The sequence below is a fragment of the Sarcophilus harrisii genome, chromosome 1 (assembly GCF_902635505.1).
Source record: "Sarcophilus harrisii chromosome 1, mSarHar1.11, whole genome shotgun sequence".
NCBI lineage: Eukaryota > Metazoa > Chordata > Mammalia > Dasyuromorphia > Dasyuridae > Sarcophilus > Sarcophilus harrisii.
The window spans coordinates 313,171,431-313,223,783 of NC_045426.1; the positions used below are offsets into that span (position 1 = coordinate 313,171,431).

General features: G+C 41.5%; 2 protein-coding genes across 2 annotated transcripts; one reads left to right on the plus strand and one right to left on the minus strand.

Annotated features, from left to right (window-relative positions):
- Positions 1-2,200: 2,200 nt before the first annotated feature.
- Positions 2,201-19,666, plus strand: PLK1 (polo like kinase 1). Its single transcript, XM_031945322.1, has 10 exons — positions 2,201-2,853; positions 3,288-3,456; positions 4,559-4,703; positions 5,543-5,636; positions 11,357-11,576; positions 17,224-17,379; positions 17,804-17,881; positions 18,275-18,429; positions 18,663-18,845; positions 19,097-19,666. Exons 1-10 carry the CDS (start codon positions 2,416-2,418, stop codon positions 19,301-19,303), a joined length of 1,845 nt encoding a protein of 614 aa, XP_031801182.1. The 5' UTR covers positions 2,201-2,415; the 3' UTR covers positions 19,304-19,666.
- A 322-nt stretch (positions 19,667-19,988) lies between these two features.
- ERN2 (endoplasmic reticulum to nucleus signaling 2) lies at positions 19,989-49,246 on the minus strand. The gene is made up of 22 exons (XM_012543002.3): positions 47,892-49,246; positions 45,904-46,012; positions 45,592-45,625; positions 45,018-45,090; positions 44,695-44,767; positions 44,282-44,404; positions 43,025-43,126; positions 42,491-42,761; positions 41,926-42,004; positions 41,683-41,833; positions 39,799-39,923; positions 39,478-39,645; positions 38,560-38,767; positions 29,167-29,257; positions 28,816-29,005; positions 25,304-25,403; positions 24,943-25,142; positions 23,831-23,978; positions 23,524-23,651; positions 21,260-21,383; positions 20,952-21,019; positions 19,989-20,841 (listed from the first exon to the last, which is right to left on the minus strand). The coding sequence occupies exons 1-22, from the start codon at positions 47,949-47,951 to the stop codon at positions 20,620-20,622; spliced, it is 2,847 nt and encodes a 948-aa protein (XP_012398456.2). The 5' UTR covers positions 47,952-49,246; the 3' UTR covers positions 19,989-20,619.
- Between the last annotated feature and the right edge of the window lie 3,107 nt (positions 49,247-52,353).

Sequence of the window (52,353 nt, forward strand, 5' to 3'; positions counted from 1 at the left end):
TAGGCTATATACATGTGTAATCATATAAAACTTATTTCCTGAGCAGGACCAGGAGATCATTATATACTTCAACAACAATACTATATGATGACCAGTTCTGATGGACCTGGCCATCCTCAGCAACGAGATCAACCAAATCATTTCCAATGGAGCAGTAATGAACTGAACCAGCTACGCCCAGAGAAAGAACTCTGGGAGATGACTAAAAACCAATGCATTGAACTCCCAATCCCTATATTTATGCCCACCTGCATTTTTGATTTCCTTCACAAGCTAATTGTACAATATTTCAGAGTCTGATTCTTTTTGTACAGCAAAATAACGTTTTGATCATGTATACTTATTGTGTATCTAATTTATATTTTAATATATTTAACATCTATTGGTCATCCTGCCATCTGGGGGAGGGGGTGGAGGGTAAGAGGTGAAAAATTGGAACAAGAGGTTTGGCAATTGTTAATGCTGTAAAGTTACTCATACATATAACCTGTAAATAAAAGGCTATTAAATAACAAAACAAAAAAAACCTTATTTCCGCATTAGTCATTTTGTGGAAGAAAACTTGAGCCAAAAAAGAAAAAGAAAAGAAGGAAAGAAAATGAAAAATAGCTTGCTTCAGTCTTTATCAGATACCATCAGTTCTTTTTCTTGAGGTGGATAGCATTTTTCATCATGATTGTATGATGGGATTGTATGATGAACTTTTCGATTCTAATATGGATTATTTTCATCATTTTTTTAAAGTCTAAAAATCAAATTTTCAAATGACTTTCTTTCTAGCAAATACAAGCTGATTTCAATACCTCACTGATTAAATTATGCATAAAAACTTAAAAATTTAAGGAGGGAAAGACTAGTAACAAAGGAGATGCAGTGGGGGAAGATCAGAAAAGGTTTCTAGTAAGAAGCATTATTCGAACTTAACTAAACAAAAGTCAGAGCTGAAGAGACGGTGACATCGAGGTATGTGGGATGAATTTATATGAAATCTCTCTGAAATCCGAAGTCCAGAGAACAGGAACAGCATATAGACCAATTTGACCTGACCCTACGTATTCCACAGTATCCGTAAGTATTCCTGAGTATTGCACACCCAATCCTAGAGTTATCAAGGACTCCATGAAGGTTCATAAATGCAGGGGCAACATTGCAAGAAGGGCGTAGACAATCGGCGGAGGGTTCAAAAAGGAGAAGAGGTTAGGGAAAGAACCGAAGTCTCTGGCATACAAGGAGGAATTCAAGGAACTGGAGAATATTTAAAATGGCAAAGAAAAGACTGGGGCGAGGTCGGGCAGAGAAGCAAGCAGAGGACAGCAGAAAATCCCGCTTATAAGTGTTTTGTCAAAAAGGGATTAGCTTGTTTTGCTTGTCTCCAGAGGGCAGAACTAGAGCCAGTGAAAGTTATGGAGAGGAAGATTTACTTCCCATTTTAGGGAAAGTTTTCCAGCAGATAGAACTTGGCAAAAGTATATGTATATTCGTGTATCGTGGTTCGGTCGGGTCGGACTCTGTGACCCCATTTTAGGTTTTTTTTTTTTGCCAATTTTTGAACTGGTTTGTCATTTTCTTCTCCAGCTCATTTGAAGAAACTGAGACAAACAAAATTAAATGACTCGTTCAGGGCCATAGATAGCATCTCTTACACACACACATGCACATAACTACACATATGTACATGCATACGTACACACGCATATGTACATACGCAAACAAACAGTGCACACACAAATATATGCAAATATGCATACGTACATATATGCATACGTGCATACACAAATATACGTATGCAAATGTACGCACTTATACCCATCTTCAAGCAAAGGCTGGGTGAACATGTGGTGACGCTAAATTGTTTGATTACGGATTAGAGTAACGACACGCGGCTCCCAGAGAGTTCCCGACCAACATTCTATTTCCTGCTCAGTATTTCTTTCCAGGGCAATGACTGCCGCCGATCGCTTCCCGTCTTGCTTTTCCATCCTTTCCCCTGTGGGTAATAATCTCTACTTAGACCTTAAGACCCAACTTGTCAGCTCCCAACCGCTGTCAATAAAGTTTGTTGAAAGCTCGGCTGGCTTCGGCGGTGGGGCCGGGACTGGGGGTGGGGTGGGGGTGGCGGAGGCTAAGGCTCTCCCAGAGTGCCCCGCGGTGGGCGGGTTTGGATTTTAAATCGCTGCAGCCAATCGGCGGCGCGGACCGCTCGGTAACGTTCCCGGCGCTGGGTTTGAATTCTGGGCTATCTGCGCTGACCCTGCAGCCGCGCCGCTGGAGGCTGGTCGGAGCGGAGTGGATCCGAGCGGAGCCGCGGCGAGCCGGAACCGGACCGGAGCCGAGCCAGAGCCTCGGGCCTGCGCCCGGGCACGTCCAGGCAGCGGGGAAGCGGCAGCCGGCGGAGCAGGGAGCGGCGGCGGCACCATGAACGCGGCGCCCGGGAAGCTGCCCTTGCGGCCGCCCGGCGTGGGCCCCTCGGAGCCCCGGGGCAAGCCGGCGCCTGGCGTCGGTGTCGGCGGGGCCGGGGCCGGCGGCGGGGCCGCGACCGTCCCTCCCGCGGCCACCCCGGAGATCCCCGAGGTGCTGGTGGACCCGCGCACCCGGAGGCGCTACCTGCGGGGCCGTTTCCTGGGCAAGGGCGGCTTCGCCAAGTGCTTCGAGCTCTCGGACCTGGAGAGCAAGGAGGTGTTTGCCGGCAAGATCGTGCCCAAGTCGCTGCTGCTGAAGCCGCACCAGAAGGAGAAGATGTCCATGGAGATCAACATCCACAAGAGCCTCGTCCACCAGCACGTCGTCGGCTTCCACGGCTTCTTCGAGGACAGCGACTTCGTGTTCGTGGTGCTGGAGCTGTGCCGGAGGCGGGTGAGCACTCCCGGGGCTGGGCCGTCGGGGAGACGGACGTTGGTGTCCGGGCTGCCCCCGGCGCAGCGGGGAGAGGGCCCGCTGGAAGCGAGGGGGTGGGGGTGGGGCGCGCTTTCTTCCTGCCTCCCCCCCAGCGGGCCCCGTAGGGCCAGCGGGGGCATGATCGGGTGTGGGGGGTTGGGGCTGGCCCAACGCTCCGTCCGGGCTTCAGTCTGCATCTTGCAAGTGCCTCCAAGCACCCGGCCCTCTGGGGAGTGAGCAAAGGGCCACTTGGGAGTCCTTCCTTAAGCAGGGTTACGGAGGAGCAGCTCTCCGCTCCCCCATCTTCTCCCCCGAGGCTTGAGAAGAGGCCTACACCCAGGCCTCCCCCTCCTGCCCTGAGAGCTCCGACACCCTTTAACTCGCCGCTTGTCTCTTCTCGCTGCCTCCCACAGTCCCTGCTGGAGCTTCATAAAAGAAGGAAAGCAGTGACCGAGCCCGAGGCCAGGTACTACCTTCGCCAAATTGTTCTGGGCTGTCAGTATCTCCACGAAAATAAAGTTATTCATAGAGATCTCAAGTTGGGTAACCTTTTCCTCAATGATGAAATGGAGGTGAAGATAGGTAAGACTGGGAACCCCCTCATAATCCTTAGCCAGGCTGGGATTTTGTCCAGGAAGACGAGAATTTCAGAAGTGGATACAACTGCATGATGAATATGCTTTGTGGCTGCCCAGGACCCTTTTGCAAAAGAACTTGGGAATAAGTGACCACCTCTTTCTGTGGGATTAGCCTTTTCCAAGGGCTAGTACAGTTTTATAGGCTTCTGTTTTAACTGTTAAGTAACTCCTCTTGCCTGAAGTAAGTAGCTGTGCTTAAATGTACAACCTCATTGGGGAAGATTTAATTCTGAAATACTTGCAGGATTTGCCCAGAATCATAACTTCCCTTGCACAGCTCCATGATTTTTTTTTTTTAAATAATAGCTTTTTTAGTTTCAAAATACATGCAAAGATAGTTTTTAACATTCATGCTTGCAAAACCTTGTGTTCTAAATTTTTCTCCCTCTTTCCCTCCCCACTCCTTTCTCCTAGACAGCGAACAATCCAATGTAGGTTTAACATGTAACATTGTTCCACATTTATCATACAGCTCCATATTTATAAGAAAAGGAGGATGGAAGTGGGAGGTGGGAGATGGGAGGTTGAGGGCAGCCACAAGTTGGTAGCTAAAAGGATAGTATAGAAATAATCAATAAACATGCTTTTCTTTGTTTCTTTTGCACAGTAGAACTGGGGAACCAGAGGGAAAAGACATGGTCCTGGATTTACTGTGGAAACCAAAAGGAAATCTAGATCATATTTCAAAAAAAATTGGAGACAGGCATCTATTATACAAGGGAGGATATAATTCCTCTCCTCTTCATCCCCTTCCTCCCCTCCCCCCCAACACACACACACACACACACACACACACACACACACACACACAGTGGGATGAGGCAGGGGAGATAATTCTCTCTCATAACTTTGCCCCAATCTGGGGAGATGAAATGGAAAAATTATATTTTAACCTATAGGCCACAATGGGGACAACTTTGTTGAAAGGGTCTCCTAGGCTACTAAGTGCCAGAAGTAGGCTTCAGTAACAACTTAAATGGACCTATGGATCAACTCAATCTAGATTCCTGGAAAGAAGAATGATTTTCTTATTACTCTTATTACAGGGGATTTTGGATTAGCAACCAGAGTAGAATATGATGGTGAACGGAAGAGGACCCTCTGTGGAACACCCAATTACATAGCCCCTGAGGTGCTAAGTAAGAAGGGTCATAGCTTTGAAGTGGATGTCTGGTCCATTGGGTGTATCATGTGAGTAGTGAACTTAGTTCTTTATCAGGAACCCAAGAGCCCAGAATGACAGAGACAATCCTCCCTTTATAAATAGACAAGTTCTGATCTTTGGGTTTTTTTTTTTTTTTTTTTAGCTCTCCATTATCCTAAGGACTATGTTGAAAGGAAGAGAAGAATAGAAAGAAAGATAGGCCAAGGAAGATAGAATTTTAGTAACAGTGAGACATACATATAAGAACTCTGAATTCTGGGGACATTGAGAAGGTGGGCAGGACCCATGGAAGAGGGTTAATTGGGTTTTTTTAGGTGATTTGTGGTTATCTGGGAAAAAAATCCTTGTAAAACTTAGATTCCATTTGTAGTATTGTGTTTACTTCTGGCCAAAATCCTTTAGAAATGACATTATTAATAAGCTGGATGAGGAGAAGAATTAGGAATAATAGGTAGAAGTTGCAAAGAGACAAACTTATGCTTGATATTAGAAAAAAGAAAAAAACATCCCTGAGTTAGTTGCTCAACAGTGGAATGGGAAGTTTTGGCAGGAAGTTAGTTCCTCTTCATTAGTGCTCATAGGACCCTGGTTTAGAATTGAAAGGAGAGGTTAAAAATTTGCCCAAATAAGTATTTGAGGTGTTGTTTGCAGGTGGTCCTGACTTCAGCACCAGTGACCTTTCCAATAGACCATGTTGTCTCTTGGTCTTTTAGTAGTTTGGATGACCACTCAGAGGTGAAGCTAGATGTATTTCCTTTCAACTCTTAATTCTATTTGGGTTTTATTATTGGTTATTTGGGATTAATTTACATTTAAAGAGGTCTGGCTCTCCCTTAGATACAATCTCCCTTCTTTGTCTTTGCAGGTACACTTTATTGGTAGGCAAACCACCCTTTGAAACATCTTGTTTAAAGGAGACCTACATCAGGATTAAGAAAAATGAATACAGCATTCCCAAGGTAGGCCAAGCTTCCAGAGTAGGTACACCACTGATTGCAGGTTCGTCTGAGCATGATATGAGGCAAAAGTTTCTATGTCTATTATCATAGAAATATGAAGGCTACATTTTTCATGTATGAATGATCCCTTCACTCATATAGCTACCATCTTCAGACCTCCTTGCCTGTATTATTGCACTTGCTGCTTTTTTTTTTTATAGTTTTTATTTTTCTATACATGTAGTTTTCAGCGTTCACATTTGCAAAATCTTGTATTCCAGATTTTTCTCCCATTCTCCCCTTTCCTCAAATCATTAACCAATATGATATAGATTAAACATGTACAGTTCTTCTAAACATATTTCCATATTTGTCATGCTGTGCAAGAAAAATCAGATCAAAACGGGAAAAAACCACAAAGAAAAAGAAAACCAAGCAAACACACAAAAAGCTGAAAATATTATGCTTTAATCCTCATTCAGTCTCCAGAGTTCTCCAGATGGATTCAGATGTCAATCTCCATCCCAAGTCTATTTTAATTTGCATTGTTGAAAAGAGCCACTTCCATCAGAGTGGATCATCATATAATTTTGTTGCTGTGTACAATGTTCTCATGGTTCTGCTCACTTCACTTTAGTAACAGTTCATGTAAGTCTTTCTAGGCTTTTCTGAAAAAAGCCTGCTCATAATTTCTTTTCCACTTTCTAGTTTTTGAGGTCTTTGGAGTTAAGTGACTTGCCCAGAATCAAACAGTTAGGAAGTATTACGGGTTTGAAGCTGAATTTGAACTCCAGCCCTCTGGACTTTGGGGCCAATGCTCTTTCCACTGTGCCATTTATCTGCCTCTACTTTTCCCTCTTTTATGATCTCTTTGGGATACAGACTCGGTGGTGACACTGCTGGATCAAACAGTTTGAAAGCCCTCTGGGCATAGTTCTAAATGGCTCTCCAGAATGGTTAGATCATTTCACACCTCCACCAACAATGTATTAGTGTCTCACTTTTCCTACTTCTCCTCCAATACTTATCACTTATCTTTTCCTGTCATTTTAATCAATCTGAAAGGTGTGAAGTGGTACCTCAGAGTTGTCTTACTATGCATTTCTCTAATTAGCAATTATTTAGAGCATTTTTTCATATGACTGGAAATAGCTTTCTTCATCTGAAAATTTCGTTTACATTTTTTGACTATCAATTGAGGAATGGCTTGTATAATTATAAATTAAAAATTATAAATAATTATGATTATTTATATATAATTATGAATTTGAGTCAATTCTCTAAATTTTAGAAATATCAGAAACACTGATTGTAAAAGTTTTCCCCCTAGCTTTCTGCTTCCCTTCTTATCTTTGCTTCAGTGGTTTTGTTTGTATTGCACTTGCTTCTTAATATGTGTCTATGAATCCAGTCTCTCCTGTTGAGTCCATTGTCTACACAGACACTAAATTGTTATTACTGAAGCATAGACCTGTGCAATAAGCTTTAATAGCTCCAAATTCCTTCTAGGATAAAAAAAGTTAAATAAAGTGTTTTATAACTCCCTAAGAGGAGCCAGCTAGGTGGCGCAGTGGATAGAGCACCAGCCCTGAAGTCAGGAGGACCTGAGTTCAAATCTGTTCTCAGACACTTAACACTTCCTGGCTGTGTGACCCTGGGCAAGTCACTTAACCCCAATTGCCTCAAACAAAACAAAAACAAAAACTAAACATCTAGAAGAGTAAACGATTTGGAAGACTTGGAAGACTTGGGATGTTCTGTACTCGGCTGCTTTTCAGTCTTCCCAGAGAACACACTGAAGTGTGGGAGGGAATTTTATTCACTGAACTCTGGCTCAGGACCAGGGCCGTCCATTTACGGTGCTTGTTGTTCAGTTGTTTCAGTCATGTCTGACTATCACCCTATTTGGGTTTTCTTGATAAAGGTACTAGTGTGGTTGGCCATTTTTTTCTCCAGCTCATTTTGCAGGTGGGGAAAAAGAAGCACATTAAGTGACTTGCCCAGAGTCACACAGCTAGTGTCTGAGGCCGCTTTCCACTCGGGAAGATGTCTTCCGGACACTCTGCACTGTGGCGCTTCATCTCCAGAAACACCTCATGACGATTTTATTCATGAATCTGTGACAGCAAGCCATTCTATTGCTTTTAGTGTTTCAGTTTGATCCCATTTGGTTTTTTGTAAAGTCTATGTGTTGCAATTTGCTCAGGGTGATTTGCAGGTAGGAACTAGGGGCTTCGATAAACACTTCACCACTGTTCTGGATGGACCCGCTTAATCATCAGGAATGTCTTCAACAATGGGGCCAGGCCATTTTTTCCTTTTCTTATTCTGTTGAGAAATTTAATTTTTTGTCTTGGTTATACATTCATTCTATTTCTTTAAAATACTATTTCTTTAATGGATTCTGGTGGAGAAAAATCAGCAAAGGGGGAGAAAACTCACAAGATGGAGAACATAAAAAACAGAAGAAAAAAAGGGGGAAAAAGTGACATAGCATATGTTGATTTCTATTCGTCTCCAAAATTTTTTCTGGATTCATTGGTTATTTTCTAAATACGATGTTTATTGATTGCTTGTGATAAAATCACAAGGAAACCAAGTGGAAAAAAACCAATCGTCATAATTGATCATTAGCGGAAAATTGACTGTATTTGAAATGTATTTCAGTTCCTGTTTCTTTCATCAGTTCATTGCAAATTCTTTCCAGGCCTTTTCCCTCCTTCCTCCCTCCTTCCTCCCTAACCTGAAACCATCCTTCCTTTCCTTCCTTCCTTCCTTCCTTCCTTCCTTCCTTCCTTCCTTCCTTCCTTTCCTTCCTTCCTTCCTTCCTTCCTTTCCTTCCTTCCTTCCTTCCTTCCTTCCTTCCCTTCCTCCCTTCCTTCCTTCCTTCCTTCCTTGCAATGGGGGTTAAGTGACTTGCCCAGGGTCACACAGCTAGGAAGTGTTGAGTGTCTGAGGCCAAATTTTAATCCAGGTCCTCCTGACTTCAGGGCTGGTGCTCTATCCACTGCGCCATCTAGCTGTCCCTTCAGGCCATTTTTCTATAATCATCTTCATCATTTTTTATAGAACAATAATGTTCCATAATACTCTATTATAACACTCAGTCATTCCCCAACTGAAAGGCATCTACTCATTTTTCAATTCTTTGCCACCACAAAAAGAGCTGTTACATACATTTTTGCACATGTGAGTCCTTTTCCTTCCTTTATGATTTCCTTGGGGCCAGGTATTTTTATGTGCATAAGAAATAAAATTAAATTCTGTGTCTCTTGGCAGAGGAGGATTTTGTCCACAAAACAATGACTTCTCAATCTATCATTATCCTTACCTCAATAAGGGATATTTGATTTCATTCTGTAGGGTTGGGTTTCTTCAGCTTAGTTCAAAGAGCTTTGAATATATTCTGTTATACTTTTTGTTGGTGAGGAAGTTGCTAGGCCAGGTATGACATCAGGCAAACCCCTATTCTGCTAAGAGATTTTCAACCCTAGAAAAAATAGCAGGAGAAGAAGGGAAGAGAATCTGTAGAGACATTGTAGAAAGACCTAGACTTAACCTGAGGAGAAGAGAAATCCTTTTTGATCACAGCTATCTCCCCATTTCTCAGGGGCTGTCATTAGTCTTAGCTAAAGTGTTTACAGTGAGTTTCTTTTTCTTTCCTAGTCCAATTTCCTTCGTGTTTTTATTAATTTATTTTATTAAAGCTTTTTATTTTTCAAAACATGCATGGATAATTTTTCAACATTAACTCTTTTTTTTTTTTTTTTTATTTTTATAATTTTTTTTTTATTGTATATATATATGTGGGTTTACAGCATTAACAATTGCCAAACCTCTTTCAACATTAACTCTTGCTAAACCTTTTGTTCTAACTCCCCCCCCCACCCCCCCGCAAATGTTTTGATTTCCAAATCCCTAGATTTCCTTCGCCTAAATGGCAAATAGTCCAATATATGTTAAATCCAAAATATACATACATATTCATACAATTATCTTGATGCACAAGAAAAATCAAATCAGAAAAAAATGAGAAAGAAAATAAAATGCAGCAAACAAAAATTAAAAGAGTGAAAATGCTATGTTGTGAACCACACTCAGTTCCCGCAGTTCTCTCCCAGAGAGATGGCTCTCTTTATCACAAGATCATTGCGACAGGTTTGAATCATCTCATTGTTGAAGAGAGCCACATCCATCAGAATTGATCATCGCATAATCTTGTTGCAGTGTACAATGTTCTCTGGTTCTGCTCACTTCACTTAGCACTAGTTCATGTCTCTCCAGGTCTCTCTGAATCATCCTGCTGGTCATTTCTTACAGAACAATAATATTCCGTAACATTCATGTACCATAATTTACTCAGCCATTCTCCAATTAATGGGCATCCAGTTTCCAATTTATTGCCACTACAAAAAGGGCTGCCACAAACATTTATGCACATGTAGGTCCCTTTCCTTCCTTTAAGATCTCTTTGGGATATATAAACCCAGTGGAAACACTGCTGGATTAAAGGGTATGCACAGTTTGATAAGTTTTTGAGCATAGTTCCAAACTGCTCTCCAGAATGGTTGGATCCGTTCACAACTCCACCAGCAATGTATCAGTGTCCCAGTTTTCCCACATCCCCTCCAACATTCATCATTATCTTTTCCTGTCATCCTAGCCAATCTGAGAGGTGTGTAGTGGTATTTCAGAATTGTTAAAGCAACTTTCTACCTAAATCTGGTGATAGTATATGCAAGATCATGATTCTTTCTGAGATGGGGGAATGTTATCCTGGCAAAACCTCAAATGAGAGCATGCAGATTTCTATGTACTGGTGACCTAGACAAAGTATTTAGAATCATCAAGACCTGAGTTCAAATCCATCTGTAGATATTTACTGGCTGAGCAACATTTAGCAAGTGATTAACTTTTCTGAATTACAATTTCTTCATCTGTAAAATGAGAATTATAATGACACTTATCCCGCAGGACTGTTTGAAAACCAAAACATAGGAACTAGACTTGTGTTTTTATATAGGGCAACTCTATATGAGAGAATTCTCTTTATCAATGCAGGTCAACAGCTTCCCTGCAACTTACATCCTTGAAAGAGTGGCTTAGAACAAGGCTTCTTAAACTTTTTCCACTCAAGACCCTTTTGCCCAAGAAATTTTTATAAGACCCTGGGTATGTAAATATATAAAATAAGTAAACAAATCAGACGTTTACTGATAATCATATTTTTGCGACTCTTCAAATTTAGTTAGAAAGTTGCTGTACACACTTAAACTAAGAATGTGAGGTAGTAAGACAGCCCTGAGAAATAGAAAGCTGTGATCACAAAGGATTTCTCCTTTCCTCAGGTTAGGCCTGGACCTTTCCACAGTGTCTCTATGGAGTCCTTTCCCTTTTTCTGCTATTTTTTCTAGGGTTGAAAATCCCTCAGCAGGGTATGGTTTTGCCTGATGAAACACTTGGCCTAGCATCCTCCTTACCAACAAAGAGTGTAGCAAAACACAGTTTAAAAAGCTGGAGCTTAGCATTCTTGAGGTTAAGTGACTTACACATAGTTATTATAGGTTAGGGACTGAGCTCTTCCTGCCTTCTAGGCCAGCTTTCTACTATTTAACTATTACTGTGAGCTTCAAGTGAAATGATATGTGTAAAATACTCTGGAAACCATACAGTTTTATATAAATGTTAGCTGTAATTTTTCTCACCTTCCATTCATAGTTGTCTTTTCCCTTGGGTTTTAGCACATCAACCCTGTGGCTGCCTCCCTCATCCAGAAGATGCTTCGCTCTGATCCTGCCTCCCGCCCCACCATTAATGAGCTTCTCAATGACGAGTTCTTTTCTTCTGGCTACATCCCCTCCCGGCTTCCCACTACCTGTCTTACAGTTCCACCAAGGTTTTCCATTGCACCCAACAGTGTGGATTCTGGAGGCCGGAAGCCTCTCGTGGCTCTCAATAAAGGTACAACTAAGTGGAAAGATTAGACTTTGGGCCCTGGTGCCTTCTGGTCATCTTAGGGTGTTTGATACCTCTCACAGAAGGTATCAGATGAATGAAGCCTTGAAAATGAACAGAATTTCTCAGCCCACAGACTTTTTTGTTTTTATGAACCCAACCCTACCCTAACCCTCAGGGTGAGTGGGGTCTCCTTGGGGTGTTTGAATAGAGCAGAGGTGGGGAATCTGCAGATAGCATGGCCAAGTAATCTCTCTATCCTTTCCAAAAAGAGGAGACTGACCTGAGGTTAATCCTGAGGTGCAAGGCTGACATTTATGTGGGAGGTGGTATCTAGCCCAGGTGGCAGGGTTGCTCTGTACTACAGCATCTAAATTGGCCCTTAATTCCAGGTCTTCCAGGGGGTGTGTGCCCTCAGAATCACCTAGCCTAGAAGAGTCACTTTCCACTTACTCTAAGCTTGGATAAATCAAACCATCACTCACCATTCAGGGGTAGCTGCAGTTAACCTGGAGAATTATAAAAACAAGAGTAAGTCACTGTTTTGAAATGTAGTTAGTATAAAAATGATAAAACTCCCTTTTCAAGTTTAAGTCTTTTAGCAGTGTCTTCAAGAAAAAGTTATACATAACTACTTGTTAAGGAGTCATTAGAAAAAAATTCCTATAATTTAAGAGTTCCAATTTTTTTTTTTTTTTTTTTTTTTGGTACCATGGACCCCTTTGACAGATTGTTGAAACCTATGGGCTCCATCTCAGAATAATGTTTTTAAATGTATAAAATATAATACATGGCATTACAAAATTAAGCAGCTATGTTAAAATATAGTCATCAATGTTTTCTTGAAAAAAATGTCACAGGAAAAAAAGAAAAGAAAAATGGCACAGAATCCAGGTTAAGAATTTCTGTTAGAAAAATATAGTTTAGACTCATTTGATCACTAAGGTTCTTCCAAATACAGGTTGATAATTTGTGTTAGTCAGATACCCAGAATATCCCATTTCTAAGAATTGTGACAAGATTAAAGCAAAAATGTATTTCAAGTATTTGATAAAATCTTCATATGACATCCTTCACAACTCAAGGATAGGAAAATACATACTCACTACATTTTAACACAGTGATTTCTTTAACAATCTTTTTGACCAACTTCTGGAATGGCTTTGAACACAACAGCAGTAGGGGAGAGAGGGAGAATTTCTAACAGTTGGTATTGTGATAGCAACGATTAGCAGAGAAACTTTTTTAAAAGCTTGTTTAACTCTTCCACTTTGTAAGTATAACTGTTGAGGTGTTAGAAGTGTTTTTGTTCTATTAAAGAAAAAGTAATTTAGTTGACTAGCCTGGACATCTAAATTTTTACTTTCAGTTGTTAGCAAGAGGCAGTTGTTGTTGTTGTTTTGTAAGCTTTTTTATTAAATAATTTAAGCCTGTTAAAAATGTGAATCATAAGTAATGGCATTTAGATTTCTTCTTAGTAAGAAGAATCTTTTGTCCCCCCAAAAATACAAAAAATTCTTCTTTGGACCTCAGTTTCTTACTATAAAAAGCATTGGATAGATTAAAATTAATAACAAATTTGTGGTTTTTTGAGATTTATAAAGCTCTTGCCTCATACCCACTTTGTGAATTAGGACAAATATTATTCCCATTTTCTAGTTGAGGAAACCAATGGTTTATCTTTTTTCATAAAAGTAGTTCCTAGTTGTATGTGTTAGTTCAGTGGTTTTCTTTGTTTTATGTCCAATTCTTTAATTTGCTATTTTTTCTACTTTACTAATGTGTTTTAGAAATATAAATTTCCCCCCAAGAATTGCTTTGACTGAATTCCCACAAATTTTGGAGTGTTGTCTCATTGTGTCATTCTCTTAATGGATTTATTATTTCTGTGCTTTATTGTTTGACCCATTCATTCTTTTGGATTCAATTCCATTTTTAATCCATACTTCTGTGGTCCTTTATTAAATGTAATTTTCATTGCATTATGGGCCGAAAAAGATACATTTAATATTTCTGCTTTTCTGCATTTGGTTACGAGGTTTTTATACCCTGATACATGCTTAATTTTTGTGAAGATGCCATGTACAGCTGAGAAAGGGATGTACTGCCATTTAGTTTCTTCAAAGGTCTAACATAACTTTTCTAAAAGACTAGTCTAATCTTCTTGACTTTTTATGGTTAGATTTATTTAGTTCTGAGAAGGGAAAGTTGAGATATCCCACTAGAATAGTTTTACTATCTGTTAACACCAGTGATTCTTTTTTTTTTCCTGCTGAGGCAAAGGGATTAAGTGACTTGCCCAGGGTCACACAAGCTAGGAAGTATTAAGTGTCTGAGACCGGTTTTGAACTCAGGTTCTCCTGACTTCAGGGCTGGTGCTCTATCCACTGTGCCACCTAGCTGCCCCTATTGTGATTCAGCTGCTATGCCATTTGGTGCTTTATATGTTTGATATTGATATAACTTCATTGTCTGTGGGGTTTTTTTTTTTTTTTTTTAGAAAGATGAAGTTTCCTGCTTATCCCTTTTAATTAGTCTGTTTTTCCTTTTGCTTTGTCTGAAATCATGATTGCTTGCCTTTTTTAGTTCAGCTGATGCATAATATATATTCTGCTCCAGTCCCCGATTTTAATTCTATCTCTCTGTTTACTTCTTTTTAAAATGTTTTATTTTTCCCCCAGTTACATGTAAGGACACTTTAACATCTATATTTACAAAACATTTTTGAATTCCAAATTTTTTCTCCTTCCCTCATCACAACCTCTCTCTGCGACAGTAAGTAGTTGATGTAGGTTGTATATACATGTTTAATCATGCTAAACATATTACCATATTAGTTATGGTGTGAAAGAAGACACAAACCCAAAGGGGTGCTGAGCACTGCCTTTTGTCTGCCTCCTTTTGTTACTCCTTACTCCCTTTTCTTGCCACCTTCCCTTCCTCTTCTGTATATATTTCCCCTCTTTGAACCAATTTAGATGTGAGTGAGGTTCAACTCTACTAAGAGTTTTTAACATCTTTTATGTGAGATAATTTCCCCCAATCTGTTCCTATACCCTCTATGTAGAATCCTTCTAACTGTCCTAATAATGGTAAAGTTCTTAGAAGACATGTCTCATCTTGCCATATAGAAAGATAAATAGTTTAACCTTATTGATTTCTTTATGATTTCTCTTCCATGTCTACCTTTTTTTGGTTCTTTTGGGTCTTGCATTTCAAAATCATATTTTCTATTCAGCTCTGGCTTTATTAGGTGTGCTTGAACACTTTCTATTTCATTAAATATTCATTATTTTCCCTTGATGGATTATAATCAGTTGCTCTGTTAAGTTATTTTTGGTTATAATTCTGGCTCTTTTGCATTCAACAATATTATATTCTAAATTCTGTGTTCTTTTAACGTATATGATCTTATCTAGGCTCCATGATGATTGATTTCTTTCTGGCTGTTTGAAGTATTTTCTCTTTGACCTGGGTATTTGGTTATAATATTCCCAGGAGTTTTCCTTTTGGGATCTTTTTCAGGTAGTAATTGTTGGATTCTTTTAATTTCTGCTTTATCTTCTTGTTTGAGGATATCAATTGGGGCAGTTTTCCTTGACGATTTCTTGAAACTATGATGTCTAGGCACTTTTTTTGATCATAGCTTTCAAGTGATACAATAATTTTTAAATTATATTTCCTTGATCTATTTTCCATGTCAGTTATTTTTCCAATGAGTTCTTTTTTGATTTTGATATTTTTCTTGGTGTCTCATGGAGCATTAGTTTCTACTTGCTCAATTCTGATTTTAAGGAATTATTTTCTTCAGTGAACTTTTCTACCTCTTTTTCTGTTTGGTCAATTCTACTTTTTAAGGAGTTTTTTCATCAATGAATTCTTCTCTTTTTATATGGCCAATTTTAAGTGTTATTTTCTCCTCCCCCCAACTTTTTATTTTTTCCAATTAAATGTGAAGATAGTTTTCAACATTGACTTAAAAAAATTGAATTTTAAATTATTTTCCTCCCTTCTCTCTCCTCTCTTCACAATGTCATGCTTTCTTATATATATTATACATGTGCAATTGTATTAAATATATTTCAACATCATTTTGTGAAGATAGAATTGGAACAAAAGCCACAAGAAAGAAAATGAAACAAACAAAAAAATGAAAATACTATGCTTATATGCTTTGATCTGCATTCAGACTCCATAAGTTTTTCTCTAGATAGTATTTCCATCAGGAATCCTTTAGAATCTAGCGCAGGGGATAGAGCACCAACCCTGAAGTCAGGAGGACCTGAGTTCAAATCTGGCCTCAGACACTTGACCTTAGGCAAGTCACTTAATCCCAGCTGCCTCTGTTAAAAAAAAATTGTCTTAGATCATTGTATTGCTGAGAGAAGAACTAAGTCTATCAAAGTTGATTATTATAATGTTGTTGTTACTGTGTACAGTGTTTTCCTGGTTCTGCTCACTTCACTCAGCAGGACTTTTTTGAAATCCACCTGCTCTTCATTTCTTTAAGAACAATAGTATTTCATTGCATTCATATACCACAACTTGTTTAACTATTTCCCAATTGATGGGCATCTTCTCAATTTCCAGTTTTTTGCTACTACAAAAAGAGCTGGTATAACTATGTTATGTAGGTTCTTTTCCTTTTTCTTTGATCTGTGAGGTATACAGTTCTAATAGTGGATCAAAGGGTACACACAGTTGGATTGCCCTTTTGGCATAGTTCCAAATTGCTCTCTAGAATAGTTAGATCAGTTCACAACTCTATATGGTGTTATTTTCTTCAGTATTTTTTGGTGCTTTTTTTTTTTTCTTTTGCCAAACTTAATTATCTTTTCAAAATTTTCTTCCATGTATCCATTTTTTAAAACTAATTTTTTCCTCTATCACTTTGATTCTGAACATAATTTTTTATTCTGCCATCATTCCCCCATTTCCAGAATTCTTGTTGGGTTTAATGTCCAGTTTCTTTTTACGTTTTTGAATGTAGTAGCTGTTTTGATTTCCTTGTCACGTCTTCCCTGTCACCATAGTAGCTTTTTGTGCTCAGCTTCTTTTTTGTTGTCATTTTTCTATCATGTTTCTTGATCTGGAACTTATGGTCAGGCTCTGTTCTGAGTGTGGGGCGGGCAGAGGGGCACTGCCTCAAGTTTAGGGTTTTTAAATGGCTGTTTTCAGAACTAGTTCTGGAAGTCTGGAAGTTGCTTCCAAGGTGCTGTGGTGAGAACTCCTGAGCCTAACTCTCCCAAGTCACAGATCTGTCTTTTCAACCAACAGTGTTGTCTTAGGCTGTAAGAAGGTCTTACTTTGACCCTCTGCCACTCCAGAATCTGATTTGAGGCATTATTTCTAAGTTGTTTGGAGGGGAGTATTGGGAGAACTCAACTGTGCCTTCCGTGTTGGTTCCCTTGGTCCTCCTTTTTGTGAAAGAAGTAGGTCACCTGGAAGCCTCCTCCTGGCGTGGGGAGGGGGGTGAGGCTGGGAGGAACTTGGCCTTCATGGCCTCTTGTAGCCAGGACAAGAGGGCAAAGACTGGGTGAAGCTGCAGCGGGTCTGTGTATTGGGCCTTGTCTGAATCCTTTGGGTACTGAGAACCTGCCTGTCTGTCCCTAGCCTTATAAACTTATTTCTCCCCATGCTCTTCTTTCTTCAGGAATGGATAGCCCTGCCCCTGAGCAGCCCCCTGAAAAAGAAGAACCAATAGTTCAGGAGCCAAATGGGCCTGCTGACTGCTACCTCTCTGACATGCTGCAGCAACTGCTCAGTGTCAATGCGGCAAAGCCTTCCGATCGGAGATTGGTGAGGCAAGGTGGGTCTTATCTCAAGGCAGGATGTGGGAACTGTACCTTGGGAGAAAGGGGAGAGGGCTTTTCATTGTGTTTCCTAAGTGGGAGGGAAAGGGAAAATGATCTCCATTTGAAGGACTCTGAAGTAGTAAAGATTTTGGATCTCATTTTCCTTGGATGCTTTAGGTCTGAAATTTAGGAGGCAGATTTTTGCCTTTGTTATACAGAGAATTTGGAGCCTTTGAGTTATCTAGTAAATGTAAAAGGATGCTATAGGAGATAGTGAGCTAATTATATTTGAAATCGTTCCAGTAGAGGCTGGATAGCAGCCTCTGTTTTAAAAGGTATCCATGTGTTATTGAGGAAGGAAATTAGAAGGTCTGTATAAATTCTCACTCACCTCTGTGAATTCTGTGACTTAATTTTAATATTCTGTTTCCCTTTCAGAGGAGGCAGAGGACCCTGCCTGCATTCCCATTTTCTGGGTCAGCAAATGGGTGGATTATTCAGACAAGTATGGCCTTGGTAGGTTTCAGCCATCTTTCTTTTGGCTCACCCACGGGCTGATAAAAATTTCCTCTTCTATAAAACATAGAGGGTTAGACTTAAGAAGTCTTGAAGACCCCCTCCCTCAGAGTAGGCATTCCTATCTTGGCCTCTTCTCTCAGGGGCCTTACATGCCTATGAACTCTGGCCCCAAAGCTTTTTCACTGGGTTGGGGTAAGTTGATTCTTTATCTCAAATGGAAAGTGGATGAGAAGCTAGCTTTGATTGATATATCCTGGGGGGAGGGGGAGAAGGGAAATCTTTCTCATCAGACTCATGCAGAATTGGTTAGGTGGGCATTGTGTAAAAGCTCTCATAATATGATATGGCAGAGAAAATATATCTGTGTCTAACTGTCCCTTTCCCACCTAGGATACCAGCTCTGTGATAACAGTGTGGGTGTGTTGTTTAATGATTCCACTCGACTCATTCTGTATAATGATGGGGATAGTTTGCAATACATCGAGCAAAATGGCTCAGAATCCTACCTCACTGTGCGTTCCTATCCTAACTCGCTGACCAAAAAGGTGAGATCAAAAATAGGTGGGTAGCTTCTCCCTAAGCTGGTTTGGCTAGATTAAGAACTGTGGAACTGGTGACCATTTTGGGGGCGGTGGGTGGCGTTTTGTCTGGAGTCTCTCATTGTTCTTCCTGGCTTTGAGGGAATTTCCCCCAGTATCCCAGAAAGAACCTGGCTCTCCAGAGATTTTTTTAATGTTCCTTTCTCACTTTCCTTTTTTTAATGTTTTTTCCTCACTAGATTACTCTCCTCAAGTATTTCCGCAATTACATGAGTGAGCACTTGCTGAAGGCCGGTGCTAACATCACCCCAAGAGAAGGTGATGAGCTGGCTCGCCTTCCCTACCTGCGTACCTGGTTTCGTACTCGCAGCGCCATTATCCTACACCTCAGCAATGGCACTGTACAAATCAACTTTTTCCAGGTGAGCCCTCAAGTGTCAAGAGACCTGCAAGGGGGCGGGTGTGCCACTATGGAGGCCTAGACTGGGTGGAGGTAGAATGGGTTTAAAAGTAAAAGATCTAAATTTTAATTTTGACTGATTTTTTTCTACTGCTGTAAAGTAAGGTTTTTGGGTTAGATAGCTTTTTCAGTTCAAGTTCTTCTAGTTCAAGAGTCTTTTGACTCGACTCTGAGGTCACCTTGGGGTCTTGCCCTGTCTTCTCACCTTTCTAGGACCATACGAAGCTGATACTCTGCCCGTTGATGGCAGCTGTGACTTACATTGATGAGAAGCGGGACTTCCGAACATACAAGCTCAGCCTTCTGGAAGAGCATGGCTGCTGTAAGGAGTTGGCCAGCCGTCTGCGCTATGCACGTACCATGGTGGACAAATTGCTTAGTTCTCGATCAGCCTCAGCCCGCCTTAAGTCCTCCACGTAGGCTGCCTGAGACTTTGTTTGCTTTTTACCCTGACCCCTTTTCTCCCCACAGAGCCTTGGACCCTGGGCTCTGTGGATGACTCCCTTTGCCCCCTAGCCTTATTTCTTAATGTGTCCGTGCCTGACCTGGATGGATCTGTCTCCATCCCATCCCACCAAAAAAAAAAGGAGAAACAAGAAAAACCTTGGAATAATAACCTTGACTCCCTCTCTTCCCTGTCTTTGTCCCATAGGGAAGGGAAAGTTCATGTGTAAGTTATTTGTACATGGTGGTGTGTCTCCTCCTTGAACTGTACAGAAATTTTTTTAAAGGAACTCTGGCCCCTTTGGCTTTGTAAACATTAAACATTAATTTGCAAGTACTCAGATTTTGTATGTAATGTGCTCCTGGATTATTAGGCTATAGCCCTGAGGATGGGGGTGGGGTGGGAGTGAGAAGGAGGGCCCAGGGAGCCCTGACTGTGGACAGCTTCAGGTGACTGAGCCCAGTGGGTCCATCCCTGAGGCCTGTCCATGTCCTGCTGCTTTCCCTGTAGTCACTCTACACCAGGGGTCCTCAAACTACGGCCTGCAGGCCAGATGTGGCAGCTGAGGACAATTATCCCCCTCACTCAGGGCTATGAAGTTTCTTTATTTAAAGACTCACAAAACAAAGTTTTTGTTTTTTACTATAGTCTGGCCCTCCAACAGTCTGAGGGACAGTGAACTGGCCCCCTATTTAAAAAGTTTGAGGACCCCTGCATCTACACCACGGGTTAGGCTGTGGGGCAGGGTTTTATTTGTAGCTGGACACCAGTCATTGATAATTCCACTGGACCACAAGTGGAGCACAGGGGATCCAATTAAGGATGTCCATGACAGCTCCTATTACTTCCTCCCTGCTGGGAGAGAAGAGATTCTTGAGAGACCATACGTTACATTCGGTAGAAATTCAGGAAGATCCAAATTCCTTAAGTCTCATCTTTGACATGAATTGTAGCTTTCTGAGCCTTGGAATGAGTTAATAGTCTCTATCTCACAATTTTATAAAACTTGGATGAAAAGTCACTGAGAGTTTTAAGGGGCTTTCTGGCAGTCTGCCGGGAGCTGAGAGGAAGCCAACAGGGAGGTACTCCTCAGTTAGGCAGAGATAAACGAGGAATTCCCCCCCGAGCCAGTCTGAGGGAAGTTAAGTTCTTTGCATTTTGGATCTGGGAAGAACCCCCCAGAACTAGTGTTTTTAGCATGTTGGAGTTAGGCCACATGCTGGTGTGCTGCTCTGGCTCCATCCCTCCTTGGCAGATGTCCTTCACGGGGCTGTTCTCATCAGGGCTTTGCTCAGCTGTTTCCTCTGCAGTCTGGGGCCTTGTCTTTTTTATCCCCCATGCCCTCTGTGCTATAGTAGGGCTGGAAAAGACTCTCGGACGCACAGCTGCCCATGGCTTTGTGTGTGTGCAGGAGCAGTTGGGGAAAGCGAGATGTGAAGTACTGCACAAACTCTTCAGGCACCTGGCCAAGGGCCTGCCTCACTTCTGTGGGCAGCTCCTGGTAGTGGTGCCTCTGTGGAGGAAGGAAAGGAAAACTCAGCCTCAGCCAGTGGCCCTGTAACCAGGAACTGCAGCCTCCTCCCTCCCCAGGCCCCCTCTTAGGGATCCAGTGAAAATCCATACCTTGTTTCTCATGGCCCGCAGAAGATCACGAACAGATGTCCCTTTGTATGTTCGGAACTTTCTCAGGTCTGAGGGAGATGGAAAGGAGACATGGGACTTGATAAGGGGTTCAGGTCTAAAGAAAAATGGAGGGCAGAGAGAAGGAGAAACAGCAAGACAGGGATTTAGGCCTGTATTAGCCTTTGCTGGGGAATGCGAAAATGTGGATACGGCCTGGCCTAAGAGAACCAGCCTGAGTCTTCAATTCTCTGGATAAGAGAGGCCCGGCCAAGCAACTTCTCTGCCCGGTTCTTCCTTATCCTGCCCACCTGATTGCAGCGGTCCAGAGATGTGACTGTGCCAGTTTTGTCTGACCACGACCTTCCCTCCAGTTTCTAGAGCAGTCACCAAAGGCCCCTCGGCAGCCTCCTTCTCCACTCGGTCACTGACATCCTAGAAACAACCAGAAAAGTCATTGAGCCCCCAGGTCTGGACATAGTCTAGTCCTGGCCTTTAAGGTACTTGCAGACTGGTGTTGAGACAAGACCATGTATGGGACTAAACTGGGATGAGTACATAAGCATGTAAGCATTTTCTGCATGGGATTTGGTGCTGTAGAAGTCAAGGGATGAGGTTTATAGAACTCGGGAGGTGAGACTGAGTTGAGACTCTGGATGGGTATAGGAGGTAGAAGCCAGCATCCCATTCATTATGTGAAAAGTCACTTTGACCCAGCATTTGTACTATTAGACACAACCCAAGATCTTAGATTCAATAAACTATTCATAGCAGTATTAGGCTTCACAGCAAGAAACTGAGAGGGAGAAATGGGCACCTCTCCATCAGTTGGGCTGTGTGAATTATGGTCTACCCATATCTATGTACAGACTAATAAGCTAAGGAATTTGGAGAAGATTTGCAATAACCGGTGCAGAATAAAGAAGGAACCAAGAGAACAACATGTGTGATAACTACAATAATATGAATGATAATGATAAAAAGCAATTGTAATGAACCATTTCCTGGAGAACTTCTAAGGAACACTGCCTTTCTCTCAGTGCAGAAATGGGTACTACAGTGGAAAGATATATATTACTTAGATGGGTCAGCTGTGTTCTCCTTGCTTAAATGCTTTACTTTGTTACAAGGACAATGAGCATTTCAGGATAAAAGAAAATAATAGATCAAAACAAAGGATGACCAAAAAAAAACCTCACCAGAGCAGCACAGGATTAAAGGTTCAGAAATGAAATTGAACATTGTATTCTGAAGGTCACAGTTTAGAAGTTGACCTTAAAAGAGTTATGTAGTGGAGCAGTGGGATTTTATTCTGGCTATAAAGTAGGGCCAGTTGTAGAAGGCTTTGTCATTTCATGGCTGAATTCAGGGTTTATATATTTATATATTACATATATTTATTATATTTATATTCTTCTTCCTTTCTACTGGGGATAAATAAATTGCCTAAGATCATATATAACTAGTATATGTCTGAAGTTGAATTTGGGTCCTCCTGACTCCAGGCTAGTACACTACCTAGCTGTCCTTACCTTCTTAATTCCAATGGAAAATTTAGGTCATAGAAATTAAATTTTCTTTGCTCTAACCTTGTGTCACCCTACCTTTTTTTTTAGATTTTAGGTTTTCCCTTTCCCACTTATGATTGGCGGGACACATACTTCTCTATCCCTTCTAGATCTAAATATATTGATATGTATATGTTTATTTTTTTTCCTAGCCAGTGAGAAAACAAGGTGACATTACCTTGGATCAAAAGTTTGGCACAGACCCTATTTCAGCCTGGATTTTCAGGTTATTCACTCAAGGGTAGGATCAAAACTAGGCATGATGGGATAGTGGCTAGAGAGTCCTAGACTTGGAATCAACAAGAGCTGGATTCCAATCTCACTTCAAATATTTACTAGCTTTGTGACTTCCTTCCCTTCACTTTATGAGGATGAAATAACATCAGGTATCTAAAATGCATTGCAAATCTTAAAAGTCCTACTAGAAATGTGAGCTGTCATTGTGTCTGCTCCTCCATTTTAATAACTCTCAACTTCTAAAGTCCTGGGCCCATGAGCCAGAGGCCATGTGACCTGTAAAAGCTGGGTTTCCAATATTTGACTTTATGTAATTAATCCCCCACCACTCTGGGTGATGGGGAATGAGCCCTCACTTGCATCTTTCTTAACCATTAAAGGCAAAAGATAATCCATGGCAGCCTTGAAAGGCAGAAAGAATCATCACAAAAGAATATCATCTGTGGGACAAATAGGGAAGCTATCCTAACTTTGCCTAAGTTGGCTTTCATTGGCTATGTGTCAGCCTCAGGGCTCAAGGGATCTATCCCTAGAATTTCTGGTAAGCCTTCTGGGCAACTTTTTTCCCAAATCCTGACCTCTACTCAACCATACTTATGAATATGAAAGTGAGAGGATGTCACCCATGGCTGGTGATAGGATCTGTGACAGATCAGAGGCTTTTGGAGAACCATATCTAAGAAAATGCCCTATCTCCAGGACCAAAACCATTTTAAGACCTCCTTCCCTAAAGATTTTTCTCTTCTCTTGGGTGTGAATGCCTCTTTTACCTGGAAGAATTGAAGCTCCTTGGTTCTGCTCCAAAAAAAGGGATGGGCCAGCACTGATTGGGCTGAAGGCCGAAGCTGTGGCTGAGGGCTCAACATGGCTTCCACCAGTTCTTTGGCGATTACCTTTTCTGTGAAAGGAATGGCTGTCAGAGCCAGGCCTGTTGGTCTTCCATCACTCTCTTTGCCTAGCTGCCATCCTCCCTCAGGCTCTCTATCCATTCCCAGATAAACAAGATGGTCAGAGGAGGGAGGAAAGGGGGTCCCAGGGCTCTGGATACAGTCCCCTCCCTTCCTAATGTTTCTTTACCATGTGTCTCCTCCTCAAAGTGGTCCATATGAACAGCCCCAGCAAGGATGTTGGCCTGTCGGTGTAGACTGTCCCCAAATGGATGCCCCCCACCTGAGAGAACGTAGTAAAATACCAACCCTGCTGAGAAGATGTCCACGGCACAGGTCTGCGGACACAAAGGAAGAATGAGAGAAAATGGACCGTAACTCCAGAAAGCCTTTCCAAGCTAATTCCACAATTGATCCAGGTTTTCCTCTGAGCCCACATAAATAATTTTCCATTGTTTTCTCACTTCAAGGCTCTCCAAGACCTGAACATGCCCAAAATAGACCTCTCCTTTCTATTCATAATTCTGGATCTGCATAATTGCAGAATAGACTGGACATATTTTTCTGTATTCTTGTAGAATACAAGAGGGATGTAGGAAGGATTGAAAGGACATTTGGGAAAAGGAGTGGGAGGGATGCAGGAACCAGAGAGGAAAGATGATATTAGTGGGATACTACTTAGCACTACTTTAGTTAAGTGTGACTAAAAAGATCTAAATGCAAATTTCCATTCATGGACAGGTTTCCTGCCCTAGGAATCATTAGATTATAGATTCAGAGCAAGAAAAGATATCAGAGGTCATGGAGTCCTATCCCCCTCATTCTACAATGAGAAAACTGAGGCTCTGAGATTTATCAGGGATTAGAAAGGGCAATCTTTGAAGATTACAGCATGTATCCTAGCTATTCTCCACACCTAGAATTTTCTCCTTTCCTCATCTCTAACTCCTCCCTTCCCAGCCAAAATACCACCTTCAACAAAAAGTTTTTCCCTACCAGCACTATCCTCCTTTAATGCAAATAATGCTTCTTGTTTATCTCTAGTTTATCCTGTATAGCTCTTATTTGTACATAGTTGTTTGCATGTAGTTTCCCCATCAGACTGTGAGCTCCCTGAGAACAGAAACTATCTTAGAGAACTTAGCACAGCGCCTGGCACATAGGGGTACTTGATAAATGCTAGTTGATGGACTGACTGGCCTGGAATCCTATGATGCTGAAACTAAACCCCAACCAGTACAGCACTTGGTGATTTGGGAATCTCTGCCCTCTCTTACTGATGACAGAAACAAGTCCACTCACAGGACTTTGGGGGGGTGCATCTTGTAGGAGCTCTGGGGCCATCCAGCCCTCGGTGCCCGGAATGCCAGAGCAGAGGCTGAAGGTGTGTCGTCCAGCTGGCAGCTTCTTGCAGAGGCCAAAGTCAGAGAGGACAGCTCGGCTCCGGCCCTGGCTGTTGGGAGCTGTGATGAGGATGTTACAGGGCTTCAAGTCTCGGTGAACTGAGAAACACAGGAAGGCAGGCTGGGAGGGAGGGGATCTGCTGAGGGCAGGTAGTGTTCCTTGGGGCCAAGAAAGGGAAGTTCTGTTGGGGTTTAGGGAGGGCAGAGAACATCAGTCAGGTGGGAAGAGAGCATTAACCCCACCCCCCCACTCTCCATACCTATGTTCAGAGAGTGTAGGTGGGCCAAGCCAGATGTCAGCTGGTACAACAGGGCCACCGGCTCAAGGCCCAAGTGATCCAGAGCAGGATTTTCAACATACTGAGGAGAGAGGTAGCAAGATGTTAAAACTACAATGACTCTCCATATTTTTATTCCTTTTTAAAAGTAATATTATCATTTATTTCCCTTCACACCTTCCTCCCTCTCTGGATCAAAGGAAAACACTGAAACAAAATCATCAGACACAGTGACCAAGTCTTAAGTGTATGCCACGTTCTGCATAGCTAGTCTCCCCCTGTCTTAAGTGTATGCCACGTTCTGCATAGCTAGTCTCCCACCTGCCAAGCTTCTCTACTCAGAAGGACCTCCCTTCCTTTCTCCCTATTAAAACAAAATATGAATTCTGCTAATCATGGTCTCATTTAAATCAAAGAGTGGTTGAAAGACCCTTTCATTGCTAAGCTGGCTGATTATGGGTATAAAACTACTTTCTTTCCTCATTATCTTTTTAACCTACAACCTAGCAGCCTTCATCCAAACCATCATCCAAGGGAAACTCTCTCAATCACTAAATCTGACATCCTTATCTTCCTTGACCTCTACAATGACACTGCTTGATTTCTCTGTCAGATGCTGCTTCTCCTCCTTTGGATTCAGAAACATGGCAGTTTCTGGGCTCTTCTCTCTCTGGCCAACTTTTCTCTCTCCATTTCTGGTTCTACTTTGCACCATCTAAATATGCCTGGCACTAAAGGCTCAGTTCTTAGACTCTTTTTACTTTCCATTTTGGTGACCTAATCTACTCCCAAGGTTTAAATTACTTTTGCTCTTTGGAAAATACCGTCATCATTACCTCTATTCTAAATTTCAGTCCCAACTTGCTAAATACCTATTGGACATCTTCATTCACCTCATTACTTCAAAAGTGACAAAAGTGTTCTTGACTTTATAAACAGATTGAGATTCCCAACTCTGTCAATAAAGAGTTATGTAACCTCATGAAAAGTTTGCCTTTTAAAAATTTATTAACAATAAATAGCTGCTATGCCCAACAAAAGAACTCAGGGAAATGAGTGTGAACCACTACATAGAATTCCCAATCCCTCTATTTTTGTCCTCCTGCATTTTTGATTTCCTTCACAGGTTAATGGTACACTATTTCAAAGTCCAATTCTTCTTGTACAGCAAAATATCTGTATGGACATGTATACATATATTGTATTTAACATATACTTGAACATATTTAACATGCATTGGACTACCTGCCATCCGGGGGAGGGGGTGGGAGAAAGGAGGGGAAAAGTTGGAACAAAAGGTTTTGCAACTGTCAATGCTGAAAAATTACCCATGCATATATATATCTTGTAAATAGAAAGCTATAATAAAAAAAAAACCCAATAAATAGCTGCTATTGTTTAGTCATTTTCAGTTATGTCTAACTATGACTTCTTTGGGATTTTTTCTTCTGGCATAAAATATTCAGAGTTGGAAGAAATCTAAAAATCTGTCCCTTTTTTTTTTTTTTTCCAGACATATTTCAGTTGTGTTCAACTCTCTGGGAACCCATTTGTTTTGTTTTGTTTTGTTTTTTGTTGTTATTTTGTGGCAAAGATATTGGAGTGATTTGCCAATTCATTCTCCAGTTCATTTTACAGATGAGAAAAATGAGGCAAATGGTATTATGGCTGCCTAAGGTCATACAGTAAGTGGCAGAGGTGGGATTCAGATACCAGACCTCTAACTCCACTTCTGGCATTCTTTACACTATATCATGCTGTTCTATCTAATTCATTTCTGTGTCTTTTTTGGGGAGGAGGGAGAGGGCAATGGCTTTAAAATTTTTTTATTTTTAATGCACAATCTCTATTTTTTGGGATGCTTTTTTGGATACTTTCCAACAAACAATCCCCCTGGAACTTTCTAGCTGTATTAAAAAGTAAAGCAACACCATCAGACAGAATATGACTTCCATGTACTTCCTCTTCTCCTCAGCCTCGGAATCCCTCTCTTCAAGATGTAGCTTAAGCAACAGTTTCCTGATTTCCTCCAACTGCTACTTCCTTCCCTTTCAAATTATCTTATATTTAGCTATTTTTACATTCTATTCCCTTTATACTTATTATATATATGCCTACACACACACTTGTCTTCCTGAATAGAATGTTAAAGTTCCTTAAAAGAAGGGACTGATTTTTTGTATAGTTAAGTGCCTTTTGTATAGTTAAGTGCCAACTGTGTTCCAGGCACAGTACCTGGAGCACAGTAGGCACTTAAAACCTGACATGATATATTCATTCATTCATTCATTCAATAAAAGTTAAGTACTGCCTATATGCCAGGCACTGTACTAAGCACTGGGGATACAAAAAACAGCAAATGACAAGTCTTTGCTCTCAAGGTGCTTACAATCTAATAGAACAAGGAAACAAAATTAAAGCAGTCTATGTACAGGATAAATAGGAAATAACTAAAAGGGAAAACAGCTTGTATCCTTGCAACAGTGTTGGTTTCTCGAGGGTAGAGACTTCTATAAAGTCCTTATTTCTGTATCCTTAAAGTGTCCAGAATAGTATTTGACACATAACAAGCCATATCCACACCATGCCATCTCCACTCAAGCCATCATCTCCACATCCTCCCCATTAGAACTTTGTGGACTCCATTCCTGGAGCCATCCTGAGTTCTGACAGGTATATAGCTTTTACTTATAACTTTGCTCAGATCCAGACTTCCACCTCAAACCTCCTATCTCTATTCTGGGTAATGCATTATCCTTTCCCTTTTTCCAAGACTCTCTTTTATATGTTGTTTTCCATGTTCCTTAAAGGCTTGCTTGCTTTTTTCTATTTCCAGGCACTTCCCCCAGTGCCTGGCAAATACTTAAATGCTTAGGAAATGTTGAATTTGCATTTATATCATAGTTTATCCTTCTTGCACCTCCTCCCTGTGTTCAATCTGTGCCACTAAATTTTATCTTTTCTTTTTCAAAAATGTCTTTCTTTCTCTCCATTCTTACTGTCACCAGTCCTGGGACTCAATTTTCTGTGCCTGAATTACTATTTTTTTCTTTTGCTTCTAATATCTCTTCCTTCAATCTTTCTTGCTGTTGAGGAATGATCTTTGTTCTTACCATAGGCAAGAAAGAGATTATCAGAATGAAATAGTTTAGTAGTCTGGGAAGAAACTTGAAGAAAAAAAAATCAGAAGGGTGGGGTTCTAATCTTAACTTCCAATTTATAGCCATGTGATCAGAGGCAAGTCAATTATCCTTTTTGTGCCTCGGTTTTTTTTGCCAATTGTACAATAAGAGAATATCATGTCTTCTCCACCTGCAAATTATAGGGTTGTTGTAAAGGGTCAAATGAAATATCTGAAGGCACTTTGTAAATACAAAGCATTTGCATAAATGTCAGCTAATGGGGAAGCCCATCTTCCTGACCTAGATTATCAGAGAACTGTCTGTCACCTGGAAAGGAGGAAAGGGTACAGGCCTTGTTGGTGTCCAGCTCACCTCCTTTAGGGTAGCTGTGCAGAGCTCCAAAGCGATGTAATGGAACTGGGGTCCCCGCTCAGTGCAGAAGTAACGTAGCACGCCAGGGTGGGAGTCCGACTCCTGGAGCAGCTGTACCTCCCGATGCACCAGGCTGAAACATTCCCGCAGTAGCCGTTTCACAGCTACTGCTCGCCCTTCAAACTGGCCCCTGGATAGAGAGGGAAGAATAAGCACCCAGGACTAGAAGGCACTCCTGCCCACCCCAAGAATTAGCCCCATTGCTTCCTGAAGTGTCTCATTCTGGGCCCCGGAGTAGAGTGAAGCCTGATGGGTAGGAAGTGCAAGGCTGGCTACCTGGACTTTGCTCACCTGAATACAAAGGTGCCACCTGTACCACGACCCAGTACGTCTTTAGAGTTGAAGGAGATCTTTCCCACCACAGTGAGCTCTTCATCTGGGGCTAGAAAAGAGGGAGCAGGGCCTAAGGAAACACGTCCCTGTAGGTGCCTGCATTCCTAGGAATACCCAGTTATCCCTTTCTCTTTTCTTCCTCACATTCTTTCATCACCTTTCCCTCTTTTTGTTCTCTTTATTCAGCTAGGAGCCTCTTTACTTTCTTTCTTACTTTTCTATTCCTATTGTGTTTTATCATTTTCCTCCTCCTCCTTTTCCTTTTCTTCCTTCTCATTTTTGTTCTTGTTCTCCTTTTTTTTCTTCTCCTACTCTTTCTCCTCCTTCTTCTCTTTCTTCTTCTCCCCCTTCTTCTCTGTCTTTTTTTCCTCTTTGTCTCTCTGTCATCTTCCTCTCCACCCTTCTTCCATCCCTGGCAATTGGAGGTTAAATGACTTTCCCTCTTCTCCCTATGGCTCATTCCATCCCTTTCCTTTCTTTGTTCCCTTCTAATATCCCAGATAAAAAGGAATAAGTTTAAAAATAAATGTAGTTAGATATTATTTATTACCTTGTGAGATAAAGTATAACAAGCACATTATTTCCATTTTACAAATGAAGGAAATGAGGCTGAGAAAAATTAAGTAATCTGTCCTGGATTACCTATCTGTTAGTATTGGAGAGTTGTAATTTAACTCAGGTCTTATTCTTCTAAAAAGGGGACCCCAAAACTCTGAAAATTCTTAAAGAAGAAAATCGCCTTCAACTCTGCCTCAGTGAGGGACCCTGTCCTGAAGGACAAACAGTTTCATTCTTGCTATCTGGATGGGGTTGGCTCAGTCCTGAAACTCACTGAATTCAATTCAAATTCTAGCTCAAGCTGTAACCCAGAGAGGAGCCAATTTGGGACTATATCCACAATCCCCCTTCAGCTAAAGCTCTCATAAAAAGAGCCAAACCAAAATCTCCTCTTTGCAGAGGTTCCAAACATGCCAGCTATACCATACTTGGCATCCCAAGGAGCCTCTTCCACTAGAATACTCTTTCCAGTGCCATCCTCTCTTTACCCTCACCTATTTCCCTAACCAGACTTTATGCCTCTCTGTCAGGATTTCTAACCTTACTTCCAATCCCCATAACAAACCCTTTTATCAATCTAGGTTTTTGGGTCTGCAAATTCTTTTACAGAGAAATTCTGCGCCGCCAGAAGGGAGTCCCCAAAACTCCCTATCCTTGCGCCAAATCCAAAGGGATTAACCTCTCCGTTTGCTTCCCTGAACCCCGAACCTGCCACTAGGCCTTATCATTTAACTTCCTGCCCACCAGAAACCCTAATCTCATTTTGGTTCCCGAAATCTAAACCTCATCACTTCTAGTATCCTTTCTACTCTAGCACATGAGGTAAAAGGAATCTAGAATAGAAGGTGGCAAACCCTCAGCATCCATAGTTTTCTCTACTGTAAAAATTTGTAAAATGAATGAATGAGATTAAATAATCTCTCATATCCCCTCCAGATTTAAAACTATGACTAACTGACTCTGGATATGTAGATGCTGGACACTAAACCAGGGCAATGGGCTAGAAGCAAGTAAGTAGCCAGGCAAGTAGAAGAGAAGCAGATACAGAAAACCAAATGAAACCAAACCAGGGATCTCTTATAGTCTAAGAAGAATGGATGAATCCTAAAGTAAACAGTTTTCCTCAAGTTAAATTGGAAGCTGACTGATTCTTTGGGCTAATGGGATTTGCTATGTCAGAGTTCTCAAGAAGAGATCATGATAATATAAAAAGAATTTCTAAGGGTTTGTGATTTCTAAGAGCTATGGAGTAAGACACAAGAGTAAGGAAAGAAGTTGTGTTAAACTTGCTAGGTCCTAAGTCTTCCCAGATATGAAGAATATAAATCTGTGTAGTACTACCAGGTCTGTGTCTTAAAAATAGCTAAGTGGAAGGGTGAATACAGTATTCCAAATACTGGCACCAAAAAATGATCAGAATAGAGGCTAATTTTTTTGAAATCAAAGGAAGATGAGGCATACAAACTGGGCATCCTAGAAAGAGAATGAGCAAGATGGTCTACACTAGGGCTTCTTAAATTTTTGCTTGAGAATTTTTACATGACTTTGTATATTTAGGAATATGAAATAGATATACATTTTCTTATACCTTACATTTACTGATAATAAATCATAATTTTGTGATCCCCACATTCAGTTATATGATCCCATTTAGGGTCATGTACTAATTTTAAGAAGCTGGGACCTAAAGGATTCCTTTTAATAAGAAAAGAAAAGCTTTATGAGTTCTCTACTATTTAATTGGAACAATAATGAAGAAGCAAATAGAAGGAACAACTCCCTATCCTGAGGAGGAAAAAGACCAATCAGGATGGCAAACTCTCAGAATCCATAGGACCTGAATATGAATGATAAAACAACCAAGGTTGATCCCAATTAAATTGACATAGAATTTAAAAATTGAATGACATAGAATTAAATTTAAAAATGACACAGAAAACTATTAGCAACATTTTGTTTCATTTTAGGAGTCTGTTAGATTTTGTGGGGTTTTTTTGGCAAGACAGGAACCAATCTGTGAGTGGGCTATTTTGAGTATCTTTAGAGAGGAAAGTGAAGGGGGCTGAGAGATAATGGGTGGGTCTAAATGTATGGAAAACTTTAAGCATATATGTGTGTGTGTGTGTGTGTGTGTGTGTGTGTGTATAAACCCTGCATGCAAGTATGGGAAATGCTAAACATACATCAACTACTGTTTATTAATCAATAAATATTTCCAAACACCTACTATGTGTGAGACACTTTGTTAGGTGTTGGGGATGCAATATAATGGACAACATATTTGCTACTTATAAGGAGTTTATTAAAGTTCTGACATCTGTCATACAATTGCTTAGTAGAAAGAGTTCATCTTATGCTGAAGGGAATGCTTAGGATGTTTTTAGTTAATCACAATCATGACTGATTTGATGATTATCACATTTATTATTTGCATATAGAGAAATTTCTGTGCCAACAGTAAATTTTAGAAATAGGATTGAAAAAAAAAATCAAGGCAAAGGCTGGGAATAAAACATACAGACATATTGAGAAGATGGTATGGATGCAGAGGAACAAAGCAGCATGTCTATCCATTGAAAGCATGTTGAAAAGATTCTATGACATTCCCAGATGATGCAAATTCAGGAAACAATTCCAAAGCCAAAGGTCAGACTGGCATTGTAAATCAAAGGCAGGCCAGTTGGGAGGCATAGTAGATTGAGTGCTGGGCTGGGTCTGGAGCCAGGGAGACCAGAGTAAGGCTGGCTTCGGACACTGCTTACTTTTTGTAACCTTGGGCAAGATTTTTAATCACTTTCTGCCTCAGGTTTCTCAACTGTAAAATGTAGATAACAATAGCATCTACCTCCCAAAGCTGTTGTGAAGATCAAACAATATAATAGTTGTAAAGCACCTAACACAATGTTTGACACATAGTAGGCACTTTAAAAAATGCTTGTTTTCTTCCTTCTTTCAACAAGAGTCGGTGAAGTAGAGGGGGGAAAAACATGAACTGACCTTGTAAGTATAATGGACATCATATTTCTTACCTTCTCGTTTTGGTAAGGGACAGATTGAAAGGAGGAAGAAAATTTGGAATTGAAAATACAAATTTAAAAATTAAAAAATAATCCTGCCATCCTAATCCTGGGGGAGCAGAGAAGTGGGGAATGGGGAGGGAGTACCTGAGCCTAAGAGTTAAGAACTCCTGGATCTAGTATCAACTTTGCCACTAACTAGCTCCATCTTAAGGAAGTCATTTTAAACTAATTATTCTTGCTAAGGATGAATATTGAAAACTATTCTTAAACTATTATTTAAATAATAAATTATAAAATAAAAATATTATTAAAATGATTATTAATAAAAACTATTTTAAAATAATAAAATATTATTAAAAATAATAAACTTATTAAATTTTTAAAAAAATACAAAAATTTATTCTTGCTATCTACATCTAAATTCAAGCTCTCTGGGTCTCAGTTTCCTCCACTGTAAAAATCTATAAAATGAATGAATAAGATTAAATGATCTCTCAGGTCCCCTCCAGATCTAAAACTATGACTGAATGACTTTGGATATGTAGATGCTGGAGATTAAACCAGGGTGATGGGCTAGAAGCAAGTAAGTAGCCAGGCAAGTAGAAGAGAAGCAGTTACAGCAAACCAAAGACCACCACCATCCCAAAAATCAAGGATTCTGCAGAAATGAAATCTTTAATATTCTTCCTTTTTGAATTACACATATTTAACCTCTATCAGATTGCTTCCTATCTTTGGAGAGGGAGGATGGAGGGAAAGAAAAATTTGGAACTCAAGATTTTGCAACAGTGAGTGTTGAAAACTAACTTTGCATGTATTTGGAAAAATAAAATACTATTTAAAAAAGAAAGAATATTCTTCCTTCATTAGCAAGGCACCAATAACTAACTTTTTCAGAAAGGCATGACCATTCAGGAGACTTAGGCTTCTGGAATAGAGTAATTTGCCACTCTGACCAGACTAATTAATTAAATGATAAATTAATTATTCTGCTCTCACCATTCAAGCATTTCTACAAGGAAGGAAAGTGAAAGCTCTCTGGAGTTTAACTGAAGAGTCCAAGGAAGGGGAATTAGTAGCAGTATAAAACATTAATAGTAGATACTATATTAAATCTTAGAGAGATAATTGAATGTTACAAGAAATCATGGCAGAGGTTCAAGAAATCCACAAGTTCTTATAATAGAGAACAGCAATTTTAGGTTTTTCTAAGCTATAACTAGCAATTTTGATGCCTGATGCAACGATATAAATTGGGTCTCTGCCTCAATTTTGGTAATTAATGATGTAAAAATAATATAAGAAATAATTAAGACCAATTAGATGAGTAGGAAGAGTAATTAGTTATAAATTGACTCACAGATAGGTGTTATTAACAATGTCTTCTGTAGCTATGGTAACAATATCCATTTTTAACTAATTCTTGCTAACAAAAGCTAAATTCAATTGTTTAGAGCTGCTTAAGAAATGCATATGTGTTAAATTTTTGCACCTGCCTAATCTGGTGGCCCTGGACCAAGTCCGACTTGGCCTGCTCCAGTTAGAACTCAGAATATATTGGAGAGATTTAAGAGAATATATTGGAGAGATATGACAGAGATTTAGAGCTAGAAAGAAGCTCAGAGATCATCTAGTCCAACCCTCTTATTTTATAGAGAGAAAACAGGCCCGCAAAAAATATGACTTGCCCATTATCAGAGTGGTAGAGGCAGTATTTAAATCCAGGTCCTTGGATTCCAAATCCTGTTCTTTTCTTTCTACTGTATCACAGATAGGTGATAAAATGATGATGTTTCTACCTCTTTGAAGAAAGAGGTTGAAGACTGCTCATGAAGAGTTTTATAATTTAATTATGAACAGGCTAAATGAAATCATCTATGCAATTTTCTTCAACTTTTTAAGAAAAGGAGAATTTGAGGACATAGAAGTAATAGACATGTTGGCTCTCTGCTTAGAGGAAGACATTGTGGAGAAATAAAAAGAAATAGGAACAAGTCGTAGAAACAAAGAATTATGTCTAGAAACAGCATATACTCATATACATATACTCATAGCCAGGTTTCAAGATGGTGCCATAACTGGGTCTGTATCTCAAAGAGATCATAAAAAAAGGGAAAAAGATCCACATGTGCAAAAATGTTTGTAGCAGCTCTTTTTGTGGCAGCAAAGAATTGGAAAATGAGTGGATGCCCCTCAGTTGGGAAATGGCTGAACAAGGTGTGGTATATGAAAATAATGGAATATTATTGTTATATAAAAAAATTATGAACAGGCTGATTTTAGAATGGCCTGGAAAGATTTACATTTACAATTAATGCTGAGTGAAAGAAGCAGAACCAGGAAAATATTGTACACAGTAACCTCAAGATTGTGCAATGATCAACTATGATAGATTTGGTTCTTCTCAGTGGTTCAGTGATCCAAGGCAATGACAATAAATTTTGGATGGAAAATGTCATCTGCGTCTAGAGAGAGAACTATGGAGACTGAATGTAAATCAGTACATGCTAGGTTCATTTTTGTTTCTTCCTCAATGATTTTTTTCCTTTTGTTCTGATTTTTCTCTCACAACATGATTCACATGAAAATATGTAAACACTGAATGTATGTATATAACTAAAAAATGTTTTACATGTAACTGGGGAAAATAAACATAAAAAAAAAATTGAAAAAAATATGGTACTTTGAAAATATTATCTCATTTTATCCTCACATTAACCAGGAAGGGGGTGTTGTTATCCCATTTTATAGGAGCCCTTTTACACCGAGGCAAAGGTGAAATGATTTGCCCTGGTCACACAACTAGTAAATATCTGAGAGAGAATTCAAATTCAGGAATTCATGAACTCTAAATGCAGAGCTCTATCCCCCATACCAACTAGGTGGAACTCCTTTAGCTGAATACAATACAGACAATGCAAAATTATCATGCAATTACAGAGGCAGAATCATGGAAATTGTGGAAAGAATCCTGAATTTGGAGGCCAGAGAACTGAGTTCAAATATTATTTCTGAAACAAACTGTGTGATCTTGGACAAGCTATTTTACCTCCCACGGAATTTCAGTTTCATTAAGTTTGGAACTAGAAGAGACCTTGTTTTTGTTGCTCAGTGATAACCTCATTTGTGGATTTTTTAGGCAAAAATACTATAGTGGCTTATCATTTCCTTTTCCAGTTCTTTTAACAGATGAGGAAACTGAGGCAGCATTGTTTAAATTTTATCTCATCGAATTTGGCTCTAAGAGGGAATATTATACAAATTTAGTTTGATGTAGAAACTTGTCTTGCCCTATAGAGAAGTAGGAGGGAAAGGGGGAAAGGAAAGAGAGAGGCTAACAAAAGGGAACCTGAGGCAAATAGGGTTAAGTGATTAACACTTACACAAGATTACACAGTTAGTAAGTGATTGAGGCTGCATTAGAATTCAGCTCTTCTGACCCAGGTCTGGCATTCTATCTATTGTACCATATAGCTGCCAGAAGAGACCACAGAGGTCTAGGTCAACTCCTTCATTTTACAAATAAATGAGGCTCACAGACAGCAAGTGTATTGACCAAGGTTGCACTGGAAATATGTGGCGGGATCAGGAGCCAAACTTAAATCCTCTGATTTCAAGGTCAGGACTTTTCCCATTGGACCTTGCCATCTGTAATGTGGAGAGGATGATACTTAGCTATCTGAGAGCATGGTATAAATAGAGCCAAAAAGGACCTTAGGGGTCTTCTACTCCCTTTCCTTAGTTTAGAGATGAAGAACTGGGTCCAGGAAAGGTGAAGTGATTTGAATTTGTGATGCTCACATATGTAGTGAGCTGTAAAGCCAGATTCCTTGACTCCAAAGCCAATGAATTTTCCATTCTAGCACCGTTTGTTGTCAATTCCTTCTCAAAGAGGACCAAAATGATCTCACTATGTTGGACTCCAATTACAGTGTGTCCGACTGTGCTTGATCAGCCCAATACAAGCTCTATCCCAGGTCAGACATAGGAACATCTCAGGTTTCTTTCGAGCTACTGCAACTCTGTTTTGCTCCTAGAGCATAGTGCCTTTTTTGATGGAGGCATGCTATGCTGGATGATCCTAAAACAGGGTCTCCCACAATCAATTCCAAAGTTCTTCATGAAGATCATGAGAATGTCCTTATATTGCTTCTTCTGACCTCTATGAAGATAGAGCTTTCAGGGCTTGTAGTGGTCTGATCAGCCAGTTAGCCATACTGTACCTTGACTTCAACATAATGATGTCATTTTTGAAAATGTTGGAAAAAAAAAACATAACAGCAATCATTATTATATGCATTGAATACAGCCAAAAATCATTTGGATGACATAATTAAGTGAAGGAAAATAGTATTTGGTGAGAGGTTTAAGTCACAAATAAATAGTCTTTTTTAAAATCAGTCTAACACTTTAGTCTGAGGAATTCAACTACCTTTTTCCAAGGGTTGGTCAGTGCCTGATTTAAGTGGACTGGATGCAAGGGAAGGCTAGATTCATCAGTCTCGAGTCCAAATTTACAGTGTGAATATTGATATATTAGAAATCATCAAATGCTTGAGTTATTATTTTGATCTTCTAGACTTTAAAAAGTAATAGAGAAAATGTTAAAAATGCAAATAAATTTAAAAATAAGTAATTCTCTTTGGAGTGCTGGTCGTTAAATATTTACCACCACACTTTTGGTTGGAAGCATCTGCCCCAATGTACATAAATAACTTTGTTCCTTTGTTCTGCTTGCCTCAGTTTCCTCATCTGTAAAATGCAGGTAATAATAGCACTTGCCTTGAAAAGTCATTGTGAGGATTTGAGATGTTAACTATAAAGCTCTTAGTACAGTGCTTGGCACATAGTAAATGCTATTAATTAATAACTATTAATTATTTTAAAATAATACCATTCTGATATATGTTTGAAAAATTCATGATGAAATGATGCTCACATAGAAAGCCATTATTTGGTGTCACACAAAATCCAGTTTTTCCTTCTTGGACCATGTGGATGTGGTACGCTACTGTCCTCTTGTGGCAGTGAACAGAATTACCTGTTCAGGCTTTTTGGAGAGAAGTAAACTCTTTTTGAAAGCTAAAACTATAAAAGTCTAAATATTGTGTAGAAAACGATAGTCACAACAGTTCCCTCTCTAACCTCTCCTTTTTATTCCCCTTCTTTTTCTCCTGTCACTGTGTTTTGCCTTCTTCCTAGAGAGAGATGGGTAGCACAGTGGAGAGAGTGCGGGGCCTGGAATCAGGACTTGAGTTCAAATTTGATTTCAGACACTTACTAATTATGTGACCCTGGACAAGTCAATTTACCACCTCTGTCTGCCTCGGTTCTTTATCTGTAAAATGAATAACAGTACCCACCTCTTATGGTTGTTGTGAGGATCAAATGAGATAAAAGAGCACTTAGCACAGTACCTGGCATAGACACTTAATAAAGGCTTATTTCCTTTCTCTGCTTATCTTACTGTTCCTTCCTTCTTCCCTCCTCTCTCCCTTCTTTCCTTCTTCTCTTCTCTTTTTTTCTTTCCCTCCCTCCTTTCTCCTTGCCTCCTTCCCTTCCTTCTTTTTCTTCTTCCTTCCCTCCCTTCCTTTTTTCCTCCTTCTTTCCCACCTTCCTTCATTCCTCTCTCTCTTTCTCCCTCTCCCTCCTTTATTCCCTCCCTCCCTTTCTCCTTCCCTTCTTTCTTTCTATTACCTAGGCACTCCAGTTCTCTGCTCTCCTATTCAGAAGGCATCATTACTCAGAGAGCAAATGAGGACTCAGGACTAACCTTCAGTATCTCCAGATTCTGGGGCACTCTGGCTGGAATGGACCTTGCAGGTGGGCTGTTTGGGATCGGAGGAGGATGGAGTGATGGCAGTAGATCTCCAAGAGGTTCCTTGGTTGTTCAAGGCTGCCCCCGGGGGTAGAGGAAGTAGGTCCTGGGAAGGGCAGGGGTTTGGAATTCCCACTGGACCATAATGTTTCTCTTGTATGCACTGTTTAGAGAGCAAATGAGGGCTCAGCACCGGTTGTCCCAGGTTGTCCCAACTGTAACTTTGAGAGGCCTGGATGGGCCATACTCACTCTGAGTGAGGACCAGGTACATAAAACCAAGACAGACATACCAATCCTTCCTCCCCTTTCTCTCTTAGAAATTAATGGGAAGTCCTGGGTTATAGGGTGGATTAGGAGTAAGGGAGAGAAGGTGAGCCAGAGCTAGGGAGTCTCAGGACAAGGTCAAGGGGGCAGAGTTGGAGGTCCTGAAGTAGAACTGAAGAAGCATTGCTGGACATTTGGGGTGAGGGAAAGATGAGGGGCAAACCTGGAGGTCCTGGAGGAGAAGGGGAGGGTACAGAGCTAGGATTACTGGGGGGAAGATGAGGGGCTGCAGTATGGGATACTGGAGGGTAAGACACTGGGCCAGAATTTTGGGAACAAGGATTAGGAAGCCGGTCTGTACATCTTGGGATCAGACTGGGGAATGCTGTTGGGTGAGAGTCAAAAGATCAAGGCTAAAGATTTTTGGTGCAAACAAAACTGGGGATCCTGAGGGTAGGGCTGGGTGTGTGTGAAGAGAATACTGGAGTAGAGCTAGGGTGGAAGGAGAAGGAATGTAGGGGCAGAGATGCAGGTTCTCAGTCTTTTGTGAAAGAAATTGAGGGCAGAACTTGGGGCTCCCAGTCCTGGGGGAAGCACATGAGCTTACCTGACATAGAAGAAAGATGATCCAGCCACCAAGCAGGAGGGTGGTGAGGCCGGCTACCAATATGTCTCTAGACCCAGAGCCTGGGTACAGATCTTGGGGTCTCTGCTCAGGCTGGGGCTCTGGCAGCCTCTCTAAACCCCACGTCACCTCCTGGCTCAGGCTAAGAAGCTGGAGGGGCAGAGAGGCTCTTACCTTACATGTCCTATCTCCCTCCACTCAGAGCCCAGGTTTGCTTTTGGTCTCTTTAGTGACCACCTCTGAGGCTTCTCCTCCCTTCTTTATCTCCCCCTCTCTTCCCTCTCTTCCCCTTTGAAAACTGACCTCTTGGAAGAGGGGACCTGGTAGGGCACCATCGGAGGGGCTGATCTTAGCCCTTGTCCCAGACTCTGAGGAAGGGAAGACCCTCAGCATGGTGGTGTGTAGAACAGGGGGAAGCTCATGGTGGCCTGTTGTAGGGGAGGCAAGATCATCTAGTCATGAAAGTCTTTGACAGAGCCAGATAAGCTTGTGGGTCTGGGAGGCACTAAAACCTGGGGGTAGGTGTTAAGGGATTTGAAGCTCAGTCTGATTCAATAGTGCAACATGGCAGCTGAAAAAGCTAGTGGGTCTTTTAAGTAAAACTAGTAAAAATGGAGTAGAGAATAAAGAAGTTGTTAGATATATAATGGTAATGATGATGATGATGATAGCATTTGGATAGCACTTTAAGATTTGTCAAACACTTTGTGTTACCTCATTTGGTACAATAACTTTGTGAGCTAGACACTATTATTATACCCTTTTTTGTGGATAGAGGAAACATACTGAAAGAGAATATGTGACTTACTTAAGTTCACATAGCTAGAAAATGTCTGAGGCAGGATTTGAACTCCAGGTCCAGTGCTCCCTCTACTGCACTGTCTTGCTGTTTCATAGGCTCACAAATTTAGAGCTGCAGACCTAGGTGCAAATCTAGATCCTGCCACTAATCACTTTTGTGATGTTGGGCTTCAATTTCCTCAGTTGGACTAGACTTCTAACATCCCTTCCAGAGATCATGTAGTCTAAAGCCCCTACAGATGGGGAAACTAGGTACAGAGAAGTTAAGGAATTTCCCCAAAGTTGACACAGATAGTAAGTGGCAGGTAAGTGGCAAAGCTGTGATTTGAACCCAATATATATAACTCCAGATTTCCCTGCATCTGATATATCTGGGTTAGTGGGATTAGCTCTAGGTGCTACATCTTAGAAAGGACTTAAATAAATGAGAATATCTAGTGGACCAGGTAACTGAAATGTGAAAATATAAGAGATCATGCCATTTATGAAAAGATGACCTAGAAAGAGCCCTGGATATAGAGCCATGAAAGAAACAGATTCAAATTCTGTCTTTGGCGTATAACTAACTGTGTTAAGCCTGTTTCTTGCTGCATTCACTTCTACCATTATCTCCTTCATTCTTTCGCACAGTTTTGAACTCCCAGCCTCTGGTAGGGGAGGTTTTGCTTTATCATGTCTGAATCAAGCCCTCCTGACAGTCTCCTCTGCAAGCCACTTCCCCCCTTCTTTTCCCAGCTCCTTTTCATGAACTGTCATCCCTGATTAATTAGACTGTGCTGGCAGTTGTATCCCTAGCATGTTGCCTGGCACATAGTAAAATGGTTATGAGGTAAAATGGTTATGAGGTAGTTATGAAGATCAAATGAGAGTGTATCTAAGGTGCTGATAAATCTGGAAGTGTTACGTAAATGCCAATTATCATCATTTGTAAGCAGCAGGAGGGACTGGGGAAGAAAAGACAGAGAGCTAGCTGTCTTCATTTATTTGAATGGGGCTCTTCACATGGAAGCAGGATTATATTTATTTCTAAGTCTTGGGGGAAGAAGTAGGAGTGACAGAGAAACAGATTTTGGTTCGATATGAGGATCACAGAGATTTCACAGATTTAGAGCTGGAAGGGATGTTAGAAATCTAGTACAACTGAGGAAACTGAAGCCCAAGGTCACAAAAGTGATTAGTGGCAGAATGGGATTCACACCTGGGACTGCAGGTACAAAAGTCAGAGTGTTCCTTCAGTTCCTCAGTCAATGAGCGCTTTTGCCAAGCACTGAGTGCTGAGAATGCAAGTACAAGTAAAAGACAGTGCTAAGCCTCAAGCAGCTTACATTCTAATTGGGGAAGACACAGAAAAGGAAGGTTCCTGTCAGTCCCAGAGTGCCCCCTCACCAATGAGAAGCCATGAGCTGTGGAGAGCAGTTATACTGCCGGGAGGGTATCTGACAGCTGTGCTGGGTGTGACCTCACGCTCTCCTGAGTCACTTAGAGTCACCCCCTCCGTGGTGGGTCCTTTTACTGGGGCCAGGGTGACTCCCCGGGGCTGTAGGAACAGGAAAAAGGTCATGATGAAGGGAGCCCCTATTTAGTCATTTGCCCATTCTTACCACCTATGTAAGGGTTCCCTCTTCTCACCACTAGTGCCACACCCGCGTGGACCAGCGCACTGGAAGCATAGAAACTGGCCGCATGCTTCCCCACGTACAGTGTCAGCCTAGGGAAGGACAAGAGAGAAAAGGGGAACAGGAGGAAATAGGAGGGTGGCTCTACTCAGGTTAGGGTGAGGGTAAAGTGGGGGGGGGTATCTCACTTAGACCTAGGCAAGGGAAGGTAGATGATGGAAAGGGCAAGGGGCTCAGATTTGGGCAAAAGGGATGAGAAAGAAGGGGAAGACGAGAAGAAATGGAGGTTCTTTGGTATGTTACTGGGCTTTAGGCTCCTGCGAGGTCCTCTATATCCTTGTCCCAAGTGAGCTGTGAGAGTGAAGAAGTTTGGCGTTTCTAAAATAAAAATTCTACTCGAGGTAGAGCTCAAAGACTGATTTGGCCTTGAGTGGGATTCTCCAGATGGCACGTTGTGGGCTGTGGGGGCAGCTGGTGTGTCCCTAGCAGTCTGTTTTGGCCCTCCCTGCTTCAGGTGATAGCTGCCTCTGAGCCCAGCCCAGGTATGCTGACTCCCCTGGAAACCACAGGGCACTTACAGCAACTGAGTCTCGGAAGTAGAAAAGTCCCTGTTTGCTGTTCCAGGAGGCTGGGCCCAGCGCCTCAGGCGGATATGATTGGAACGAAGGGTGAGGAAGCGCAGGGTATCCAGGGCCATGGTGAGGTGGGGTAGCCGGTGCAGACTGTCTTGGTGCCAGGCATAAATACCGGCTACAGGTGAGCCATAGTCACGTGTCCATAGAACTGTTCCATTCTCCTTGTCCACAGTGACCACCAGGCCCTCCCCACTGCATGCAAAATGGCCCACCTCTGCAGACAGAGATAACTGCCAGCTTCACTCTGGGCTCGGCCACCTAGACTCCTTTTCCCCTTTCCTCCTGAGGGCTGGTCCTAGATATTTGGGGTAAAACTGCAGGATGATGTCCAAGGGGCTGAGAATACTTGAAGACCAATAAGGTCACTCCCACATATCCCACCCAGGTAACTTCCCAGGGGAGCCTCAATCACTGCAGCAGGCAGGACTTATTCCTGGTAGTCATGACAAAGATCATCCCGAGGCAGGTTTTACTTACGGTAACCAGGCAAATGATCAAGGAGGGGTGCAGAGTAGCCTCTGTAGGTAGTATTCCATCGAAGGGCCTGGGATCTGGGGTCATACATAGTGACTGTGTACTCTAGAAAGTGGTGAGTGGAGTCATCTCCTTTCCCATGGCCCTCCAGAAATATTTTCTCTCCAAGTATTTCTCCCTTCCACCCTCATCTCCCAATCCCCTGCTGAAGAAACCCAGGGTCAAAAGATCCAGAACTGAACCTCTAAATTCAGAGGTCATCTGGTACAACCTCCTCATTGTGTACAGATAAGGAAACTGAGATCTAAAAAGGCTAAGCCTTCACCTCCCCTATTACTGTCCATCCATTCTGCATATAACTTGTGTGACCTATTATTTACATGTTTTCCCCCCATTAAAATGTAAGCTCCTTGAGGGCAGGAATTCTTTTTTATTTTTATTTTTTAACTTTTTTTTTGTATTCTCAGCACTTAGCACATTGCCTGCAAAGTGCTTAATAAATGCTCACTGACTGACTGCACAGATATTAAGTACAGGGGTGGCATTTGAACACAGGTTTTCCCTTGTGCTGGAGTTGCTGCCTATATGGCAAACAGATTTCTTCCTTACCCACTAATGACAAGTGTCCCTATAATCTAGCTCCCTCGTGCCTGGCATACTCTACCTATTTACCTTTAACCCTCAGTTCTTCTGGCTTCTTCCCTCAAGACTCAGCTCCAAATCCAGCTTCTGTAGAAGGACTTCTTCCATCTCCCTAGTTGTTAGTGCCTTCCCCTCCCCTATTACTGTCCATCTATTCTGCATATAACTTATGTATAGCTAGTTATTTGCATGTTGTTTCTCCAATTAGTATGTTAGCTCCTTGAGGGAAGGAATTTTTGTCTTTAACTTTCTCTATTGAGAAAGTTAAAACCTTCATTAAAAAAAAAAAATTATTTATATGGGCGAGGCAGCTGGGGTTAGTGTGTCTAAAGCTGTATTTGAACTCAGGTCCTTCTGACTCCAGAACTGGTGCTTTATCCACTGAACCATCTAGCTGCCCTCAATGCCTTTATATAATGGTAATAAATGTTCATTGAATGAATTGACTAACTGGATACATGCTTATATCTAGGTAGGAGTACGTGCACTTAAATCAACCTTTTTCAGGCCCCCATAACTAGATCCATTATTCAAGTGGGCCGGTGATATTGCTGTGTCAATATTCTGGACAAAGAATGTCCAGCTCTGCTCTGTGGGCAAATGAACATTATCACTCACGTGTGCGGCCAATGTATAGAAGAGGAGCCGAGGGGTAGAGCCCATCCCACGCCTCTGTGGATAGCATGGTCTGTTTCTTGCCTGACTTGGGGTCCACCATGAACCACGTATCCTGCTTCCTTCCTGAATGAGGAAATAACAGATCTTCCTTGAAATATTTTGTCCTCTACATTTAAAAGCCTCTGCTTATATCTTGTTAGGAGTTGTGGGTGCCCCCTTCTCATCCTCATATAGAGAATTCATCTCCCTCAGATAAGTTTCTCTACTCAGTCCCAAAGCCAGCAGGAATAATGTGAGGTGGTCAGAACTGTGTGTGTGTGCGTGCAAGAGCATGTGCTGTGGGACAAGAAGCAGGGGGGAGGGCAAAATGTGAATGTTCAGATGACAGGTGTAAACTGAAGACTTCTCCCTACCTGTGTAGAAGACACCATCTGAGCTGCGGCAGGGGGAGGCATGTACCAGCTCCGGGATGGTGAAGGGGAGTTTCTGTGAGAGAATGGGAAGGAGAGGGACAGCTCAGCCTAGGCTGAGCAGGAGGGATGCTAAGATATTTCAACTCTATCCACTCTTGCCTTCCGTTAATATTCCAGAGGGAAGGGGCAGGTCCTTCTTGGGTAGGAGTTGGATACTTCTGCTGTCTCTTGGATTCAAATCCTAGTACCCATCACACCCATTCTCTGCAACCTCTCCAAAAGTTCTGCCTCAGCTGAGGGCTCCATCCATGAAGGGCACCTACCATGAGACCCTGTTTGCTCTCTTCTCCTAAGATGTACAAACTGCCATCACTAGGGTCAGGGAGAAAGGCTGGTCTGGGGAAGAAGGAGAAGTGCATATTAGAGGGGGAAGGAGAGCTGGGAAAGAGAGCTGGGAAGGAGACCCTGAGGATTGTACCTGATGCCTGATTCAGTGGCTTGTCCATCTACCTTGCCTGGAGAAGGCTATCCCTGGGAGATCAAGCTTGTAGCAAGTAGGGGTGGGAAGATTATTTGATTAAAATCCTCTTCTGCCAACTTCAAACTCCCTCCTCCATTTTCCCTCTAAAATATCAATTTACTTTCTCAATAAGTCTGGTCTTTCTGCTTCTCCTCTCTTCCCTGTCTTAGAATGCTGTTCCCATGTCTTTACTCCACATCCCAAATCTCACTTCCTTTTCTTCTTTACTGTCCAGAACTCTGGTTTTTCTTCCCCTGCATTTGTACCCCCCAATCCTAAAAAATTCTATCCTCTTCCATTCCAGAATCTTGTTGATCTTCTTTCTCACTCCTTGTTCATCACTCCCTGTCTCAGGCCACAGTCATGAGGATACTTACTCTGTGGCATAGACAGGTCCCTGGATGATGGGATCTGCAGAAATAAAGACAGTAAGTGATAAAGTGCTAAGAGTTATTGCCCCTGTCCTTCCCTCCTCTCAAGGATACATCCATATCATGGCCATGGACAACTCTATTCCAGCTCCAAATTTTGGAAGCTGCAGGCTGAGATGGTTCATGGAACCTCTTACCCCTTTGTTACTCAAGTCTAGACCTGAGAACTCTTAGAAAATAGGTAGATACCATTATTGTCACCATTCTGGGAGAATTTAGTAGAATCAATGGGTACTTCTCCCTCAGGGCCTGGCTTACCATCCTTTAGGGTCCATTGGATATCACCAGTTTTCTTGCTAACAGCATGCAGACTCCCATCCAGAGTGGATATGAAAAGCAGGGCTTCGGGGATGCTTCCTGTTCTTCCCTATAAGCCTCAGCATGAAGAACAAAAGTTCAGGGGAAGGGACCATGTGAACTTTGTCCCCACCTTTTAAACTCTAGTGGTTTTAGGCCCTTTTGAGGACAGCCTTCCAGGTCCTTATTTCTTGGGATCATTATCAGTCTAATAGGTTGCAACAGTCTTGTCATTAAAAATGATTTTGTACTGGTAGGCTTTGATTACTTTCTAAAGAGGGAGACAACTTGTAAATGAATTGGTGCAAGATATATATAGACTAGGAAGAAGATAATCCCCTTCTCCCTGCTCCATCAATGGAATCCCACAAGAAGCTACACAATTGAAGGGAATGGGAAAGGATGAGGAAGAGACAAAGGAGATGAAAGCCCAGATGTCTCTATATCTTCATATCTCTAAACTGATGGGGATCCAACAGGGATGACTTTTCCCCCTGCAATTCCTTCTGACTTTCCTCACAGCAGAAGACTTCTCTACCTCCTGACGACATCTCTTCTTTCCTCTCCAAAGTGGTCAAACTGGTTTTGGTGCCAGGAGCTATTGGGGCCACAAAACCAAGATGTATGCAGGTTGGGAGGGGTAGCCCCCAGCAGAGGCTCCCATTACATCCGGCTAACTGGGCTCACCCACCTGCTGCCGCTGCCACTACCACTACCACTCCCTGGGCAAACAGGGCAAGGTTGAACAAACAGCAGTGGAAGCACACAGCCCCTCAGGATTAGCACCCTGAGTCTTCTCCCTGAGGAAGAAATCCATCTCCTTGCCATCTATTTCCTCCCTAAAGCTATAATTGTTTTTTACTCTCACAAACTATTTCCCTACCCCACTAAAGTCCTGCCCTGTTTTAGAGCTAGCAGCATCCTATCTCAGTCAAGAAACCACATCCTTCTCCTTGGTACAGCTTTTTCTCCTTCCTCTTTGGCTTCATGCCATGGATAGACAGTGTTTGAAGCCAGGACCCTGAGCAAGATGGAAGCAGAGACCAGAATGGGAATATAAAGGGTAGGATGGCCAGTTGCCATTCAGCACCATGACACTTGGGAGTGGAATTACTGTTCCATTTCTCAATAGATTTCAGGGCTAATGGAGATGGAGCAGGGATAGTTTGGGGAGCTGTTCTTGGATTTTCCTTTTATTCTGAGAATTTACTTAACATTTCCTTGATTTCAAACTTTTTTTTTTCCTTTCACAAGAGGAAGAATGATAGCCCTTGCTAAATCCATCTACCCTTGCCCTTGTCTCCATAGCAGTTTGGTGCTCCTCTGCTATTGGCTCTTGTCAGTTTTTTTTGTTTTTTTTTTTGCATGCAGTAATATAATGAGCAATGCCCTCACCAAAGGGATGCTCATGCTAGCAATGGAACTCCAATTCATCCAAGTAGATGTAGCAAAGGCAGGGACACCGACTCCCCAACCCTCCTGCCTCCCCGACATTCCCATTTGTTTCTGGATCCTGGCTAGCCTCTTAAGAGGCGAGGGGGGGGCTCGTTCAGAAGCTGAAGTGTGCAAAGGAAGAATAATAGTCCCGCTTTAAGATCGGAAAGGGCCCTCAAATAGATCACCTGGGCCAGGCTAGAAGTTTAGATCCCTGTTGTCCCTAGTTCTTTGTGGGATTGGCGTTGGTCACATTCCCACCTCTCAAGAACGCACCTGGCTGTGTTCTGGGGGCATGACTCCCCTTCCCCACTTCTGTTAACCAGCCCCTGGATTCCTTAGCGGAGCTGGGGGGCTGCTCGAGAGTTTCCTTCCCTCACTTTGGTAGTAGAGCAGGAGTAAGAGCCGATCCCTTCCCCCTCCCCCAAACACCACAGTTCAACTCAAGAACAAAGGCACTGCCCCCAGTGTGGAGCCTTCCCCTGGCAGGGCTTAGTGCCCAGGGTCCATCTCACCTGCGGCAGGCACGGCCAGAGCAGTGCCAGGAGGCAGAGCGGGAGGCCAGCCCTCTCCATCGCGTTGGGGACAGCGGGAGGCGTTGGAGGCTGCTGCCTGCGTGCCCGGCTGGCATGCTGCCCACCACCAAAGAGTGTGTTGGCAGGACCGGATTCGGAGCGCTGTGGACTCCCAGTGCTGAACCCAGGCGCGGGAGTGGCGGAGAGCCACCTCCAGTTGGGCGGATCTTGCCTTTAGCACCCGCCCCTCATTCCCAGAACAGGCTGCGAGGCCATTGGCCCTTCCCTAGCCGAGTAAATGAGAAAGTCCAGAGTAGAAAGGTAGGAAGGTGCACGTCAGTCCTAGGGACTAGAAAGTTTCTGAACTCTGGCTGCTGCAAGGTAGCTGCAAGGCTGTAGCTGAGCAGCCTGGCTTAGGAACAGAAGGCTGTACTTAAGAGTCGGCAAGACAAGTTCAAATGCCGCTTCCGAATCCAACGAGCTCTGTGACTACAGGGGAAGTCATTTTACTTCACAGCCCAGGTTTTTTCAGGAGTAATGGGGACAGTACTTGCTTGCACTAGAAACCTACCTTAGGGTTGCGCAAGGACATATATGTGGATCGTCATTTTGATGATGCTCTGTGTATGACAATTCCCCCTCAGGGTTGCACAGAGGTCTATTTGTGGAGATAATCACTTTCTCTTCCACAGACACCTTTCATTGGCAAATTAGGGCGGAGGAAAATTAAGACCTAGAAAAGGTCAGTACGATTCTTCCCATCCCGGGTATCTGAAGGTCAGGTGAATGTGATGAGTGGCAATTCTACTCGGAATTGAATATGAAATCCTACCAATAGAGTCAGTTGCCACAAATGTTACTTTGAGAATACATGGGAAGAGAGGAGGTAAACTGAAATTTTTTGATCTGTTGGGTGGAGGGAGATGGAGATTGCTAAGGAAAAACTGCTTAAAAGGAAGGGACTCAGGAGTCAATTCATTAAGCATTATATTAAATACACCACTGAAAAGTACAAGAAAATGAAAAAAGCCTCCTAGCCTTAGTGTTTACATTCTGTGTGGAGGATACATCTGAGAAGATAAATACAATGAAAGTCAGAGGAAAACTAAGAGCACAAGGGAATGAGAAAGGAAGGATCAGGAAAGTTTTCCCATAGGGAGTGAATTATGCCTGGAAGGTAAAGATTCTAAAAGGCAGAAGCACATTTCAGGCAGGTGACACAGGCTAAACCAAGGTACAGGTACAGGAAATAGAACATGGAAGTTTGGGAAATAGCAAGTAAGTTAGGTAGTTGGAAATTTGAGAAGGGAAGCAATAGGAATTGTAAAAGGCTTTAAATGTCAAGGAGAGGAGTTCATATTGTACTCTAGAGAGGCAAAAGGGAATCACTTAATTCTTGAGTAGGGAAATGATGTGGTCAGGTTTCTGTTTTAGAAAGATTATTTTACAAGGTATTCAGAAAAGCCTTTGGAAGGCAGGAAGCAGTGTACAATTAGAAGGCTATTGCAATAGGGCAGAGGACCTGTACCAGAGTGGTGGGCCTGTAAATTTAGAAAAAGGGAGAGTTGTAAGTCATTGTGGAGGTAAAATTAACAAGACAGTAATTTATGAGAGTAATTTATGGAGAAGTGAAAATTTAAAGAAAGAGAATAGACTGTGAATCTGGATGATTAAAAGTAATGGCATCTTCAACAGAAAGAAGCCTGGAGAAAGGGCAGTGTATCTGAGAGCACTGTAGATGCTATGAAAATACTGACATAAGTTATCTACATAGGGATACATGTAAAGGCTATGCAGAGCATGAGCAACATGTTGGGTATAGAGGAGAATATAGTTGCCAGCTCAGTGGTCATACAAGTAGGTAAACCAAAAGATTTTAAAGTTGGAATGGGCATCTATTTAAAAGTGTCAAAATGTGCAAAGGACAAGAAGGGCAGATTTAGCAGTTAAAAGATAATTTGTAATTTTGCAAAGAGTTATTTCAGGTGAATGGTGGGGCAGGAAGGTGAGAGGTGAGCTAATAGTTTAGGTTTTCTAGTAATGTGGCTGTGGAAAAAAGGTTTGGAATTTAAGGATAAATAGTCAAGTAAGGATTTGAAAATAAGGAAAAACCTCAACACATCTATAGGCTGCAACAAAGAACCCTGTAGACAAGGAGAGATTAAAAATAGGAAGGGGTCAACAAAGGGTTCAGAAGATGGGATCAAAGGACACAAAATAGAAGCTTTGGTAAGGACAAGAGCCACCTGGCTGAACTAAAGTAAGAGGACTGTTAGCTTTGGTGTGCACTAAATAGGGCAATGTAGCATACCTTCTATTTTCTTCAGTGAAGTGTGAGATAAGCATTCCAATTGAGGAGGGACAGGTGGTTTAGTCTTGAGGCAAGAAGAGGAAGTTTGGAACAGTAGCTCACTGGGAATTTGATGGAAGTTAGGCATCATCTGTGATGAACCAGTTGTACGGAGGTCAGATGCCTAACAAGAATAATCAGCCACAAAGTACCATGTCCAGTTATGCCCACAGACCAGAAATGACCAATGACAATTGGACTCAGAACCAAGAGCTGTAGGATTCAGGGTCTGTCATTTCTCAGCCCAACAATGATCACAGAACTAGAGTAGCAAGCAGAGGCTTCAAAATAGCAGAAGGAATTGGGCACTGTAAAAGAGAAAGAAATCCAAGCCCTGAATCTTAGTAATTTAGCCATTTTCCCAAGGCACCAGCATCTATGTAAGAGCCAAGAAGGGGGTAACTTTGGTTTTGGTACAGGGGTTTTCACCATTGTTTAAGTGTTCCCTGATTACTAACCCCATCTATAGATACCAAGTCTTTTCATTCGTGACTCACTTTGGTTCTTTAGTGCAGATACCCCACTTTTTGATACTACTATCTGACCAAATTCTTTCCTCACTTCCTTTTCCTTTCTACTCTCATCATACATTCCAGACCACAAGACAGTGTTTTCTAGGGTTTATTTATAAGGGAAAAGAATACACACTCAAAATTATTAGTACATAAAAATGAAAACTGTCACAAATTATGCAGTATCAAAAAATTTTTTTTTTAACCTAATCTTTAAAGTTCTTTAGGTTGAGAATCCTCTTAAAGAGGATTACATGCTAATTGGTCCATTTTTTGGGGGGTGGGGGAGAACTTCCTGATAGTATGGCTGACTTGTATATACTCCATGGCTCTATATTCCTCTCCTCTTTCCCTTCACCCCCCCACTCTCCAATTAGTAAATTGGAGATCTGCTTTTCCTTTTACTTAGGGAAGTGTAAGTATATACAGTATTCAATACAACACCAATCACTCCTAAAGTTCCCCCCAAATCTGATTCTTTTCAAGTAGAAAAAGATTCAGTCTCTGCTAGACACACAGAGAATTCTGGCTTCTTTTCTTCCCTGACATTAATCTCAAAATTTAAAGATCCCCAAATATCTCTAGCTTTCCTTAATAACCCTCTCATAAGTCTGCCGATAATCAAACTTTCTTGAACTGAGTGACATTTTTCACTTGACCCACGTCTTTGGGAACTGAGTTGTAGAATTATTTTCCACTTACCCTCCTCAAGTCTTAGGATGAACCCTCATTCTATTATCTAGATTCAGATATCTGTTTCCTTTCCTAGCCCCCTTTATGAGATGATATAGACTCAGCCTGCCCCTTGAATACTCTATGTCTGTGCAAACTGAAGAGATCTCATCCCTTGAGTCTGTCCTTGTTAAGTAGCCACCTCCTATCCCTTTCCCTGTTAGTCACATTCGGAGACTGCTTCTGGTAATAAAGTGCTGCTAGCCGGCTGGAAGGGGTCATGCTGACAGCTGACTGACCTGGAAGGGGGGAAGGAAAGTGATTTCATTACAATCTGCAGCTCAACCTGAGATCCTTTCTCAACCTTGAGTAGAAGTAGGCTGGAATAGGAGAGAAGTGGAGTGGTGAGATCTTTAAACTGAAAACTACGCACTTTTAAGTAAAAAGTTGAGTATTTTTATGAAACCCAAGATACCAAACTTCAATGTATTCTTGTGTTCAGATATTTTAAGAAGGCATGGAACAATACCCCTCCCCCTCTTTTCCAGTAGTTATAAAAATTTATATATATGTGTGTGTGTGTGTGTGTATATATATATATATATATATATATATATTCACAGAGTAAGGTAAAAAAAATAAGAATGTATCTTGGAAAAGTGTGGGGTTGTGTTGTAGGGAGGAAGAGGAACCAAAAAAGAGAATCATAATGAGAAAATATCAGTCACTAAATGCGATAGCTTTTCTAGCCTAGCCAACCAGAGATTGATTAGTAAACAGATGAAACTGGAAAGGCTGAAGACCAGTTGATGAAAGCCTTCAATATCGGTACAGTGAATAAAGGGCTGAATTTGGAGTTAGAGAGATCAGAGTATCTATCTGATCTCAGATACTTTACTAGTTGTGTGACTCTGGGCAAGTCACTTAG

Bases quoted from the DNA above. Each gene is read 5' to 3' on its own strand.
- PLK1 (XM_031945322.1), top strand. From the start codon at position 2,416: ATGAACGCGGCGCCCGGGAAGCTGCCCTTGCGGCCGCCCGGCGTGGGC. The intron at 2,854-3,287 runs GTGAGCACTCCC...TGCCTCCCACAG, and splicing joins TGGAGCTGTGCCGGAGGCGG to TCCCTGCTGGAGCTTCATAA. The intron at 17,882-18,274 runs GTAGGTTTCAGC...TTTCCCACCTAG, and splicing joins TTCAGACAAGTATGGCCTTG to GATACCAGCTCTGTGATAAC.
- ERN2 (XM_012543002.3), bottom strand. From the start codon at position 47,951: ATGGAGAGGGCTGGCCTCCCGCTCTGCCTCCTGGCACTGCTCTGGCCG. The intron at 42,762-43,024 runs GTAAGTAAAACC...CTCTGTCTGCAG, and splicing joins TGATCATTTGCCTGGTTACC to AGGTGGGCCATTTTGCATGC. The intron at 25,404-28,815 runs GTGAGCTGGACA...CTCTCTCCTCAG, and splicing joins GCACAGCTACCCTAAAGGAG to TATGTTGAAAATCCTGCTCT.